This window comes from Homo sapiens, chromosome 6 (genome assembly GCF_000001405.40).
Source record: "Homo sapiens chromosome 6, GRCh38.p14 Primary Assembly".
NCBI lineage: Eukaryota > Metazoa > Chordata > Mammalia > Primates > Hominidae > Homo > Homo sapiens.
The window spans coordinates 87,054,778-87,123,325 of record NC_000006.12 but is presented as its reverse complement, the minus strand read 5'-3'; the positions used below and the strand labels follow the sequence as shown (position 1 = coordinate 87,123,325).

Genomic DNA, 68,548 nt, shown 5'->3' with positions numbered 1-68,548 from the left:
TTGAACTCCTGGACTGAAGCAATCCTTCTTCCTCAGCCTCCCAAAGTGCTGGGATTACAGGCATGAGTCACTGTGCGGAGATTCACGCTTACTTTCCATCAGAATAAAAAAAAAGACTTCATTTTTGAATGAAATATATGAGTTAATATACATCCCAATAATTAAAATCTTCCTTCCTAATTTTAAGACCAAGATAAATATTTAGGTAAGTCATGAAGCTTTGGCAGGAGTTTGTTACAGAATGAAATAACGGACTGCCACTTGTCTGAGTCTCTTTTCTTCCGAGAAGAATCTATTGTTTAGGGTAATGCATTTTGTGATTATGTGTAGAAGTTGGAAGAGATGAGGTTGTTGAGCAAAACTGCCATGATTTTTGCGGCCCCACTCAATCATACATCTATGGTTCACTATGAATAGAAACAGATTGGCTGCCCGTAGCTTCCCAGCCCGAGGCCCGGGGGGCGCGCACCTCTGTTCCGGCGCGGGGCGGGCCCTGGCGGAGGGACTGGCGGGTCCCTTCCTCCGCGCCGGCCCCAGGCCCGCCGCCGCCGCCGCCGCGCTGCGAGACCCCATTCCCGAGCTACCGCTGTTGTCGCTCACTCGGCGCCTCCCTCCCGGACGCCCTCTCCTCTGGACGATGGCGCGCGGTGGCCGCAGCCGCCGCCTGGGGCTAGTCCTCGGGCTCGTCCTGGAGATGCTGCTGGCGCTGGTGCTGGCCTGCGGGCGCTGCGGGCCAAGCCCACCGTGCGCAAGGAGCGCGTGGTGCGGCCTGACTCGGAGCTGGGCGAGCGGCTTCCAGAGGTCAACCGGAGCTTCCGGTACCGCCATGAGGCCTTCCTGGGCAAGGAGGACTCTAAGACCTTCGACCAGCTCACCCCGGACAAGAGCAAGGAGAGGCTGGGGAAGATTGTTGATCGAATCAACAATGATGGAGATGGCTTTGGCACTACTGAGGAGCTGAAAACCTGGATCAAACGGGTGCAGAAAAGATACATCTTCGATGATGTCGCCAAAGTCTGGCGGGATTACGATAGGGACAAGGATGATAAAATTTACTAGGAAGAATACAAACAAGCCACCTATGACCTAGGAAACCCCGCGGAGTTTCATGATTCTTCAGATCATTACACCTTTAAAAAGATGCTGCCGCGTGACGAGAGAAGATTCAAAGCTGCAGACCTCGATGGCGCCCTGACAGCCACTCGGGAGGAGTTCACTGCCTTTCTGCATACCGAAGAGTTTGAGCATATGAAGGAAATTGTGGTTTTGGAAACCCTGGAGGACAACGACAAGAACGGTGATGGGTTTGTGGATCAGGATGAATATATTGTGGTTATGTTTTCCCATGAGAATGGCTCTGAGCCAGACTGGGTTTTATCAGAACTGGAGCAATTTAACGAATTCCGGGATCTGAACAAGGACCGGAAGTTGGACAAAGACGAGATTCGCCACTGGATCCTCTCTCAAGATTATGATCATGCACAGGGTGAGGCCAGGCATCTAGTATATATGAGTCAGACAAAAACAAGAATCAGAGGCTAAAGAGGAAATATTGGAGAACTGGAACATGTTTGTTGGAAGCCAAACTACCAATTATGGGGAAGATCCCACAAAAAATCATGATGAGCTTTGATAGACACTCACCAGAATATGCCAGACTGTCATAGGCGTTGTTATTGTCTTGGATGGTTGCTACAATTGTCTAATTTACAGCAGTTGTGTTCCTAAAAAAGCAAGTTTATACCTCAGATTGGGGTATAAAAATTGTTTTTCACTCAGTATTTACTGGAAAATGGACATTACTATTCTTTCAGTAAGATTTCTCTCAAAACACATGAAAACCTTGGTAAATTGCAGTTCTCTCTGGGGATATATTGGTACAGCATGACTTTTTAAAAGTTTTTTTTTTCAGCTGGGCGTTCTGGCTCGAGCCTGTAATCCCAGCAATTTGGAAGGCCGAGACGGGCAGATCACGAGGTTAGGAGTTCAAGACCAGCCTGGCCAACATAGTGAAACCCCGTCTCTACTAAAAAAATACAAAAAAAAAAAAATAGCCAGGCGTGGTGGCGGGCACCTGTAGTACCAGCTACTTGGGAGGCTAAGGCAGGAGAATCACCTGAACCTGGGAGTTGGAGGTTGCAGTGATCCGAGATTGCGCCATTGCACTGCACTCCAGCCTGGGCGACACAACGAGACTCTGTCTCAAAAAACAAACAAACAAAAAACAAAAAAAACCTTTTTATTATTTTTTTTTAAATTAAAACTTAAAGGGGAACAAAACTTGAAAAAGCTCTGTTCTTCAGAAGTTGGGTGGGTTGGGGGAGGCAGTAATATGAAGTGACTACTATGTATTTTAACTACCAGATTTTATATATTTACCACTGTTAACTAGTTGGAAAGTGGAAATTCTGATCAAAAGTGGTATCATCCTAGGTAAGCTTATTTCAGAATAAGTCTAATATTTCAGATTCTTCCTTCTCGACTTTATACTCTGAGCTGTTACTGTAAGTGATGTGTATGAAACCTCCATGCATTTTCCAGGATGGACCTGCTAATATGCACAATAAATCCATGTCTTTGTTTTTCTACTAAAAAGCAATCAAGAAAGATAATGTGAAAAAGAAAGGAATTTAGAGGTAGGGAAAAAGATGAATGTCATACATTTGAAGAACTATAGGAAAATTATAAACACTAAATATACTTGAGAAAACTTTCTTGATATGCCAGTGAGGTAGGCCTGATCTTTGAAATAGTGAATAGGAATACAATGCGTTTCCTCGATGATCACTGATTAGAAGGAGGTGGTGGGATCCTTGGGAAGCCAAATGTAGTAAAGTTCTGGATCATGTCCCATCTAGTCCAGTGAATCCACGACCCTCGGGCCTCTCCCCCAAGAACAGCTTATGCTATGGAATGAGGACAAGGTGATACTCTGAGTCATGGACTGAATTGGCAGACACAACCTGTACTTATTAAAATTCCACCTTGTAAGGAGGAGGTGAATGAAATAAAGGATCCCCCTAAGGATTTAAAAAAAAAAAAAGAGAGAAATAGGTTTAAGACAGAGAAAAATGCTAAGACCTACTGTGGGTTTATGGTGTCCTCATTAAAGATGTCTTCATCCCATTATCCTCAGCAAACTAACACAGGAACAGAGAACCAAACACAGCATGTTCTCACTTACAAGAGGGAGCTGAATGATGAGAATACATGGACACATGCGGGGGAACAACGCACACTGGGGCCTGTGGGGAGGGGGTTGGTGGGGGGGAGGAAGAGCATCAGGAAGAATAGATAGTGGATGCTGGGCTTAACACCTAGGTGATGGGATGATTTGTGAAGCAAACCACCATGGCACTTGCTTACCTGTGTAACAGTAAGCACACGTACATCCTGTACACGTACCCTGGAACTTAAAAGTTGAAGAAAAAGAAAAAAAAGGATGGCTTCATCAACACAGATATTTTGAATTCTCCCTATGTTTTCACTCTAGAATTTTCATTCTCAAGGCGATTCAATACAGTCAGTTTTGGAATGCATGAAAGACATGTCTTTCTTTTGTAATTGAAAATGCAACTGTGAAAGGTGAGGGGAGATAGGAAGAAAGATAGGAAGAAAGAACAGGCATATACTAGGTCAAGTTTTCTATAACTAATGTATGCCTTCTTATTAGTGAACTTTTTGTTTGTTTGTTTGCTTGTTTTTGAGATAGTCTCACCCAGGCTGGAGTGCAGTGGTGCACCTTGGGAGGCTCGCTGCAACCTCCGCCTCCCAAGTCCAAGCGATTCTCCTGTCTCATCCTCCTGAGTAGCTGGGACTACAGGTGTGCACCACCAGCCCGGCTAATTTTTGTATTTTTAGTAGAGAGGACATTTCACCACGTTGGCCAGGCTGGTCTCGAACTCTTGGCCTCAATCAACCTGCCCGCCTCAGCCTCCCAAAGTGCTGGCATTACAGGCATAAGCCACCACATCTGGCCTTCTATTAGTAAACTTTGAAAGGTCAGTTGATACCTTGTGTGGTTCCAAAAAGGTTTTAACAGCTTAAAAAGCTACAAATAATAAAGCAAAATAAAATGAGGGAACCAGAGTAAATGGAACATCAGGGTTTAGGAACGCTTTTACACTGTTGGTGGGAATGTAAATTAGTTCAACAATTGTGGAAGACAGTGTGATGATCCCTCAAGGATCTAGAGCCGGAAATACCATTTGACCCAGCAATCCCGTTACTGGGTATATACCCAAAGGATTATAAATCATTCTACTATAAAGACACATGCACATGTATGTTTATTGCAGCACTGTTCACAATAACAAAGACTTGGAACCAACCCAAATGCCATCAGTGATAGACTGGATAAAGAAAATATGGCATATATACACCATGGACTATTATGCAGCCATAAAAAAGAATGAGTTCATGTCCTTTGCAGGGACATGGGTGAAGCTAGAAGCCATCATTTTCAGCAAACTAACACAGGAACAGAAAACCAAACACCACATGTTCTCACTCATAAGTGGGAGTTGAACAATGAGAACACATGGACACAGGGAGGGGAACATCATACACCAGAGCCTGTTAGGGGGTTGGGGGAAAGGGCGGGGAGAGCGTTAGGAGAAATACCTAATGCATGCAGGGCTTAAAACCTAGATGAAGGGTTGATAGGTGTAGCAAACCACCATGGCACATGTATACTTATGTAACAAACCTGCACATTCTGCACATGTATCCCAGAACTTAAAGTAAAAAAAGAAAAAAGAAAAAAAAAAAGAAAGTAACATAAAGCTAAGAGCAAGTTTGGAGCACAGAACATAGTGAGAGGCCCTTCATTCTCTTGTTAAGTTCAGGCCATAACTGTGAGTACAGTAGTCCCTTCTTACCCACGATTTCATTTTCCATGATTTAATACTAAAGTAAATCATGATTTGAAAATATCCAATGGAAAATTTCAGAAATAATTCATGCATTTTAAATTGTAGGCTGTTCTGAGCAGTGTGGTGAAATCTCCTGCCATCGCACTCTGTCCTGCCCGGGATGTGAATCATCCCTTTGTCCAACATAAACACGCTGTATATGCTACCTAGTCATTAGTCATTTAGTAGGCCACTCAGGTATTAGTTAGGAATGACTGGGAGCACAGTTCAGAATCCTAACAAGGCAGCCACCTCACCTCTGCACAGAGATGCCTGTGGCAACACCTTTGCAGAGGGCAAGATTCTTCTCCAAAAGTAATATGTGATGAGCTCTAAAACACAGATAAATGAGATCTCAGAAGGTCAAATTCCATCACTCTAATCATGTCCACAATTATTTTACCTTGGAAAAACTTTGGGCAACTATAATTGAACATTGGCCTTAGCCATAAAACTATTTCAGAAAAGGAACCACAGAGTGTATAACTTTAAGAAATATAATTTCCTGGTGAACATATTAAGTTAAAGTGTAAAATATTGATAATGGACTTATGGAGTTGTAAATTATGAACCAGTTTACTGTTGGGTAATAGTGAACAAAAATAATGGTTTAATTCTAGAGTACTTGGTCTCTAGCTCCTTTTTGGGAAGTAATGGGATAGGAAGGTTGATTCTCTCTTAAAGCCAATCTTGGAGTACTTGAAATAGAGGCATGTCATCTACATATAAAAGAATATCTTCCTTATTTTCAGAGTAGGGTCATATATCTAAATCATAGTGTCAAATAATAAAGGTAATGTAAAAGAGTGAATATTACAGATTCCTATTTTGCCTCAATGGAAATTGTTAGCTGATACATGAAGAAACCACTTCCCCACCTCCAGAATAATGCTTAAGCAAATGCAAATATATACAGATTCTAAATGGGCATCAAAAGCAAAACAAAACAAAATTTTAAAGTGAGTTTATTCACTGTGACCAATAATTCATTTTGTCCTCTAAGTCAAAGGAGTAGAAGATAAATGAAAGCCTAGAAAATTATTATATGATTTGTAACAGAGCCAGTAACACTTATCAATTGTTTCATTTGATCCTCTTGCATTTTCCAGCCCCCTTGTAGTTAGTGAGCTCATGTGACTAGCTTTGGTCAATAAAATGAAAGCCAAATTGATCTTCAGGCAGAGGTAGTAAAAAGTCTATGTATAATTTTCTAGTCTCTTTTTTCTCCTGATTGAGGAAGTTGTGTATTCCCTATGGGGCATCTACAAGTTGGTGGGCATTGGCCAACTTAGGTCTCTGAGTGACTACGTGGAGCAGGGACTTTTGCTGACCTGTAATAGACATGTATAATGAGCAAGAAATAAATTTTCACTATTGGCCAGGTGTGGTGGCTCATGCCTGCAATCTCAGCACTTTGGGAAGCTGAGGTAGAAGGACTGCTTGAGTCTGGGAGTTCGAGACCAGCCTGGCCAACATAGTGAGATTCTGCCTCTACAAAAAATAAAAAAGTTAGCTGGGCATAGTGGAAAATGCTGTAGTCCTAGCTACTCAGGAGGCTGAGGTGAGAGGATTGCTTGAGCCTGGGAGTTTGAGGCTACAGTGAACTGTGATCTTGCCACCATATTCCAGCCTGGGCTACAGAGCAAGACCTAGTCTCAAACAAAGCAAAACAAAACAAACAAACAAACAAAAACTTTAACTATGTTAAGACACTGAGAATTCAGGATTAATTTGTTACTACCATATAACCCAGTCTATTCCAACTAATACAGTTTTTGTAATAGATTTCTCCACAAGATAATAAGAGAGGTTAATAATGTTAATAAGGAAATAGCTTTATCTAAAGAATGCCTGATCCTCATGGTGAACCTTGGTTTGAGAATCCTAGCATTAGTTTAAAAAGCATGGAGCTAGAATACACATTGGAAGAAAGATATAATAAGCTAGTGGGTTAAAAAATTCCCCTTTACAAAATGGGAATAAAGCATTTCTGGGATCTAAACTCACAGGTTTATGTGTGTAAAGTTAATAAAGGTAAACAAGGTAGCATGCATTTAAAGCAATGCTTAAGGCATACCAATTCTAGGTCAGAAAATGTTGCGCTATTCTTTAATTCATTTAGGTTGTGCTTTTAAAGTGAGTATACTACATGTGAGAACAATGCTGATATCCAGTCAGAGAGCATTCTGGGAGGGGAAAAGTCTGAGTTTGGGTTTAAACCTTTGTAAAATGACGATAACATTTTCTATCTTTCAGGGTAGTTATGAGACATAATTATATCAACATGATACATACTAACTGCTTAGTCTATCTGAAGGAAAAACAAGCTTTCTTTTTTTCTTTCTGCTATACTGTCACAGTCAACACAGAACACTTATGTGACCAGATGTGTGAGGGGTTTCCCCCGCAACATATCCAACAGACACCAGCTGGGTGTCCTATGATTCAATTCAATTCTGACACTATCTATCTGGAGATCTCACAGGCTAAGAGCTCAGCCCACACTTCAGATGCCAATTACAAGCAATAGGTTATCATGTACACTCCTAACCAACTTTGTATAACCTGAGGTTCCCATGCTTCTCCTCCTTGGGTTTAACAAATTTGCTTGGATGTGTCAACCTAAATAACACACAAAAAGAGGCTCTCTAAGAGAAAAAGATATTTATGTGGGGATAGAGCATTGTAATGGGAATATGCATGCCATAGTAAATTATGTGCATATTCAAGGATGTAAAGGAAGACAAAGGTTTTTAAAGTAAAAAAATGAGGGGGATTACATCATTGTTTTGAAATAATTATACTTAGCTAGAAGGATCAAAGACAAGGGTGACACCGGTCTGAGGTTGAGCAAGCAGTTGCTGGGCAGATGTCCTTGCAGAAGCCTTTTTTTGTGTATGGTTGTGATGGTCTTATGCAAAGAGGTAGTTTTTGCAGAGTCTTTTGTGATAGCTTTTGTTATTATCAGATATAAAAGCATGAAAACCTCTCTTCATGGCTCTATTTGTCAGGCTTTTTGTTTGTTTAAACGTTAGTGACTTCATTTTGATTCTGATAACTTTCACATTTCCTCCTTTCGGTCAAGATCTTTGTCCAAAAGCATCACTCACTGATCAATCATCCTGTAGGTAGGTCTTAATGTCCCTTGGTGCTGGGATAAACCTGTCCTGGTTGTGGGGAGTGATTGGTGACTAGGAGTCAGTGTCAAAACCCTTTTAGCCATGTTTTAGCAATAAAGAAGGTTTGAAGGGAGTGGCTCTCAGGTTAAGTCTACCAGGAATCCATTATTAAGTTTAATTTTGTTTTTTCTGTAGCATTTTGTTATCATCTCAAAGTGCTGGGCCTTCTCTTTTTGTTAGGAGTTGTACTTCTGCAAAAATTTAACAAGTAACGGACACAAAGTTTAAAAAGGGAACATACAAAGTAAAATTAATAGTAATATGACAGTTGTAGTTTGCATAATGATTTTGAGCCATGAACCTAGGCTTAAAGATAACAAATTGAATACATCAAATTACCATAGAGAATTAAGTGAGACCTGTTGTAACCATGTGGCCTGTTTTCTTATTTTGTGTACATGGGTCTCAACTTTTCCGCAGAAATTTTTCCAGGTACAGCCTGTAGTATTGGCAATAGCACAGACATTTTCTTATTTAACCAATGAATTGGTTAAAATTCTTAGAATAGTTTCTGTTAAGTTACTAGCAGAAGGTATTGATTGTAAAATTTCAATTACGCTGTTATACTGCCAAGTAAAAAGGTAGGCATTAAGTGGGATAAGACTCTCATTGTGTTATAAAGTTTTATTCCAACATCTTGGGGGAAATCTGTCTATAGTATGAAAATGTCAGCTTCTCTGGCTTTGCAGTTTGAATGTGTCTGATCATAACTTTGGGTGATTTGTTGAACTTTGGTGTGGCCCATCGATCAGACATGAGGCTTGTTTTCTGAAATTCATCTAGTTTCAGCTTATAGGGATTTAGGAAAAGAAAAGTTTTCTGTGTTTGTTTTTAGTTGGAAAGTTGTAGCCTAATATTGAAGGAAATGAGGAGAATTCAGGATCTACTCAAGTCTACAGGTAGACAAAAAGAACCTGAAAACAATGCACAGAGCTACAATCTAATAACAGGTTTATTATAGTTTTTCTTTAGAAACATACCTTTTTCTCTCTACATTGATCATATAGGGGTTTTAGACTTAAAAACTTCTTGATGCTAGGAAGCCAAACCAAAGCAGACTTTAGATTTTACTTACAGTCTTAAGATTATTTGGACTTCCATGAAGTGATAATCTTAACTACAGTAAAATTGTGAACTCTGGAAGCCAGATGTTTTATGCACCTTCTTAAATATGACATTTTAGCCAAAGCCTTGGTAGTAAAACCAATGTTTCCAATTGTATCCTGCTTATAAGGAGAGGACAGTTCTTTTTTTTAATTGAACTTATGGAAACAATCATATGATAAAAAATAAGAATACTTATGAATAGTTTCTGAATTTTGGAGTAATTAGATGGGAGAGAAAGCAAGTGCTTACATCTTTGTTCACAAAATAATTTTGTGAACAAAATTATTGTTCACAATAATTACCAAATTATTGTAAACTATAGATAGCTAGCTTATGAAAAAAAGCTTCCTTAAATTTGAAAACAAAATATTTAAGTGAAGAACCAAAAGTGTTTTAAATAAATCATAAAAACATTATTTTGATCAGTTAATTAATTAATTTTACATAATTAATTTTTTGTTTCGCTTGATCTTGATTAGCAGTTTTATGAACCCATCAATCTCTTTATTAGAGTTCTGGAAATATGTTTTCAGTCCAATGATTTTAAAGTTATCAGAAATCTGTGCTCAAGAGTACTTGCTAGAGTCTTTTCCATAAAAAGCAAGTTTGGTCTGTCATTGGTTGCAAATGCTTTTAGAGAATAATTCAAAACAATAACCATGGATGACAAATATTTAGAATATCCACGGTTAAAATTTCATAAAAGTTCCATATAATGAGGAAATTTAGATATTCCAATTACATGCAGCATTTTAAGATGATAACCAGTATCATGACTGACAGTCACATCAGGAACATCAGACTTTTATAAATTTCATATAATCTTTAGAATACTCAAATTAATAACATATTCATACAAATAAAACTTTTAAAAAGATTTAACATAACCAAATTATTACTGATAACATATTAGATTCTTATGAATTTGCATAATTTTTTTTTTTGAGACAGAGTCTCACTCTGTCACCCAGGCTGGAGTACAATGGCGGGATCTCGGCTCACTGTAACCTCTGCCTCCCGGGTTCAAGTGATTCTCCTGCCTCAGCCTCCCGAGTAGCTGGGATTACAGGCACGACACCACGCCTGGCTAACTTTTGTATTTTTTACTAGAGATGGGGCTTCACCACGTTGGCCAGGCTGGTCTCAAACTCCTCACCCAGGTGATCTGCCCGCCTTGGCCTCCCAAAGTGCTGGGATTACAGGCGTGAGCCACTGTGCCCAGCCTGAATTTACATCATTTTTGAAACATAACCATAAATATAAACGAAAGAAGATCTAGTATCACTTATCATTTGACGATGCCTCCCATTCAATTTACCAAATAAGCCTAATCATTTACTATCTCTGGAAATGAGAGATACATTCTTTGATGCTTTCCAGGGACCCAACTGGAAAATTCCAAAGTTAATTACAGGCCAAAACCACTTAATTTAGGATTTTGATCCTGGGGAACCCTGCCAGAGATGTCAAAATGTTCACAACACTTGATCAAAACAGTCACAGGTCACTGTAAAATAATACTTATTCATTTAACTGGAGTAATAACCAAAAGAATTCAAAAGTAATACAGAAAATTGCATGGCTATGAAAACCTTACCCTTTTAAAGTTCAGTTTTCCTAAGAAATCACAAACCTTAGCTGGGCATGGTGGCTTATACCTATAATCTGGAAGGCCAAAGCAGGAGGATTGCTTGAGCTCTGGAGTTAGAGACCAGCCTGGTCAACATAGTGAGACCTCATCTCTGAAAACAAAACAAAGCAAAAACAAAAACAAACAAACAAAAGAAAACAGCCTGGTGTGGTGGTGTGTGCCTGTAGTCCCAGTTATTTAGGAGGCTGAGGTGGGAGGATCACTTGAGCCCAGGAGATCAAGGCTGCAGTGAGCCATAGTCATGCCACTGCACTGCAGCCTGGGTGAAAGAATGAGACTCTGTCTCAAAAGCATAAAAAACAAAAAAACCGAATAAAGACAAAGACAATACAGGAAAATATCTTCATAAAACTTAAAATATTTGTGTTTTTTTTTTTTTTAGGCCACTTACCAAAAAGGTAAAGAAAAACCTCTCGTGGTGTGATTGCTTCTACATATGGGAAGCCCACTTAGATGACCTGGAAATCAAACCTGATGAAAAGTGTACTTGACTTTAATCAGACACAGGAAGAATGTGTCTAGAATTATGTGTGTACCCTACATTATAGAGTAATGTAAACAAAAAACTAATACCTTAAGGAGGCAAATAGAGTAACAACATAGGAAGTTTCCTAGTTATATGGAACAATTCGAACACATCAAGAAAAGCCAAGAGTGCAGAATCAAGTTATACTGGAGGAAAATATTGCTTTTCCAGGACTTCAGGGTAAGCATTTTAGTGTCAGGCTATAACAGCAGAATAAGAACCAGAGGAAAAAAAAAAGAAGATAATGAGAGTTAACAAAAAAGTTGAAGGAGATAGTTATCACCTCAGCCAAGCAAAACAAGATACCTATTGAAGGGGAAAAAAACTAAAGGTATGATGTATGACCTGCAAATCACATGCAGCAAGGTACAGGAAAAGTTGAACTTCTGAGATATAAATCTGAGATGCTTCCAAATTTTTTTTACCTTAGTAAATAAAATAAGCATTCCAAATAACAAAGACAGTATTTTCAACTGAAACTAGAGAAATTAAAACATCTCAGAAAGAAATCTGGCAGAAATAGAAACTGTCTATAGTTTAGAAGATGCCTGTTAAAGAAACAGATTTCAGAATTAATCAAAACCTCTTTTAATTTTACTAAGAGCAAATCAATACTTTGAGGAAACCTTGTTGTTCTAACATAGGGCGACTAAATTTTTTGTTTTCTATTAGTGTATGGTTACCATCAAAGCTCAATCTACAGAAAGACTTCTAAATAATTCCTTTCTAATTAATTATAGCCAACTAGATTACACACAAATTTAAAAAATAGGGCTCAGTGGCTCACGCCTGTAATCCCAGCACTTTGGGAGGCTGAGGTGGGTGGATCACCAGGTCAGGAGATTGAAACCATCCTGTCCAACATGGGGAAATCCTGTCTCTACTAAAGTACAAAAAATTAGCCGGGCATGGTGGTGCATGCCTGTTGTCCCAGCTACTTGGGAGGCTGAGGCATGGGAATCTCTTGAACCTGGGAGGCGGAGATTAGTGAGCCAAGATCACACCACTGCACTCCAGCCTGGTGACAGAGCAAGACTCTGGCTCAAAAATAAATAAATAAATAAATAAATAAATAAATAAATAAATTCCCCCTGCATTAACCTTATTATGACTTACTCAGATGACTGATGACATGCTTGGATTTTCTGCTTTGTTCTACACTTCCTCTTTCTTAGATGACCAGTCATTTTATTTTAGGACAAACATTTACTACACAAAAATCTTCCTTGTACAAAATGATTCTCTCTTCTTTTTAACTTTTATTACCAAAAATACATCTTCATATCCACAACTTTGTTCACATCTCTCTCCTACTTATTGACTTCTTTCTATCTTGTTTCTATTTATTTCCTATATCCAGAGTTTGGATGTAGGAGACTATTTAAATAGCCTGTGAATTAGACAAAATTATTCTTTTTTCCCTCAATAAAGAACATATTATATGCCTTTCTTATAATTTTTCTTATTAAAATGCATTTTACTTTTTGGGTACACTTTATATACAGAACTCTATACATTAAATAGAATTTTAACTTAGTAACTTTAATTGTTAGCAACCGATTTTGAACTGTCACATCAGTATTTTTGAGATAAGAATTATCTTATAATTTTTAGAAATATCTCTCTCCCCATAACATAATTTTTTAGGTATAATACACCCAAATATATTTAATCTTTCAATAAAATTGAAGAAGCTAAGAATAAACTTATTCATGTTCAGCAATTTGTTTCATTTTTTAAAAATCTTATTTGGAAATGACCCAGACATTTAGTGACTATCTATTTCTTAATTTAACATAACTTTAAGATTTCAAATTACATAAAAGTTCTCCTGAGTAGCTGAGACTACAGGCATACACCATCATGCCTATTTTTGATGCTTATTCCAGTTACATTTACCTAACTTATTTATTTTTTAACAGTTTTCCTAGATTACTTATGAAAACTGAGATATTAGACAAAGCTAGTCATCATTTCAAGCTTTTTCCCTGTTAAACATTTTTTTTTTTTTGACACAGTGTCTCACTCTGTTGCCCAGGCTGGAGTGCAGTGGTACGATCAAGGCTCACTGCAACCCCCGCCTTCTGGGCTCAAGTGATCCTCCCACCTCAGCCTCCTGGGTAGCTGGGACTACAGGCATGCATGCATCACCATGTCCAGCTGATTTTTGTAGTTTTTGTAGAGACAAGGTTTCACCATGTTACCCAGGCTGGTCTCAAACTCCTGGGCTCAAGCAACCCACCTGCCTTGGCCTCTCAGTGCTGAGATTACAGGTGTGCACCACCATGCCTGGTCCATTAACCATTTTTATAGTCTTGAATATTAAGTGTTCATCTAAGTAAGAAACTTAAAATAAAATATATGGATACTTTGCTGATAACTCAGAAGATACAGCTTTTTTCATTAAACCAACTGTATTAGTCCATTTTCACACTGCTGATAGACATACCTGAGACTGGGCAATTTACAAAAGAAAGAGGTTTACTGGACTCACAGTTCCACGTGGTGGAGGAGGCCTCACAATCATAACAGAAGGTGAAAGGCACGTCTCCCATGGCAGCAGACCAGAGAAGAGAGCTTGTGCAGGGAAACTCCCATTTTTAAAACCATCGGATCTCATGAGACTTATTCATCATCATGAGAACAGCATGGGAAAGACTCGCCCTCATGATTCAATTATCTCCTGCCAGGTCCCTCCCACAACACCTGGGAATTATGGGAGCTACAAGATGAGATTTGGGTGGGGACACAGAGCCAAACTACATGACCAACAAAATCAAAGTGGTCTTACTCATCAAAAAATCTCATAAACAGAGATCATTCTGTTTTCAGCTGGGTTTATAGTTTCACAATTTTTGTGTCAAGCCCTAACACCTTAAAACGTCTATTGGTGACAAATGTAAAACAATGTGACCTGTAAATCCACCAAAAATGTATGCTGACAATTTTGAAGACATTTCTATTTTTATTTTACTAATAATTTTAAAACCAGCTTATTTATTGAAGATTTACTTAAGTCACATGAACTAAAAAGCATTAGGGTTAATTATTACTTATATGAGTGCTTACCTATCTAAGCCAATCTGAATAGAATTCCTTAAGGGATTTCTGGTTGACTATGCCAGATTTTTACCATGTAGATACAACATATAACATAACGTATGGACATATGTGTAAACACACCTAAACACATATACGCACATAAGAATCTGATAACTTTCATTGTAGAATTCTAGTCATGAGGTAGCAGTACAGACTCACTGGTTTATAAAAGGCTGTTGGATCTCAATTATATTTCTGACAAAATTGGGACCTATTCACATGACTAAACTTTATTTGCCTCAATAGATAATCTAATAAAGACTGTGGACCAAAATTTTGGGTAAAGCAGTTTCCATGGCAGTTTGATTTTTAAGAAACCTATTTCACCCATTTTTTTTTTCAGTTTCACCTGAACTTAGGGTTAAATTTTCAATTTCTACAATTTAGGCTGGACTGGCTGAATTGCATAAGAATAACAAAATCTCCAGGTAGCTTTGAACTATGAAGGAAGATCCCCTTTCTCACTTCTCTCTAGCAAACTCCAACTCATTTCTCAAGGTCCAACTCAGAAGTTCCCTCTCCCGTGAAGTCTTCTCTGAGTGTCTCCTTTACCCCCTTTCTTCTCTATCACCTTCCACTTTTTCAGAGCTTAATTGCTCTATCCTGTGTGTTCCCATAATCCTTTAAGCATTCTTCCCTTGGTGCCATGATATGATATGAAACCATGATATGTTGTATTTGGTTGTTTTTCTTCATGTATGCTTAACTACCTGCCTTGAAGATGAATTCCTTAAGAACATGACATGCTTCAATCTGTGTTATGTACTACGCTAGATAAAGAATATGCAATGAGGCTGGGTGCGGTGGCTCACCCCTGTAATTCCAGCATTTTGGAAGGCCGAGGCGGGTGGATCATTTGAGGTCAGGAGTTTGAGACCAGCCTGGCCAACATGGCGAAACCCCATCTCTACTGAAAACACAAAGATTAGTTGGGCATGGTAGCCTGCACCTGTAATCTCAGCTATTCAGGAGGCCAAAGGCAGGAGAATCGCTTGAACCAGGGAGGCGAGGTTGCAGTGAGCCAAGTTCGTGCCGTTGCACTACAGCATGGGCGACAGAGCGAGACTCCATCTCAAAAAACAAAACAAAACAAAACAAAACACGAGAACAAAAACAAGAAACAAAAAAAATTCTTTACTCCAAAGGAGCTAACAGTCCAATGAGAGGCAGAGCAGTAAATTCCAGCAGTGTGTGATGAGGACTATGGCAAGGGCGTGGAAAATACAGCAGGAGCATTTATGGAGTCACTTCACTTAGAAGGAGTGAGCAGGCCAGGTATGCATCAGAAAGTTGATGCTTAAGCTGAATCTTAGAGGTTAATAAGAGTTCTTGGACAGACAAGAGAAAGAATATTCCAGGCAAGGTCACAGAGTCATGAGAGAATATGGTAGCTTCAGTGCACTATGAACAGTGTGATATCATTGGAACAAAAAGTTTATGTTGGGGCCAGATGAGAGATGAGGTTAGAGAGAATTTTAAGGGCAAAATTGAAAAAATCTTAAGGGTTATGCTAGAAAATGAAGATTCCATTTCCAAAAGTAATTGCGAAGTGCCTGGCATAGAATATTGACCATTGCATCGCTGATCATTTTGAGGCAGAGACTGCTCACAGTTGATACAGAAATCAAAAGGCATGGTCACGGAATTGATGGTTGGCATTGAGACTGTTACACTGACATCTTTGCTTTGGGAGAGAAAAATCAATATTGAAGCCCTAAATTTTCTGTGTTTTTAAAATTCAAAGATCAAAGACATAAATATGACTGGGAAGCTGTACATAAAAGAAAAGATGAGTAAAATTGGAAAGCTTGGAAGTAATATACACTTATTACTTACTTAGGGTTCTTCTGCATTCATAGTAAACTAATTGCTAGTAGCAGGGTTCTTAGCCTGGGTTATATTGATCTTTTTGAGGTTCTGAAAACATCTTGAAATTCTAGGCTAAGTTTTGAGCACATGTATGTTTGCTTATTTTCCTGGGGAGAGGGGTTTGGGATTTTTCCTAGGTTTAATAGAGCTCTTGGCCCCAAAAAGATCAAAATCCACTAGGCTGTAGCATATACAACTAGAAGAAAAGGACAAAGAGGCAATATTGTTTAGACATTGCATGGTAGATAGTCATGTAGGAATTTCTTTTTGGGGAATGTAGAGTTAGCAGGTAAAACAACATTCAATGCTATAGTAAACAATCCTCCAAATGAAGCGGCTTATGATAATAGCACCTGATTTCTTACTCAATTTGAAGATCAATGCAGTGAGTGGTGGAGGGCAGGTGGGGAGGTGTGGGGCTGTGTATCATAGTGTGTAGGAGGTTCTCATATGCATAGTCCTTTAAAGATAGGCCTCCTTCCATCCTGTGGCTATGCCATCTTCAACATGGCACCTCAAAGTCATGCTGGCATCCAGGGGAAAAGGGAGAGCAGGTGGGGAAGGCACATTCCTTTAAAATGCCTTGATGGGGCAATGGCACTTCCCTTCTCACATTCCATTCACAAGAACTGATCATATGGTCCCACTTCCAGGTGTAAGGGAGATGTAAAATGTAGTTTATCTAGGTGCACAAGAAGAGGAACTAGTGTATTTTGCTAGTGTATTTAGCAAATACACTTCGTATTTGGTAAATATCTGGCTAGCTTCTGTCATGGGGAATTTGAAAAACTGCTTGAATTCTTATCTGCTGGTTATGGTTTTGGTCTAGCTCTAAATGGAAAAGAGAGATTGAACTAGATATCCTCTACTAAAGATCTTCCTAAGGTTGTGTGTAAGGGGTTTTGAAAAATGTGTCCTTTGCTTAAAAAATGTATAGGTCAAGAGCACAACTTCAGGAATTCTCTGATTCATCAACAGCCTCAAAAATAGTCATCCAACCAATAACTCAGATAGAATGTAAGATAGGGCTGTAAGACTTTAACATGAAGAAAAAGATTTCTCCCTTATATTCCTTTATACACTGAAGATATCCAGCAGTCTTTTGAGGCCTAGCACATTTTATTGTCAAATAAGATTCACTTTCTGCTTTTATTCTGATTAGCTTCCTTCTAAAGTACTAATCCAGGAACTCGTTAACTCAAACTGCAGAACTAGTCTATTCCAGAGGGGAACACAAAGATCAACTTATGTAGATCATCTAAGAACTGGAGCTTATTAAAATGCTTTACTTTTGAAAGACATTTTCAAGTGACTACTTTAATCATATAGAATTTTGCTAATTAAACAGCCAATTTAAATGCCAACTCTACTAACTGGATTTTGAGTTACAGTTAATTTTAATTATTTCTGTTCTATAAAAATATACATAAGAGCTTTTTAATTTTAATTCCACTTTTTATGCAGCAGTTAACTCACCCACACAGTCAGCTCCAATAGTTGCGAAAACAGAAATAAGTGGTAGCTGAAGGTATAGTTTCCTAATTTTAAGCTTATAAAAAAATGTATTTTTTGAATTGTATAGAATAAATTCTTCCCTTTCATATCTCCTACCAGTATCACAAAGGCAAAGCAGACAGTGTGGTCTGTATGAATGTAATCCTGGTCAAATTCTGACTTTAAGCAGTCTTTTTCTGACTTTAGTTTTATTTCCTCATTAAAAAGAGTCCTTCCTTTTCCTCTTGATTGCTAAATCAGTTTTCTGGCTCTGTCTTCATGCCCTTATTTTAAAAATGTATTGAAAACTTACTACTTATCTGTGTGATCTTAAGCAAATCCCCATCCACTGTAGAGCCTTATCTGCAATATAGGAGTAGTCTCATAGGTTTGTTGAGAAGGCCTCAAACCAGATGATGAATAGTAGAGTGCTTTCAAATCTTTCAAGGGCTCTAGAAATGCAAGCTACCATTATCAATGTAACCATCAATAACCCAAATAGGTAGAATAGATACTATAAAGTTTGGGGAAGGAGGAGAGTATGACTCAAATAATCTTACTGGGGTGAGAAATCAGAGTGCGGGGGCAGAACTTTCCTGGGTCATGGTGTAAGAGGGGGATTTAAATACGTGGAGAGGAAAAGAAAGGGCATCTCAGACAGGGCTATATGACGTGTCCTGAAGGAAATGCACACGGGGGATGAATAAATCAAGCTGGTTGTCTCTGAAGCAGTTTGTTAACCTGAGTATATTGAGGAATAAACTTAGAAAGTAGATTAGGATCAGCAGAGGAAGTCTTTTTATTGATAAGGACCTCAAGTTGATTTTTGATTAGAACACAATGGGATGAGGTTGATATTTTCAGAAGACTCATCTGGCAAGAAAGGAGAGTGACCAGAGGCACTAAGACCAGTGAGAGGGGTGTCATGCCAATCCTGATAAGAAAAAAATACAAGTTTAAACCATATGAGAACAATGAAGTAAGAAGGAATGATATAAAAGAGAAGTAGAAAACCACTATTATCATCATCATCTACTGCTGCTACCATCAAAACCACAAAAACCATGGCATTACAAGAGTGCATCATGGATTTGGTGGACAGATAAGGGGAGCAGTCAAGAAGGTCTTCAAGCTTTAGAGTTTTGGTGACTAGGAAAATGACATCAACAACCATGATGGTACTGTTGCGGGAGACAGGGATGCAGGCTTTAGTTTTGGACGTGATGAGTTTAAGGTGGAGGCTATAGATGCAAGTGAAAAGTTCAGGACTCCACGGCTTGCCACTTCTCGCTTTGAATGTTATACCCTTCTAATATTGAACTGCTTGCAGTCTCTTGTGAAAACCACACTCTCATACTTGCATGCCTTTTTATCTTGCTGTTACCACTAATTAGAATACCCTCTCATCTTCATTTTTATTTTTTTAAAGTCAGGCCTACTGATACATAATCTACATACAGTAAAATCTATCATTTCTAGACACAGACATAGGTTTTGAGTATCAACAAAAATATACAAGCATGTAACTGCCACTTACTCAAGGTATAGAAAACTTCCTTTGTGCACCTTTGTAGTTAATCTTCTCACCCTATTCCCAAACCACTAATTGATCTCTTTCTATAGTTTTGCCTCTTCCAGAATGCCATATAAATGGAATCATACTGTTAGCTTTTTGTGTTTAGCTTCGTTCACAGTGTAATTATTTTGAGATTCATCCATGGTGATGAACATATCAGTAGTCTGTTTCTTTTTATTGCTGAATAGCATTCCTTTGTACCAATGTGCTATGCTTTATATCCACTTTCACTAGTTGAAGAACAATTGAATTACAGTTGGCCCTTGAAAAACACAGATTTGAACTACATGAGTCCACTTAAACATGAGTTTTATTCCACCCCTGTCACCCTGAGATAGCAAGACCAACCCTTCCTCTTTCCCCTCTTTCCCAACCTACTCAATACGAAGATAATAAAGATGAAGACCTTTAACGATGATGCACTGCCATTTAATGAATAGTAAATGTATTTTCTCTACCTTATTATTTTCTTAATAACATCTTCTTCTCTCTAGCTTGCTTTATTGTAAGAATAAAGTATGTAATGCATGTAACATACAAAATATCTGTTCATCAACTGTTTATGTTATAGGTAAGGCTTTAAGTCAAGTGTAAGCTATTAGTAGTTAAGTGTTTGGGGAGTTAAAAATATTTTTTTCACATTAAAAATATTTTCGACTGTGCAGGGGTCAGCACCCCTAACCCTTATGTTATCCAAGGGTCAAATGTATTTTCAGTTTTTGGTTATTATGCATAGAATTACTATAAACGTTCATGTGCAAGTCTTTGTGTGAACATATATTTTAATTTCTCTTGGATAATTACCTAGGAGGGAGATTGCCAGATCATAACATAAATTTATGTTTATGTACATGTATATTTAACTTTATAAGAAACCGTCAGGCCAGGTTCAGTGGCCCATGCCTGTAATCCCAGCACTTTGGGAGGCCGAGGCAGGCGGATTGCCTGAGCTCAGGAGTTCCAGACCAGCCTGGGCAACATGGCGAAATCCCGTCTCTACAAAAAATACAAAAAAAAAAAAAAAATCTAGCCAGGCATGGTGGCACATGCCTGTAGTCCCTGCAGCTTGGGAGGCAGAGGTGGGAGGATTACTTGAGCCTGGGAGGCAGAGGTTGCAGTGAGCAGAGATTGTGCCGCTGCACTCCAGCTCTGGGCAACAGAGTGAGATCCTGTCTCCAAAAAAAAAAAAAGGACCTGCCAAACTGTTTTCCGAAGCAATTGTACAATTTGCATTCCCACCAATAATGTATGAGAGTTCCAGTTACGCTGTATCCTTGCCAGTAGTGACTGTTTTGGGCATCTACTCTCTCCCTCTCGTTTATTGCTCTAGAGGAAGTCAGATAATGTGTTGTTAGCAGCCCTATGGAGAGGCCCATGTGATGAGGAACTGAAGTCTGTGGCCAATAACCAGTGAGGAACTGCAGCTTGTCAGCAACCATGTGAATGAGTTTAGAAGTGCATTCTCCAGCCCCAGTTGAGCTTTTAGATAACTGTAGCCTCATATGACAGCTTGGCATGTCAGCCCCATATGACACCTTTTGAGTGACCTTGATTCAGAACCACCCAGATAAGGGGCTCCCAGATTTCTGACCCTCAGAATCTATGTGAGACAATAAAAGCTTGTTGATTTAAGCTGCTACATTTGGAGTAATTGGTTGCATAGCAACTGATAGTTAATACACTGAATGAAGACACTGGCATGAAGCTCAAGGGAGATGTCAGGTCTGGAATAGAGATTTCATGTGAAGCCATGAGAGAGGATAAGTTTTGTATGTTTTGTGCTTTAGGCCAGAGCTTTCTACCCAATTTCTGCATCTGGAATGTCTCTAATTATCTCAAAGAATATAAACAATTCTCAAAACAAAATTCATAATAGAAATACAATATTTTTGGGTTAGGGAGAGGGGGTCATATAGTTAAATAATGATAATGTTGTCTCAATTCTCTAAAATCTAGGAATCAGTCTCCATATGGTTTCTCTCCATCTCTTTATTGGCAACTCTCATTCTATGTTTTATGGTATTCTATTCCTTTGGCAATTTTCAGGTATATACAAATTATTTAACGCCCACTCTTTCTCCTCTTTCTTCTTTTTTTTCTTCTGGAATCCAGCCTTAGCATTTCAAAGAATGACCCAAGTTAAAACCACTCCCAGGGAGAATGGATTTAAATGCCTGATATGGCATGGTGGCCTTTGAAACTGATCAGGCATAAAGAAAGACAAAGTGGGAAACCTTTATTCCCTACTCCCATTTGGCCCCCAACTCTCAGAAAGTACATTTATCCTGGAGATGTGAGTGCGGGGAATGTACGGGTATGGAGAAAGTGTCTTAGCCCATTTGTCTCTTTGTGTTGTTATAAAGGAATACCAGAGGCTGGATAATTTATAAAGAAAAGAAGTTTATTTGGTTCACAGTTCTGCAGACTGTACAAGAAGCATGGTGGCTGCATCTGCTTTTGGTGAAAGCTTCAGGTTGTTTCCATTCATGTCAGAAGAGAGGGGAGACATTGTGCAGAAGTCACCCGGAAAAAAAGGAGGCAGAGAAAGGGGAGGGAGGTACCAGGTTCTTTTTAACAACCAGCTCTGGGAAGAACTCTCATGGGAACTTGCATAATAGAGCAAGAACTCATTCATTACCATGAGGATGGCACCAAGCTAGTCATGAGGGATCCACCCGCATGATCCAAACACCTCCCATTAGGCCCCACCTCCAGCATTGGGGATTGAATTTCAACATAAGATTTGGTAGGGCCAAACAAACCATATCCAAACCATAGTAGAAGGACTGCTGGCTAATGGCTCATTCATAATGCATCTAAAAATGCTGGAGAAATAGGGAGTTAACTTGGTGACAGAGAGCTTCCCAGTGTCTGAACAATGACTGGGACTTGCTGCAGTCCCACTGAGGCCTGGGCTGTATTTAGAGGCTGAGGATGGACAAAATTCCCCCACACTCCATTTCAGCCAGAGCCCAGGGATAGAGGTGGTATGAGTGGAGAAGGGGTGTTGAGATAATGTTTGTGATTAGGTTTCACTCTCCCCTTAAATGTATTTTCCATCGAATAGCAGCCAAGATTTTAGACGAGGGCAAGTGGCACTACTGCCCACTCCTAGAAGGAACCATGGGACTCCTGTTATCCACACTGTTAAAGTGAACTAAATAGAGCCTGAGAAGGACTGCATACTTCTATGTTTGAATCTTTGTGGACTAACTGTAACTTAGCTTAATAGACAAAATAGAAAACCTAACTTGGGAGTATGCACCTGTAACAAAAAGTGAGTCTTGGCCATTCCCAGCGGCCATACTTCAACCAATCATAGACTGTTGAGTGTTCAAACTGTGTTCAAATAAGGCAAACGCCAGCCTGCAAGCAATCCAGCTATTTCTGTACCTCACTTCTGATTCCTAGATGTCACTTTACTTTTTTTGTCTATAAATTTGTTCTGACCATGAGGCACCCCTGGAGTCTTTCTGAATCTGCTGTGATTCTGGAGGCTGACCAATTCATGAATCATTGCTTCTTTTTGCTCAATTAAACTCCACTAAATTTGATTTGTCTGAAGTTTTCTTTTAACAACATCGAAAGCATCATCCAAAGGAAATCTTCCCTTAATAAAAGTGGCTTTGACTCTCTCCCACCAAGTTCTTCCACTATCTGTAAAGCTCCACATGGCCATTTATACAGATACTCAGAGAGAATACCCAGAGGTTCTGAATGTAGTACCCTTACCTCTCATGGCAAAATAGGCCAGCTTTTTAAGGATGAAGATCTTTAGGCAAACCCATGCAAAATATAGTATCTCATAAGACTTCCCCTGCAAAATTAGGGTAGGAAGTTACTTCATCATTTACTCTTTCACCTCCCCATCCTGCAATATGCATAAAACTGAACAATTCTATCAATACAATTGCTTCTCTTTCCTTCTTGTACAAAACCTGTTTCTCTCATGAATCCTTTCATAGTTGATTACTGAAAGCTTTCTGAAATGGAAGTGGGAGGAGATATGTGCAAAGCAAAAAGAAATGGAAAAATGTTAAAAAAATTAGTTTTCACCTGTGAGATTTTTCTCCCTTTCTTGGCAGCATTATTTGCCTAGTCTATTGACATTTCAGACTAGAGAAAGATTAGCTATAATTGTACCAGCAGTTTCTTTATCTCTCTGAGGGTTCCAGTGACAGAGGTTGTTAGCTTGAGAAACAGGATGTTTGCATTATTGATTAGGCCACACTGTTTTGACTGAAATAGTAGAGAATATTCTTGGCTGCTTTACATGTGTCAAGTCAGTTTGCTTCTTGTCCATCAGTTGCAGGGGGATTTTGTTGCTGCCACTGTGTTAGATATCACATCTCAGGTGATTCTTTCTGACTGTCAGTCACCTTATCTGTTGTTGTTGATTAAAAACCTCATCTCAATCAAGAAATTTTCTGCTGCCTGTTTTGGTGTTTGTGACCAGGAGATAGTTGTTTTGGGTCTTTGAGCTGTTTCTCATAGATTCTTAATAGCAGGATGTTTCAGCTGTTTGTACAGAGGGGAGGCTCACAGAACTGAACAAATAACTTTACCATTTTTGATTTAGTTGTGCTACAGGGACAGTTGAAGATGAAAACAAACCATATTGCTCCTTACTTACATTCCTGTATTGCTTAATAAAACAATGCTATGCAGTCACGGTTCTCAAGCTTTGACTGATGAAATGCAAATTTCTGGGCTCAACTGAGAGAGATTTTGGTCCAGCAGGACCAGGATAGGATGGGACCCACGAACCTGTATTTTTAATCCACACCCTAGTAGTTCTGATTTTAGACAAAACATGAGATATACTTCAAGAAACACAGCCACACAGCATTAAGGAGTCAAGTGAAGATTAGAAAATTAGGGTGTTAGGAGCCTCATGACAAGTCAAAGAGAATGGTGAGGGAAAATCCCAATGCTTCTAATTTATAGTAAACAGACTGTTAGCAAGTTAGTGATATGATTTATGTCTAATTTCTCTTTGATAATGCACTTTCGTTGATACACTTGGTAAAGAGACACTCGATAATTATATCTAATAATAATCTAAACAAATTTAAAATATTTAATTATCATTGATTGAATATTTTTATTAATATAGGTCACAACAGTAGAGAACCCAAAAATGGACCTCAAAATATTTAGGAAGTAAGTAGAATTTCAAATTAGTGGAGAAAGAAATGTTGATTATTTCATACATGTTATTACAACACCTGGCTTGTCATTTAGGTTTAAAAAGAAGATAGATTTCTACTTCATTTCCAAAATAAATTACAGATGAATTAAAGGGCTAAACCTAAAATAAATAACACTGTATACAGTTGAGAATAAAATATGGGCACTTCTTTTTAGAATCTTGGCATTACATAAACTCTGCAAGTCTAAAAGTAAAAGATACATAAATTTGACCTCATAAAAACAACTGTAAAACTACCATAAAAGAGTCAAAAGTCAAACTTAAAATTAAAGACAGAATTAAGAACTTGAGAAAGATTTTTGAACAGGCAGTTCACAGAAAAAAAATTCTAAATGACCACAACTTATGAAATTATGTTCAGTCCTGCTCAAAATTATTTACATGCAAATAAAAATAAAATATTGTTTTTCATCTGTTAGTTCAACAAAAATTAACATATTTCATAGCATTAACTTTGAGGAGGGGTGGAGAAGAGTGAGTACCTGAGCAACTTCTACTCAAGTTTAAAATACTCATATTCTTTGATCCAACAATTCCACTTCTAAAAACTTATTCTAGAACTATAATTATATATGTAACCAGAGCAAGATGATAATTATAATATTGTTTATAACATTTAAAAACTGGAAATGATGCAAATGGTCATTAATAGAATGCTGGTTGAATAATTCATGGTCCTTTATATCTTGCAATATTCAAAAGTATGGGTTAGATCCACACATTTGGATATGAAAGAAACCACCAAGATACATTGTTATGTTTTTAAAAACAGAAAGAAGGCAAGGCACTAAACAATGTGTATCTTGTGTTTCTATTTGTATACAGCAAAACCCCCGAAAATGTATGTATATACATAGTAAATTTCTGGAAACATTAAGAAATTTTAAAAAATAAATACCTTTGGGAATGGAATTAAGGATTTTGGAGTAAGAGGAAGACTTATTTTTCATTGTATATACTTTTCTACTACTTGAAAATTTAAAATTGTGTAATGTATCGTTAAAATTACCAAAGAAAAAGCCACTTGGAAATGCAAGGATTTTACATACCTGAGCTGTTCTGATTACAGCATAATGTTTGTGATAATCATGTTTTGCTATTAGAAAGTTCAAATTATGTTGAATAAAACAATCAAGTAAGCATATGAAACATTTACAAAGATGGTTATTTAAAAAAATTCAGCGTGTAAATGCAAAACTTCATTAGGAAAAAAACTCATGCATTTAACATAGTGTGTACATACTTAACTGTGTCATACTGCTTTGCAAAGAAGTTCCTGACCTGTATACTCTATAGGGCTCTCAGGACCTTGCCTAGTAAAGGTGGCGAGTTGCCCTGTGTCATCCCAGTTCTTCAGCCAGCCTATCTTTTTGGTGACAGATGCTTCAAACTTTAGCAGCTGGGAGGTAACTGTCAATGACTGAGGAGTGGTATTTTTATCCTTCACCCACCAAACCTGCTCTTACCCAGAGTAAAGAAAATAGAAAATAGAACTATCAGATATGGGATAAAACTGTCAATAATAAATGGAAGCAGCCACATGAAATAGTGAAACTTAGAAACATGTTTTTGTTAACAGTACTTTCCCCAATTATAAAAGTAATATATGTTTGTTGTAGAAAGTACAGAGAAGTATAATTTATACCATACCAACAGAGATTCTCTAAGCACAAAGGCAGGGGTTCCTCTAATTTTTGTATTCTGTTTGTTATTTTAAGGAGAATTTCAACAGGGATGGAGACTTAAATATAATTTGTTTGTATATACATAGAGTATCTGCAGAAACACAAGTAAGAAACTGGAAACATTGCTTCTGAGTAGAATAATTGAGGAAATGGGGAAGATAAGTCAGGTGTTAAAGGCACTGACTTTTGTATTATTTATGTAGCCACATCACTAAAAAAATTAAAAAACAGTATGTAAACTTTAAAAACACAATAAACATTTTCATAAGAATTCCCTAATATTCATAATTCTTATATAGAAATGTGAAATAAAAATAAAATCCACTATGAAATCATAAGCCAAACAAAAATAATTTAATAAGAGCATCCTAGAAACATTGTTTCTATGTAATCATTCAGATAAAAAAGAAATAAAAGGATGTAAAGAAGGCACAAATAAAAGAGAAAGAATAGAACAAAGAAGAGTGAAATGCCTAGATGGAAAGATTTTCAAAATAAGTCTGCTACATTGAAAATATACTGCCAGTTGGTTGATATTTAAATGTAGAAATTCTTGAATAATGGTGGCATCAATCATCACTAGGAAGGCCCGGCACGGTGGCTCATGCCTGTGATCCCAGCACTTTTGGAAGCCGAGGTGGGTGGATCACTTGAGGTCAGGGGTTAAACCAGCCTGGCCAACATGGTGAAACTCCTGTCTCTACCAAAAATACAAAAATTAGCCAGGCATTATGGCGCACACCTGTAGTCCCAGCTACTCGGAGGCTGAGGCAGGAGAAGTGCTTGAACCCGGGAGGTGTAGACTGCAGTGAGATTGTGCCACTGCACTCCAGCTTGGGAGACAGAGCGAGATTCCGTCTCCCCCACTCGTCCCCCAAAAAGGAGCATCACTAAGAAAAGGTGAATGGTTGGGATGCATACTGGAAGGAAACAACGGAAATCTGAAAAGGTGTAAGAACCTAAACAAATTTGTTTATCACAGAAAATAAATCACAAAACAACTTTGCGTTCTTTGGCAAGTTTCTTTATGTTAAACAAGAATTGCTTTTTGCATCACATAGATCTTCTAAACTCTTTGTTGAAGAGGTCCTTGGTAGTCTGTATCTAAGCCAGTTCCTTACGGAAGTGGCACTGAGCGGAGTAGATAAAGATAGGAACTTTTGAAGGGTCATAATCTCTGTGTGCAAAAAAGAAGCCACAGTAGTCTGAAGAGCTGTGCAGGTTTTAGGGTGACACTGGGTTGGGAACCTTGGAGCTAAGTGTCCCACACCTGGCAAGCCATGACATACATATTTTCTGTTCAGGCAGAAACTGAGCTTTACAAAAGTGAAATGAGAAAAAAAAAAAAACCAAAAACCAGGCACGTATATTGAGAACCATTCAGTCCTTCTTAGAATTGCCTCATACCTTTCTCATGCATCTTTATTAAATTCAGATGCAAATTAATTTTAGAAAAGTCTAAATAGGTGTGTGTTTTATTTTTCTGTTTCCTAATTAAATAGTGGTATAAGCCTGGAAATGCTCTATATCTATTTTCGGAAATCTATAGCTCTTGTTTAGGTAAATATCAGGTACTTAGCTAATTAAATGTCTCTTGTTTATAGGAAAGTGTCAGCTTTCAGGATGTTATGTGTATGGCTCAATAAAATTACGTACAAAGTGACAGCGTACTCTCTTTTCATGGGCTGACCTTGTCGTCACCATCACCTGAAAATGGCTCCAAACAAAAATGACCTAAGGGTTGAAACAAGATAAGATCAAATTGACGTCATGGTAAAAATTGACGTCATGGTAATTACACCAAGTACCCTTCAATCATTGGATGGAATTTCCTGTTGATCCCAGGGCTTAGATGCAGGTGGAAACACTCTGCTGGTATAAAAGCAGGTGAGGACTTCATTAACTGCAGTTACTGAGAACTCATAAGACGAAGCTAAAATCCCTCTTCGGATCCACAGTCAACCGCCCTGAACACATCCTGCAAAAAGCCCAGAGAAAGGTAATATGAATGAAATAATTTTGGGGGACTTTAATTGAGGAGTAAAATATTTGAGAATATGAGGAAGATTCCAAAGTCTCTGCATATACCTTAATAAGAACTGAGACAGGCTTTTACTCATTCTCTTTTCAGCACTTATGATTGAATTAGAAGGAAGTCTGTAAAATTTGGCTGTGATCATAGGGTAAGATGTTATCTAACAGAAGCCAGAAACCCAATGTCTCCTGCTGAGATGCTTGAGTGCCTGTCAGGATCTAAAAATTTTCCTCAAGAATTACTGTATGTCATTGGAAAGACGTTCTTTTGAGTGGCTTCCAGGAGCCAGACAGAGGGCAAGTAGACATTATGATATTGTTTTATTATCCATTTTTAAGTGATGTATAGCTATATCTTCAAGCTGGCCCATGATAAAGTGGTTCACTTGTTCAGCTGAATGACTATAGCTTCTGATTATCTTTTGAATAGATGTTCTCATGCAGACTTGAATAGTAGCATGGAATTTCTTGAATGTCGTTGTTTTCATTTTTCTTCTTTAATAAAATGCTACAAAAATCAAAGTTGGTAGTATTTCTCTAGCTATTATTCATGAATTTGCAATGATAAGTCACTTGCCCAAGTCTAATTGATTAGTTCCAATGAGTTTCTGGAAACTTTTTTGCAGCTAACCTTGGTTATCTTAGCATTAGCATTAATTGGTGGCTGATTGGGAAATAGACACTAGAAAATAAAAGACCTTTTTTGTCCCTCCTTATTAGCGTTGAAGAATAGGCTATGGGCACGTGTGAAGAACTATGGGCTGACACTATATGGGTCCCTTAGGAATGCAGAAGCTCCCTTTCATCTCTGTAGATATTTTGTTTCTTAAGCTCTTCAATCTTTTTCCCAGTCAAAAGTCAGATATTTTGCTTTAGAAAAGGAATCTTTTAAAGTTTCTGAAAATATCTTTTAAATAATTACTTGACTTAATACCAATTCAATTATTCATAATATTGGTCAACCAAATTGCATGTAATACATTGCTATATTCTTGAATTATTTAAAAAAGACAAGAGTGGTCATCATTTATAAAAGGTTCGTGGTTTTTCATGTTAATTTCAACTTTGGTTTTCTTAAGTTTATTATTTTTTTTGCAGTAAGAGTCATTGAAATTTTAAGTGAGTCATATTCCTTACCATTTCCTGCTGAAAAGGGTAGTGTGTGAGAAAAATGTTAGAAAAGCAATTAATTATGTTCCAGAGCAGATTTTCAGTTGCAGTGTACATTTCTTTTTAATGTGAGACCCAAATTTACATGAAAACTCAAAGTAAGAGCTGGGTAACAGAAATGGCTAACTTAGAAGGTAATGTACGTCTTGCTTAAAAGCACATCAAAGTAATCTACTTTCTCAAAGAGAAAATTTACAGGAGTGAACTTACATTTCTTTTGAGAACAGCATGGTTCATAGCACCAAACTTCATTTTTACAGGTTGTGAATCCTAGAGTAGTTTGCTATCAACTTCTGATCTTTGCACATTCTGGATTTGGCATATAATGTTACAGCAGTGCCATTGTAATGTTGCACAAAGTAGTCTAGCAATTTCTTGGTTCACCAGGCTTAGAGATAACATTGTAGAAATGATCCAGCATCTTTAACACTCTGTGGTTTAAGGTGGGGCACTTAGGGGTAGAATCAATAACAATGTTAGAAATCAAATTAGACAAGATAACTGAAACAGCATGATCCATGTGTGACTCCAAGTTATAAAGGAGGACATGGATTAATGGTATACTTCTAGGCTATAGGGGTAGTACAAGTGGAAGGACACCATCTTAGCATCAGATCACTTTCTGAGCAACTTTGGCAAATCTTTTAAATTCTCTAATGTGTAGTTTTTTAATATATGACACAGGTGTAAAGAAAATAAAGCAAGTGAATGTATGTGAAAGCCAATGCTGACTGGGCACGGGGGCTCACGCCTGAAATTCTAGCACTTTGGGAGGCAGAGCCGGGGATATCACTTGAGCCCAGGAGTTGAAGATCAGCCTGGGCAACATAGAGAAACCCTGTCTCTACAAACAAAACAAAACAAAAAAACAAACACAAAAAACCACTCCCAAATTAGCCGGGCTTGCTGGCACACTCCTGTTGTCCCAGTTACCCGGGAGGCTAAGATGGGAGGATCACCTGAGCTTGGGAAGTTGAGACTGTAATGAGCCGTGATAGTGGCACTACACTCCAGCCTGATCCACAGAGTGAGACCATGTCTCAAAAAAAAAAAAAAAAAAAAAAAGAAAGCTAATGCTTTTTCCCCTTTCCCTGTTCCCCTGTTGTTCCCCACTGCAGACAGTCCTTATAGCTTGATCAGTTTAAAATACCTGAACTTGCTCTCTTTTCTTTTCTTTTTTCTTTTCTCTCTCTCTTTCTTTCTTTTCCTCTCCTTTCCCCTCTTCCCCTCTCCTCTCCTCTCCTCTTCTTTTCTTTTTCTTTCTTTCTCTCTCTCTCTCTCTCTTTTTTGTTTTCAAGACGGGGTTTCTCACTGTCTCCCAGGCTGGAGTACAGTGGCTCGATCCCAGTTCACTGCAGCCTCATTCACTCAGGCTCCAGTGATCCTCCCACCTCGGCTTCTAAGAGATGGGAAGCAGGAACTGCCAGGTCAGTTAAGGGATATACCTACTACTTGCCCAGTGTCACTACTGCTATATTCCTGATCTAAGCAGTCAAGGGCCTATGTAGATGAAATGGGGTACAAAGATAAAAATACAAAGACAGACATACCACTGTTTGACGTGGGAGTGACAAGGTCACACTGCAAATAAATGTAGGCTGAGGGGTATTTTTGTGGCCATTTTTGGAAAGTACAATCTGCCATAGCAGTAAACACAGGGGCAATGAACAAGGGGCTTCACTTTGCAGCTCCTCTGCTCTGTTTTTATTACCAAAAAAAAAAATCCTTTTAAAGTAAGATGCCTAGACAACATAGTGAGATGCCCACTTCTTTTCTTTTCTTTCTTTCTTTCTTTTTGAGACGGAGTCTCTCTGTTGCCCAGGGTAGAGTGCAGTGGCGCAATCTCGGCTCACTGCCGCTTCCACCTCTCGAGATCCCATTTCTAATTTAAATAAAAAGAAAGAAAGTTTCTTTGTGGATGAAGAGATAGACGTGTACATAACTGGTTAGACTGTGGGGCATCATCTAAGAATTATAAGCCAAGTGATAAGTGAGTGCAGTGGAGAAAGATATTTATTTTGTCTTTGGGGTTGGGTGAAAACTTCACAGTGAATCTGGCTGTTGAACAGCTCCTTAAAAGACTCTGAAGTAGATGAACTGAAAAGGGAGAGAAAGAAGGCCAAGTTGAGAAAACTCATGTTTTCTTGGACACATATTATCTTGATGTGGTGGGTGATGGGATATAAGGGTATGTTGGTGTGTATTGCAGGTTAGTCTGAGGTTGTGTGTACAGGGCCTTTGAAGTTCGGAAAATACTCATGTGAAATACCAAAAGAAGCTGAGATTAGTAAATCTGACTTTAGATTGAGCATATTTTTGCAAAATAGCATAAATCCTAGCAGAATTTAATTTCTCCCCCTGATTCTTAATATTTTCTTTTGAATTTTAAAACAGAAAAACCTGAGGGTGATTAGGATGATAAAAATATTTATTAAAATGCTTTCAAAATCACCTAGAATTTGAAGGCTATTCTGTTTTTACTTGGTTAATGTCATCTCTTTTCAAAATACAGGCAAAGAAAGGTAATAGTTTCTGCTACAGCAATAGTGATTTTTGTTTCACTTTTTCAATCTTCTTTTCACTTTATTATAAAGGCAATTCTAAAATGCGCATTGACTTCATGCTTTCACATTCTCAAATCTTATTATAAATGTTTCTCTCTGAATTAATTCTGATATAGTTGTTCACTGCATAATGGCTGAATTTTCATAATATATGAGCTGCAATATTAAGGCACAAACATGATACTAGTTTAAAAAGGAAACTAGTTTTAATTCTGAACATTTCCTTATGGCTTTGTGTATTCTCAAACTTACTGATCTCAGAACCTGTTTACACTCTTAAAAATTATTGAAGAGCCCAGGCTGGTCATGGTGGCTCACGCCTGTAATCCCAGCACTTTGGGAGGCCGAGGCAGGTGGATCACGAGGTCAGGAGTTTGAGACCAGCCTGGCCAATATGCTGAAACCCCGTCTCTACTAAAAATACAAAAAAAAAAAAAAATTAGCCAAGCGTGGTGGCATGTGCCTGTAGTCCCAGCTATTCGGGAGGCTGAGGCAGGAGAATTGCTTGAACCCAGGAGGTGGAGGTTGCAGTGAGCCAAGACTGCATGACTGCATTCCATCCTGGACAATAGAGGGAGACTCAATCTCAAAAAAACAAAAAAAAAATTATTGAAGAGCCCAAAGAGCTTCTATTCATGAGTTTATATCCATTAATATTTAATGGCTTAGTGATTATGCTAAAGTTTAAAAATATTTATTCATTTAGAAAAATCCATCATATGTTAACACATATAACATATATTTATTTTTTAAAAATGACAATTTTCAAAAAAAAATTAGTGATGAGTGGCATTGTTTTACCCTTTTGCAAAACTCTTCATCGTCTGGCCTAACAGAACATAGCTAAATTCTCATGTGCTTTTTCATTCAATCTGTTGTAAAATTACATGTCATGTAGCCTCTAGAAAATTTCTCTGAACACCCAAGAGGATGAAGAGGAAAAAAAGACAAACAACATTTTAGTATTATTATGAAAATCATTTTAACCCCACAGATCCACTGAAAATCTTTGGGGTTCCCAGATCACACTTTGAGAACCACTGACTTAGAACAATATTTATTCAGTGTTAATTATGAGTGAAGATAAATAGAACTCAAAATTACTTACATATAAATATATATATTAGGTAGAAATAATGACATAGGTTTGTTTTAGCCTTCATACTTACACAATCTGAATTTCTATACAGGTTGAGTATCCTTTATCTGAAATGCTGAGGATGAAAGGTGTTTTAGATTTTAATTTTTTTTGGATATTGGAATATTTGCATACACATAGTGAGATATCTTGGGGATGAGACCCATGTCTAAACATAAAATTCATTTGTTTCATATACACATAGCCTGAAGGTAATTTTATATACTATTTTAAATATTTTGTGCATAAACAAAGTTTCTGTTAAGTACTTATATGTGGAAATTTCCACTTGTGTAATCATGTTGGTGCGCAAAATGTTTCAGATTGTGGGCCATTTCAGATTTCAGATGTTCAGAATAGATATACTCAACATGTGTTATAAACTTAGTTCTGCTGTCTGATAAATTATTCCTAAGAAGTATTATGGGTTAATATAAACATCTAGCAGAAACTCAGCCCTATTATGTCAGTCTACATGAAAAATAACCATAAGTTTTGACTCATATGTACCTTTAAACCTCATTCTGAATTTTTTTAAAAAAACTTTTATTTTGAATAATTGCAGATTTAGAGGAAGTTGCAAAAAATGTACAGAGAAGTCCTGTATATCCTTCAGCTTGTTCCCTCATTGAAAATTATCTTGTATAACTATAGTACAAGGTGAATACTAGAGAACTGACATTGCTGCCGCCTATACAGCTTATTCAGATTTAAGACACACACACACACACATAATACTAGTGCTCTGTTATGCAGTTTTATCCCATGTGTAGATTAGTGTGACTAACATCCCTATCAACATGCGGCTGTCCCATCACCACAGCTCCCTTGTGCTATCCCTTTAGAGCCATACTCACCCTCATACACTTCTTTCCCAGTGCTAACTCTTTGAAACCATTAATCTATTCTCTATCTCTATAATTTTGTTATTTCCACAGTGTTATATAAATGGAATCATATAGTATTCAGCCTGCATTCAGCACAATTCTCTTGAGATCCATTCAAGCTGCTGTGTGTATCAATAGTGTGTTCATTTTTTTGTTGCTGGACAGTATTCCATGGTATGGCTATACCATCATTTGTATGACCATTCACCTTCTGATGGACATTTGAAATGTTTCCAATTTTTGGCTACTCTAAACAAAGTTTCTATGAATATTTATATATAAGTTTTGTGTGAACATAGTCTTCATTTCTCTGAGATAAATGCCCAAAAGTGCAACTGTTGGGGCATATGGTAAGTACATGTTTAGTTTTATCAGAAACTGCCAAAGTATTTCCCAGAGTGGCTGTACCATTTTGTATTCCCACTAGACCAGCAATGCCTGAGTTATCTGGATTCTCTGCATCCATGCCAGTATTTGGTGTTATTTTTTATTTTAGCCATTCTGATAGATATGTAATATGTCATTGTAGTTTTAATTTGCATTTCCTTAATGGCTGATAATGTTGAATACTTTGTGTTTATCCTCCATCAAATGATTGTATATTTTATATCTCATATATAAGTTTATATATATTTTCTTAGGTATTATCTAGTTTAAGTTCCATGTTTTACAAATAAGGACATTGAGGCTTCTTAACAGGATGACAGATAATTTAAAATTTAAATTTTAAAGAATTTAAAAAGAGAATTTTTTGTAATTATTATTAAACCAATTTCTACAGTTAATGTGAGAAATGGGAAGATTCAGTTATCTATCTCTTTCCTAAGGAGAACTTTTTTTAAAAAAAATTACATGGTTTTAGTATATGTTGGGAGCTAAAAGCAGGGAGGTCAAGACACTGATGACTATTATTAATAGTAATGTTGAAACTACTGGTTGTTGTTATGACTGGTAAGCCAATTTTAGATTAACTGTTTTTTGTTTTTTTTTTTTTGCCATGTCTGTCTGCAGGAGCGCCATGGATTACTACAGAAAATATGCAGCTATCTTTCTGGTCACATTGTCGGTGTTTCTGCATGTTCTCCATTCCGCTCCTGATGTGCAGGGTGCGTGACCAAATTTGTGGTTCAAGTAATAAGGACAACACACATTTCTAGATGTACATCAATAACTCCATTAATTACATTTCTACCACCTTTTCAAAAGTAATAAGTCTTTGCTGCTGGATTCATATCTAGGCACTTGTAGATTGTGAACATAAAATTAAATTAGGTTCAGAAAATGTGCAGTGAAAATGATATCTTACACAACCATTTATGCAGCAGCCTATACATTTTCATCGGAAATAGATTCCTTTTTATTCTTGAGTCTTACAAGAAGAAAATGCTCCTTATTCAGTTAGCTCAGTTATTTTTTACATTTCTCCCGGCAGATTTGAGATTTTAACATTGCCTTTGTAGATGAATTTTCACATCAGTTAACAAGTGAGAAAAACAAAACCATTTTATACAGTAAATTTGTTTTGCTGTATTGTCTGAAAAATCTCATATAGTAGCTGGTATAATTCCTTCTGCTTTGAAATTGTGAGCTACTATTGGTTATGGTTTTTCTCTATATAAGTGGTAATATTTTAATCCAGGTCCCAAGTGCAGGCGCGTGATCTAATATCAGGCTCTCTACACTCACCAAGCTTTCTTAATTCTGACATATTTCTCTCTGTCAATATTTGGAGTTACTGTGGGAAAAACAATAGCAGATTCTAAAGGGAAAAATATTTTTCCTCTGTGCAAAATTCTCTTTTCAGATGAACATGATGTTTTCATCTGTCAAGTTTTGTGTTTCCTCTAGGCATACTGTTAGCATTGGGATAGAGAATCCATGCTTGAAGAGAGACTACAACTGAGATTTTCTATGCATATCTGTAAAAAATGTTTGTTTTTAAGTTTTATTTCCCATGAACATTAATCAGTATAAATATTAAATAGATATTATAGATGAAGATTAACATATAACCAAAAAGCACTTACTTAGTTTCCTTTCATTTTTGATGAAAAAATAATATTCACTATCCCATAATAAGGAAGCATTCACAGTTTCTTTTCTTTGTTGCCTTGCCTTGTCTTGCCTTGCCTTTTCTTTTGAGACAGAGTCTCGTTCTATCACCCAGGCTGGAGTGCAATCGTGTGATCTCAGCTTACTGCAACCTCCGCCTTCCGGGTTCTAGTGATTCTTCTGCCTCAGCCTTCTGAGTAGCTGGTATTACAGGCACCTGCCACCATGCCCAGCGAAATTTTTGTATTTTTAGTAGAGATGGGGTTTCACCATGTTGGCCAGGCTGGTCTCGAATTCCTAACCTCTGGTGATCCACCTGCCTCAGCCTCCCAAAGTGCTCGGATTACAGGCGTGAGCCACCACATTTTTTCTTATTTTTTTGAGTCAGGGTCTCACTTTGTCACCCAGGCTGGAGTGCAGTGGCATGATCTCGGCTCACTGTAGCCTCGACCTCCCAGCTTCAAGCGATTCTTCTGCCCCAGACCCTCAAGCAGCTGGGACTACAGGTGTGCACCATCACGTCTGGCTAATTTTTGTTGTTGTTGTATTTTTTGTAGAGACAGGGTTTCACCATGTTGCCCAGGCTGCTCTCAAACTCCTGAGCTCAAGCAATCCACCCACTAAGGCCTCCCAAAGTGCTAGGATTACAGGCGTGAGCTACTGTGCTGGCCTCATAGATTCTTTTTGAGTCTTTTTTGGATATTTTACTCTGCCTTTTTTTTTCCCTGATAGATTGCCCAGAATGCACGCTACAGGAAAACCCATTCTTCTCCCAGCCGGGTGCCCCAATACTTCAGTGCATGGGCTGCTGCTTCTCTAGAGCATATCCCACTCCACTAAGGTCCAAGAAGACGATGTTGGTCCAAAAGAACGTCACCTCAGAGTCCACTTGCTGTGTAGCTAAATCATATAACAGGGTAAGAACCTCAAGATCCCCAGAAGCTTTCTAACAGCCCAATCAGAGAAATGTTCATAGAGCCCACCCATGGAATTTAATGCCAAAGGTGTCTAATGACCCAGCCTCTGTCGAGCATTTGTACAGGTGGGGAATACATTTCTACCCATTAATTAAAAGAGTCAATTGTCTTGTGGGTATAGACTGGATTTATTCAGAATGAGGAGAATAGGGGTAGAGGTGACAAGGGGCAGGTTGGGAGAAAGTACAGCTTACTTGTGCTAAAAATATTTCCTAAAAAGGAGACTGTGCAAATGTAGTATGCATCTACTTATTTCAGCAGAATGCAAACAATTTTATGTAATATTCTTCAATTTTGTCTCTATCTATCTATCTATCATCTAATCTATAATATGTTTTTTTTTCCTTCCCCTTTAGGTCACAGTAATGGGGGGTTTCAAAGTGGAGAACCACACGGCGTGCCACTGCAGTACTTGTTATTATCACAAATCTTAAATGTTTTACCAAGTGCTGTCTTGATGACTGCTGATTTTCTGGAATGGAAAATTAAGTTGTTTAGTGTTTATGGCTTTGTGAGATAAAACTCTCCTTTTCCTTACCATACCACTTTGACACGCTTCAAGGATATACTGCAGCTTTACTGCCTTCCTCCTTATCCTACAGTACAATCAGCAGTCTAGTTCTTTTCATTTGGAATGAATACAGCATTTAGCTTGTTCCACTGCAAATAAAGCCTTTTAAATCATCATTCAATCACTGAATTATCATTTTTCTTCAAAGTAAAGCCAGTTGCTTTGGACAGCATTAATGGAAGAGAGTGGGCCATTGGGTGAGTTGGGGCCAAATGTGTTTGGTGACCTGACATTGGAGAGCCTTGCTGTTACCACACCTAGCAGCGTGTGAGTCCTTTCAGCCAGTGGGCTACTTATAAGACATTTATTAGGGCAAGAGAAGAAAATATAAGAACTTCTATTTATATTAATTTTTATATAACTTTTTAAGTTTCCATTTTGATGGATTTTATAAAAGCACAGATACATTAGTATGGTAATACATGTATACAATTTATAAATCAATAATTATCCATATATTGGGAACATTTGATCAGAAACTTTTTACTGTTAGAAGGGGACAATAAAAAACAAACAAACAAAAGAAAAAGAAAAGGGAGAACACTTCTCTAGGATTTGGGAAAGACAAAATTATTCCCAGACTGAAGTTTCTATTTACTTGCTTTATGCCTGGCTGAAAAACGCTCATCTTATTAGTCCCTGGCAGCCAGGCTATAATTGAATAGAGGCCAAGGAAAGGGCATCATTGCACCAATTGAAACTGGGCATTACTCTGAAATACCAGAGGCATCAGATTTTGTTCTTCACATTCAGATCTGGCTCAGAACTATGGTCTAGGTCAGATGCCTGGCATATTCACTTTGTTTTTTAAAATGTTTAAGATGGCCGGGCATGGTGGCTCACACCTGTAATCCCAGCACTTTGGGAGGCCAAGGCGGGCAGATCACTTGAGGTCAAGAGTTCGAGACCAGCCTGGCCAACATGGTGAAACCCCATCTCTACTAAAAATACAAAAATTGCCAGGCATGGTGGTGGGCGCCTGTAATCCCAAGCTACTCAGGAGGCTGAGGCAGGAGAATCACTTGAACCTGGGAGGTGGAGGTTGCAGTGAGCTGAGATCGTGCTACTGCACTCCAGCCTGGGCGATAGAGAGCGAGACTCAGTCTCAAAAAAACAAACAAATGAAAAATGCCTAAGAGTAGTGCCATGCTTCAACACCACATCTGTTGAGCATTTATACTGAGAGGTGGTCCTTACCTTGAGGACAATGGTATTATAAATATTAAATTATATTAGCCATGGTGGAGATCATAGCTACTCAAAAAAGTTCTACTCCTAATGGAGCCTGTAATTTAAAAAAGATAATCACACTGGTAACCGGTAAGGTTTTCAGAAAGAAATTTTGATCATCACCCATTTGTCGAAATTTTATTTCTGAGTGGCAACCCAGTTCTTTGTTCCTTAGCAGGCTGGTAAACATATCAGGTGTTAGGGTAGTAAGTTAAAATAGGAAGTGCATGTACTTTTTTTTTTTTTTTTTTTTGAGACAGAGTCTTGCTCTGTTGCACAGGCTGGAGTGCAGTGGTGAGATCTTGGCTCACTGCAACCTCTGCCTCCCAGGTTCAAGTGATTCTCCTGTCTCAGCCTCTCAAATACCTGGGATTACAGGCACATGCCACTGTGCCCGGCTAATTTTTGTATTTTCAGTAGAGACGGGGTTTCACCATGTTGGCCAGGCTGGTATCGAACTCCTGACCTCAAATGATCCGCCCGCCTCAGCCTCCCAAAGTGCTGGGATTACAGTTGTGAGCCACGGAGGCTGGCTTTTTTTTTTTTTTTTTTTTTAGTAGAGATGGGAGTTTTGCCCTGTTGGCCAGGCTGGTCTCAAACTCCTGGCCTCAAGTGATCCCCCATCTCAGCCTCCCAAAGTGCTGGGATTATAGGCTTGAGCCACCATGCCCTGTTTGTGCATATACATTTTAAGAAACATGAAAGGACACATGAAGATATTAGTGCATTTCTTTATTTACTTATTATACTTTTATTGAATGTATAGTAAATGTTGATATTTTGTTAGATCGCTGGGATTTAGACATCAGGAATCTCTGAAAGATAAGACTAAGAAAATATAATACTGCTTAATCAGAGAAACAATTGTGGTGATCATTGGTTCATTAAAATATTTAGCAGATATTGACTGAGAACCTACTAAGTGTTGGGTCTGGAGAGCTTGTTTGGAGGGCTCATCAGTGATGGAAAGTTTCTGAAACTCCTTGGCTAGAATGTCTTTGTTCATCTGGGACCATCCTATTTGACAGAAAGAATGGAAGGGACACTCGAGGAGTAAAGAGAGAGGACAGGGACATCCCCGTGTCCATTCAGCTCAACCAGGTCAACCCTGGTGAGCACTAGGGTGAAATGTCATAGCCATACTTACCTCCTGTCTTACCATTTGCCAGGCATGGTGCTGGTCCAGCGACGGCCAAGAGGAATAAGACACAGACCCTGCCCTGAAGCAATTTACAGTCTAGTGCAGAAGGGCAGCGTAAGCAACAAATTACAATCAAGAGACATGTACACTATGGGAGAAGAGCGAACTTTGGTGGCATAAAGGGAGGGATAGCTTATTCAGCCTGTTGGGGCTTGTCATAGAGAGCTTCACAGGGCAATATGATCCTTCAGATGGGTCTAGAAGATAGGCAGAGAGATGGGGGACAGTACATTCTAGTTTGAGGAAACAGCATAAGCAATTTTTCTGAAATAAGAAACACTAAGATGGTCACAGAATTTCAAGGAGTTCAGTGTGCTTGGACTGCAGGAAGCTGGTTGGAGGACTGGAACTGTAGAGATAAATATGCACCTGTCAAGAAGGTCCTTGTATAACATGCAAAGAAATATGGATTTTAACTAGGCTTCTAGTTTCTCAAGCTGGAGGGCCTGAGGGTTCCAGAAGCTGCAGAATAAACAAGCACCTTTCTGCAGGATCAATTTTGCTTGAAGACTTGGGGAAATGTAATTTTTACTTCAAAACAAAAATGGATGTATTATAGAATAGAATGCAAAATTGACAAAAATAGGAAGAAAAACAGTGACTTAAAAAGAAACTTCATGCTGAGGGTGGGGCCTTTCGGATCCTGCTCTTCTGAGCCCTCCCAAACCTCCAGTTTCACTCTTGCATTAGGAGTACTTAAATAGAGGAGTTTGAGGAGTTCTGCTAACATTAAAGGAAGGGTAGTTGCTGGACTTCCAAGCTTCTGGATGAGTCTGGCTGAGAAAATAGTTGTCATGACTTTCGGGACAGTCAATTTGAAAGCTCTGATATGAGCTCTCTAGAGAAGAGATTATAAGCTCAGCTATATAAGCAGCAAGGAGGAAGAGATGCAGGTGTGGAGGCTGGCAATTTTGTCTCAAGATCATCTGTGAAAATACCTGAAAGAAATCCTAAGGCAGAGTAAGCACAGGTTTGAGGGGGTGCTTCTATCAAAAAAATTGTCCATCATTCACCTCAGCTAGAAAGCTGCTCTGAATTCTCCCCTGTGAGATTCCTTCCTTATGGCTAAAACATGGTATCCCAAGCACCTGCTTTTTAAATGACAACACTCCCAGGAGATGCAATGTGGTTGGCCATAAACAGTTTAATGAACTATTACACAAGTTTAACAGACTATCAGTTCTGTCCACACTGGGAGTTCTGGACCCTTGTTGGCTGGGAAAGGGGGGTGTCTGGCAGAGTATTGAAAAGGATAAAGCAAAGATGCAAGACTTCTACTACTTTGTAATTGTGTCAAGATTTGATGATGAGAAGAAACTCCAAAGTGATTATAGTGATATTATTGGTGACTAGGACTCAAGAAGGAGGTCAATATAACAGTGATGGCACTTGGCCATCGGCCCATCTCCTGGGAGTGAGAGGAAAGGGCAGGAAATGATGAGAGGGAAAGAAAGATACTAGGAAGGGAGGAGAAAGAAGAATGAAGCTGCATAAAAAGTGTGGAGAGGAAAAATGTGTGATGGGAAGAGAGAGAAGCCGGAAAGGCTGCTGGAGAGTCAGTAGCCTCAGAGGTGGCAGAGCTGGAGTCAAGCAGAAAGAATAGACCATTACTCTACTCATGTCCACCCACTCATGCCCACCCCTCTTCCCCTCTGTCAAAATCTAAATAATCAAGATCTCTAGGCTGTATGCAACTATTGTACAAATTGGAAAAGGATGCTTTCTCTGGGCAGGCACAGCACCTTGAGTAAATGGCTTCACAATCATAAGGTGCAGAAAAACATCTTTTCCCTCAGGCAGAGGTGGAGTGGGGTCTGGATAGTTGTTAGCCCTCACTTCCTGGATGGGCACCTTTGTGCAGTACACAAACTGTGCAATCTTACATGGCAGCTCTATCTATAATCTCATCATAGTAATATGACCATTGTTGCATTTTGAAAAATAATGGCCTAAATTGGTGAGAATCTTGACATCTAAGATTCCAAATGTTGATGTATTTTTACCCTAATACTGCTTGGGGTGGGGGATCCTGGATAAAATATTGGTCCAAATACAGTTTTGTTTGGTTTTATTATGCATGGAAAAAGTAGAAGGGACATCCAGAATCTGGCAAAGGACAGGAAGGTAAAACCAAAAAATACACATGCAAATGACCATGAAGCTGACATGAGGAAATTGGCTAGGACCACAAACGTCAATAAGACCAGAGAGGTTGACTTACTTGACAAAAAGTTAAACAACATCAAACTGCCTGACATTAATACAGCTCTTCTACTTTCTTAGAACTTCCCATGTCTAATGCATCCATGTTTTTCACTTAGCCCCTTCCAGACTGAGAGTTGGAACATGTGGCACCATCTTCATTTGACAATTGGATAAACAGAAGTACAAAGCTTTGGTTGTATAGGAACAAAGAATGTGTATAGGAAAAGTGAGCATCTCCATTTCTGAGCTGCTTCTTTCTAATTCCAACTTCCTTCCAAATCTATGACGTTTTCACTTTATCTACAAAGAACTATTTCCCCATGGACACTAACAGAAAACTCTCCTTGAGATTTGCCCAGGTTGAAAACCCATTCTATTAAAAGATCTGATATTTGGTCTGTGAATTGTCTACTAATGCTTTGTCTGGAAGCTTGGGCTTCAGCTTCACCCTTATAGCTCTTCTTCCTTTACTCAACGACTTCTTCAGTTATTTTCTTTCGAAACTTAATTCATATCTCAAAGCTATCCTATCCCTCAGGAGGAGAAACATGAAGAGATTTCTGTGTTGTGGAAGACGACTAGGATATCCATATTCTTCTATTCAAAACTGGGTAGCATGAGGAATTGCAAATTTTAAACGCTGTTTTCACAAGGAACTGAAGCTGGATCTGAGTTCCCTCAGAACAAAGACAGAAGTTAATTATTGCATCAAACTTCAAAATGAGAGACAGAAAAAGAAAATAACTATTGGATTTTAAAAATGAATTTCCCTTCCGAACTCCAGAAAAGCATATGCTCTGAAAAGTATATACTTTTCTATTGAATGTGACTCCCAGGGCTCACTCATCTCTAGGACTTGAAAGCTGAGGCTTTGGGAAAAAGGAGGGAAGGAGGGTCAGGAGAGGAGTCTCTGAAGAAGCAGCCAGAAGCTGGGCACATTATCGAAAATTTGTAAGAGAGTGTTCAACAAAGACATTCTATTGTTTAAAAACCATTTCCGTTAATGGGATGTTAGCAGAAAGTAGAATAGTAAAGTAAAAGCACTAAAACTGTATCAGTTTTCTCCAAATGCTATTGATCAGAAAGTGTGTTTGAATTATAGTCACTTATTTTGCTGTAAATTGTCTGTGAACAGTAATTGATTCTTAGTTAAGTTGACAGCAAGTAGAATTTCAGTACGTGCAAATTTACTTCTGTATACCTTTTTCCCAGTTGCAACTCATGTTGAGGATAACTGGACAAGGCCAGCATTAGGACTAGGCCTAGGAAATGGAGATGAACTCCGGGGCAGAAGTAATGGTTTGCCCAAGATGGCTTCAGAGGGATAAAGGAAGAGGAAGAAAGAAAACCCGGGCGTAACCTAGAAATGTACCACATCTTTGTGAAGATGGAGAAGTGGGACAGGCTGTGTGTATAAAGGGTTGCTGGCAGGCGCTTGGGTTGAAATTATGGTTGGAGGAACTAAAGTCTTAACCTTGGGTTTTAGGGAGATAATTTACCATCTAAATTAAATTATGGTTACCACCACAGTTATTCTAGTGACTATGTTTCTGTGCGACACACTCTGATATGGAAGACAGTGATAACATCAGAGATGCATTCGCTGTTTACATGGGCAGGGTGGGCTCTGAGAGCTCTGGGGTAGGCTCTGTTATTCCTGAAGCTGAAGACACAAGTGCTGGCCACAGCGTGTGAAACTGAGCGTGGCCAAAGAGAAGCCCTCCCTCACTGCCAGCTATGGATTTCTTCAGTCCGCTGCAGAACTCACTGCTGCCCCTTGTGGACAAGTGGTCCATGGAGCTTCTGGAAGAGTCAGTGGGTGAGGCTGGGAGCGATGCTAGGCCGAATGGGTCCAGCTGACTGGGCACATTTGTCTTCATGCTTATGGGATCTTTCTGTTCATTTGCTCCTGATGTGCCCTTTTAGTGACATCCAACTACCTGTGGGGTGGCAGCTGTAATACTTGTGCACTTGGCAAGAAATATTTGATAAGCTAAACCTAAATTCCAAAATTCCTTCAGATTATTATAAGAATTTCAATAATACATTTGTCAATGCAAGGAAAGGAAAAACATTTAGGTTAAATATGTAAGCTCAAATTTCAAATTGAAATATCTGAAAATATTGTATCTGGGTTTCATTCAAATTTGATACCCTGTATTTTTCTCACAACTGTATTTTTTTTAACCAAGCCCCATATGGACATCCACAAACACCTTCTAGTTCATCCTACTTTTTTCTCTGTGCTAGGACATAAAAGGTTTAAAAACAGTTGGCTAGGGGACTAGATATAGATATACAAAAAAACTCCAGCAAAACAAAAATAAAAAAACTCAGAAAACTTCTTTGTGTTTGGTTGCCATCTGCAATAAAGCAAGGCACACAGTAAAGCATCTAATGAATATTCAGGAAAGGGAGATCCTGAAAAACGTTTAGCAAGCAAAGGATGGAAATGGAATTAATTATATAGTAACCTGTTATTACTAATTTAAGATGTGTGAAATGCCATTAACATTATCTTCATTTGGCTTGCTGTCTTTATTGTTTCACATTAGTGAACATAAAAATATTTATATGCGCTTACATAGTAACCATTTTACTATCTATATGTATCCCATAACATTATGTTGTATGCCTTAAGTATATATAATCACATTTATTTTTAAGGCTGGGTGCACTGGCTCACGCCTGTAATCATAGCACTTTGAAAGGCTGAGGTGGGCAGATCACTTGAGCTCAGGAGTTTGAGATCAGCCTGGGCAACACGGCAAAACCCTGTCTCTTTAAAAAGTACAAAAACATTAGCTGGGCGTGGTGGCAGGCCCCTGTAGTCCAGCTACTTGTGGGGACTAAGGCAGGAGGATTGCTTGACCCCCCAGAGGTTGAGGCTGCAGTGAGCTGAGATTGTGCCACTGCACTCCAGCCTGGGTGACAAAGTGAGACCCTGTCTCAAAAAACAAAAGCATCTACTCTAAGATAAATATTCATTACAAAGAGAAAAATTACAACGTTACAGTGGAGAAAGCTGGCTAACACAGCGACTAAGGTTAACTTCACCAGCAATAATGTTGGATACCAACATCATAAGACCCCCCCCCGGAATCATGCTCTGAGAAGGGCTGAAAATGCATGCACTCAATCTAATTATGGAAAAGCATCAGACAAACGATTTGAGGAAAAATCTACAAAATAACTGGCCGGTACTCTTAAAAAATGTCAAGTTTCATTAAAGACAGGGTAAGATCAGTTGCTATCACAGATGAGAGGGGACTAAGGAGACATGACAAGTAATGCAAAGTGAAATTCTTGGATTGGATCCCAGGACAGAAAAAGAATGTTAGTGGCAAACTGACGAAATTTCCATAAAATCTGTATTATTTATTTATTTTTGTTTACTTATTTTTCAAGACAGGGTCTCATTCTGTCACCCAGGCTACAGTGCGGTGACCTGATCTCGGCTCACTGCAACCTCCACCTCCCGGGTTCAAGCGGTGCTCCCACCTCAGCCTCCCAAGCAGGTGGAATTACAGGTGCATGCCACCAAGCCCAGCTAATTTTTTGTATTTTTAGTACAGACCATATTTCACCATGTGGGCCAGGCTCGTCTCAAACTCCTGACCTCAAGTGATCTGCTCGCCTTGGCCTCCCAAAGTGCTGGGATTATAGGCGTGAGCCACTGTGCCCGGCCTAAAATCTATATTTTAGTTAATAGTATTGTACCAGTATATCTCTTGGTTTTGATAATTGTACTTTGGTTATGCAAGATATTATCATTAGGGAAAATGAGTGAAGCGTATATTTGATCTCTCTATTTTTGCTACTTTTCTGCAAGCCTAAAATTACTTCAAAATAAAAATGTAATAAAAATCCTTTTAATCTGATTTCTGAATTCCTTACTCTGCTGTATTGAGTCCTTTTATGAACATTACTGAACCATTTGTTTGCCAAATCACAAGGCTCTACGCAATTGGCTCCAACCTATCTCTGCAGCCTCATGTACACATATCACTCTGTCTACCTTCTGGCCACACCCAACTTTTGTCTCATAAACACGTGTATGCCTTCATATCTCCTGCACCTCTGGACTGGATGTTCTCATTGCCTACAAAGCTCTCCCTCTTCACTGCATGGGGAAATCTATTAACTGTTCAAGACTCAGTTCATGTGTCTCCTTCTTTGTGATGCCTTCTTGGATTTCTTCTAACAGAATTATTCACTCTCTCCTTTTTTCCCCAATGTTTGTTGAACTTCCTTCTATTATAACACATATTAATTTGTCCACCTATTCATTAAGCAACAAATATTTTGGAGTATCTGCTCTGTGCCAGGCACTGTGGTAGGTATTGGATATACGTTGGTGAATAAAATAATATAGTCCTCCCCTTCATGAGTTTATATAGTCAAGAGGCAAAGACAGAAAATAAACAAGCAAACAAATGAATAGATAAATATATAACTAAAAATTGTGGCAAGGGCTATATAAAAAACCCAATAGCACATAAAAATAGAGAGTAATGGGGTAGGATGGGTAGACATTTTTGGATAAGACAGAGAAGGCTTCTTTTAAAATGACCATTCATTTCATTAAAACATTCTCATTAAAAAATTCTGGTAATACAGAAAAGTACAAAATTCAGTATAAAAAATTACCCATAATGCCATCACTCAGAAACAATAATCATAATCAGGCTTCTTCTTTTTTTTTTTTTTGACAACAGAGTGCTCTGTTGCCCAGGCTGGAGTGCAGTGGTACGATCTCAGCTCATTGCAACCTCAGCCCTCTGGGTTCAAGCATTTCTCCTGCCTCAGCCTCCCAAGTAGTGGGACAATAGGCACATGCCACCACGCCCTGATAATTTTTTGTACTTTTAGTAGAGACAGGGTTTTGCCACCTTGGCTAGGCTGGACTGGAACTCCTGGCCTCATGTGATCCGCCTGCCTCGGCCTCCCAAAGTACTGGGATTGCAGGCGTGAGCCACTGCGCCTGGCCCATAATCAGACATTTTAATGCTTATATACATACAGAAGGATAAATGTACAGATCAAAGTGATCATATTGTTCATGTTGTTTCAAATAAGTATTTGATAGATACTAGGTTTTTAAATTTTTTTTTTTTTTTAATAGGGTCTCACTCTGTCACCCAGGCTAGAGTGTAGTAGTACAATCTCAGCTCACTGCAACCTCAACCTCCCAGGCTCAAGCCGTCCTCCTACTTCAGCCTCCTGAATAGCTGAGACCTACCATGCTTGGCTAATTGCATTTTTTGTAGAGAGGTGTTTTGCCATGTTGTCCAAGCTGATCTTGAGCCCCTGAATTTGAGGCGATCCACCCACCTTGGACTCCTAAAGTGCTGGGATTATAGGTGTGAGCCACCATCCCCGGCTTGATAGATGCTAGTTCTAAGACAATGATTCTCAATCTTGGCTGCCCATGAGAAAGCCCTGAGGTGTACAGGTATAAAGTGCAGAGATGGGGGAATCAGCTCTCCCTGCAGTAGGAGGTTGGGACAGGGACCACTTTATGGAAGTGGAAATGTCTACGCTGGGCTTTGACCGTTCACATGATTTCACAAGGTTGAAAAGGAGAACCAAGGACATTCCAGTGAGATGGAACAGCTCAGAGGCATGGAGTGAGGGAGGAAGTAGTCTAGGACTCTGCACAGGGGTTCAGTGCTGTGGGCTGGGAACTGTGGGAGTCATGGCTAAATCAAGATGTGAGACCCAGGTGACAAAGGGGCTGGTGTGCCACTCTAAGGAAAGTTTTGCTGTCAATCTATGTAAGGAGGTTAGTAAAATAATTATCTCTGTTACTACTATTTTTTTTGAAATGGAGTCTCGCTCTGTTGCCAGGCTGGAGTGCAGTGGCGTGATCTTGGCTCACTGCAACCTCTGCCTCCTGGGTTCAAGTGATTCTCCTGGCTCAGCCTCCCGAGTAGCTGGGACTGCAGGCCCGTGCCACCACGCCCAGCTAATTTTTGTATTTTTAGTGAAGACGGGGTTTCACCATTTTGGCCAGGATGGTCTCGATTTCTTGACCCCCCTGCCTTCGACTCCCAAAGTGCTGGGATTACAGGCGTGAGTCACCGCACCCGGCCCTTTTTTTATTTTTTAAAAATCAGTAAAGAAAGTCAATTAAGCTACTTATATGTTCCTTAATCAGAGTCCCCTGTGACATATTCTTCCTTGACTTTCAGTCTCATTAAACATTTATCTAACATAATTTTCTATGCTTATTAGAGCAGAAAATGAATCTTGTGCAAATCAGCTTTTTGCCCTTTTACTTAGTTTCAAGAAGACTCAGAAGCAGGCATAGGGCCTAATTCAATGCCTTTCCAGATGAAGAAAGTCTAGCTCTTGGTGGATTTCCAGATTTCAACCGCCTCTGAATTCTTGGTGACCATGTGACTCCATTCATTGTTACTCCATGGTGGACTTCCCTAATGCTGACCAGCCTCCCCTGAGTAGAGGACATGTTCTTCCAGCCAGATTGGACTGCTCCCAGGCCCCAGCTGGGTCCCCACCCCAGTGCCTGCTCCATGCCAGGGGCCATGTTCCTGTCTGTTTAGGCCCAACCCATCTAGAGGCCACTTGACATGCTGAGTGAGAAAAAGCCAGCTGGTGTGGCTTGAATGTGTGAGGGCAGGCAGAGGTACATTACATAGGATTTTCACATAGCTTTTATCCCATCTACAAAGAGAAAGGAAATGCCACTGTTCTACTGCCTCACACTTGTGGCAGGCCAGGCCTCACTAACAGCTGTTTCAGCACTGACTGAGTGGTTAAGTTAAATATTAAAAGCCAGCGCCCTTATACAAAGGCTGGGATGTAACAAACGCCCATGAAGAGTTTTGCGTAGGCCTTTCCTGGGCCTTAAAGCATGACCAAATAATGAAGGAATTCTTACTAGGACCCATTTAGGGTTAAACAAGTTTTATTGTGGGTCTGAAGAAACTCCCCAGGCCTCCACAAACAAGTTTATTGGGGATCTGAAGGAACTCCTCAAACCTCTGTGATTTAGCAGGAGGCAAGATAAGGGTAATCACCCCAGCACCTGGACCCATTTAGATTAAGTAAATTTACTGAGGCTCCAGAGAAAGGTCTTCAGGACTCAGACCTTAGTTATAGATTACAATAAGTTAATCACGTATGTCTTTAGATGAATGCATACTTACATGTAGACATATAGCTTAGAAGGTATATCAGCTCTGGGAAACTTTGTAATTTTGAGTTGGTCTGATGATAATTTCCAGGCCTTCTCCCTGTAATCGGTCACAGAAATAAAAACTCTCTTCCTCCCCAGTTCATCTGCATCTTGTTATTGGGCTGCGAAAAATAGCAGCCCGACCCTCAGTTTGGTCCAGGAACACACTGACAGTCTGTTCATAGCCAGATAATGACCATAAATAGTTCTAAAAGTAACTTTGATAAGCAGGATTTAATGATTATAATTATACTTGGCTGCAAATAATGGGGACCAATTACTGGTTAAGAAAATCCCACTTTGGGAGGCCAAGGCAGCTGGATCACTTGAGCCCAGGAGTTCGAGACCAGTCTGGGCAACATGATGAAACCCCATCTCTACAAAAAAAGGTACAAAAGTTATCCAGGAATGGTGGCATGTGCCTGTAGTCCCAGCTACTCAGGAGGCTGAGGAGGGAGGCGGAGGTTGGAGTGAACTGTGATTACACTACTGTGATTACACTCCAGCATGGGCTACAGAGTGAGTGAGACTCTGTCTCAAAAAAAAAAAAAAAAAAAAAGGAAAAGAAAGAAAAAGAAAATCCTTGATGCCATTTCAGCTCTGATAGTGACTCTTTCTGTGGTGGTGGGAACTTGGTGGCCTGATTCATTTTTCCCATATGGATAAATGGAGGCTACATTAGTGATTCCAAATTCAATCGGAGAATAGAAGGCAGGATTTCTTGTTCCTTTAGGGAACAGAGAGGTCTTACCTTTAGATATGTGCTTCCTAATTAAAAAAAAATCATATACTTATCCAAGACTTTAAACATGACAGATGTTGTGCTGAACCTTAGACCCAGTGAATTAGAATCCCAGTGCTTGAGCCCAAGTTTATGTATACTTTAAAACTCCACAGTTGTTTCTAATGTGCATCACTGATTGAGAACTGCTGTGCCAGATGATTATCAAAGCCCTATTTAATTTGGCATAAGATCTCAAATAAGAATGGGGACTGGTGGCATCTATTTTTGCTTTTGAAACTGCTTTCCCTAAGGTCTTAATTTTGAAGCACTGCCTGAAAATCCTGTATTTTGCATTTCTTTTCCCTTTAACTCTCTTGAATAAACATCTTGAACTAAGCATCAGCAAAAAGAAGCAACGATGATTATTGTCTTTAGTCCCTGGAGTTTTGCCTTTACTTAAATTAGAGGAATTTCCTGATAGATTTATTTGTTATGTCACTTCACATTTTTATGTGAGGGAAGCTGGTTATGGGGTTCTTATCAGTGTACAATCTTTTCTATAGGACAAAGGCAATAAAAATCATCACCAGCACAAAAAACAACTCCATGAAGCTACAGCACAATGAAAATGTTGTCTTTAATCTTTCTCTTTGCCAAACAAATTCAAGTGTTTATTGTCTGTGTATTCTTTACTCAAAATAAAGAGAAGGTGTTCTACTTAGTCTTATGCCATAATCATTCCATTAATCAGAAGTATCAAAGAAAGCCTAGATGACAGTTTTAAATCAGAGTGATAGATGTTAATGTGGCTCTGAAAGAATTTAATTTCCTGATCCAGGAATTAAACATACTGAAGTCATTTGCTTGGACTATCTATTCTCTCCATGTGTTGACTTAAATGTAAGTACATTATTGAGTTTCCTACACCTTTTATAGAAGCAATAGATGCCAGTATCCATTAGAGGAGAAACGCAGGGCAGTGTGTCTAAGACGTTTTGGATAAATTCAGGAATGCTCTCACCAAGAGGTTCATGTACATTTCCCTTCTTACAGATAGGTAGAACTGTGTGACCACTTTTGGCCAATGAGCTGTGAGTGAAAGTGACTTGTCACTTCTGGGCTGGTATGAGTTCTCTTTGCCTCCCATAGGCACTGAGGATGTTCAGCTAATAGCGCCTCCATGAACCTGGGTCCCCAAGGGACTACATGCAGCAGGGCTCCCCACCTGCAATGGACACGTAGTGTGAGTGAAAAATTAACCTCTGTTCTATTGAGCCACTGAGATTGCAGTATAGCCTGCCCAGACTTGACCAGGGCAGGCATTAAGAAGTATCAAAAAACATCCCAAGACAGGGGCTCCCTTGCTATGTTTTCTTCAAAATGATCTGTGTTTGGAAGATCAAAGTCAAACTTGTGGGGAGAGGCATGGATGGGAGCAAGTATACAATTTATTTCACAGACTTTTTGGCCAGAGTTCTTTGATGCTTAATTAGAGAATAGCTATTTATTCAGAAATGTTAAAACTATTTTACAAATGTGCTGTATGTCCTTTCTTGATCATTGTTAATATTTCTTGGTAATAGCAGTCTCCGTTATATCCTTAGAAGTGGCTGGAGTGAGGAGGGCATGGTGGCTCGCACCTGTAATCCCAGCACTTTGGGAGGTTGAGGTACCTGGATTGCTTGAGCCTAGGAGTTCGAGACCAGCCTGGGCAACAGGGAGAAACCCTATTTCTACAAAAAATACAAAAATTAGCTGGGCTGGTGGTGTACACCTATAGTTCCAGCTACTGTCAGGGCTGAGGTGGGAGGATTGCTTGAGCCCAGGAGGTTGAGGCTGCAATGACCCATGTTCACACCACTGCACTCAAGCCTGGGTGACAAAGTGAGACCCTGTCTTGAAAAACAAAAATAAACAAAAAAAGAGGTTGTTGGGATGTTTTGTTGACCAGAGCCTGAAGGAAAAATTGACCTGGTGGTGCTTGGTGCCAGTCTGGCTTCTACTTTCACCTTTTGGCAACTCCAACGATACTTTACGACCTCAGGAAGTCCAGAAGGACTGAGTATCTCACACTTATCTTCTTAGAAACTGCTTAAGCTTCCACACCCTCAGGACTACAGTTACAAAGATCTGCTAGGCTGGGGGAGGAGTTCTCTCCAGCTTTGCTCTGGTGAATAATCCTTTCAGAGCCTTTATGCCAGTCCAGGACCTTTAGCAACAGAAATTAATATACACCTTTCAACAATCCCTGCCTTCAATCTGCTTATGATCTACCTGAGGAAAAGGACATAAAAACAAGGGTAGAATAACAAAATGAGTGAATATGTACAGATAAATAAATGAGTGGTCAAAAAAGAAAGCTGTGGAGATTCCTACTCAAAATAGTGACTTCAGGCTGAGGGAAAGGAGAATTTGACCTAGGTGTGAAGTGATAAGTCAACTTTTGACAGATGGAGGTGAGCATACAGACAAGTGGAATGGTATGTACAAGGGCATGGAATGGATATGCAGGAAGATTGGAATAAAGCAAGACCTGGGAGAAGTCAGTGAAAAGCCTGGAAAGATAGGTTGGGAGAAATGCCCCACAAGTGTTCCCAAAGCTGGAAGAGTCTACAGTGTTCCCCAGCATGCTGTTAGCATTGCTGTAAACACACAAGTTAAGGGCAAGATTCTTGCCAAGAGAATTAATGTGCATATTGAGCACATTAAGCACTCTAAGAACTGAAATAGCTTCCTGAAACGCGTGGAGGAAAATGATCAGAAAAAGAAGGAAGCCAAAGAGAAAGGCACCTGGGTTCAACTGAAGTGCCAGCTTGCTCCACCCAGAGAAGCACACTTTGTGAGAACCAATGGGAAGGAGCCTGAGCTGCTGGAAGCTGTCCCCTTTGGATTCATGGCATAATAGGGGTTAAGAAAAATAAAAGACCTCTGGACTGTAAAAATGTTTCTCTTCATTGAGTAGAAGTGTGATGTCTCCTTTCCCAAAGAAATATTTAAAGCAAATTTTCATTCTGTCCTTATTCATTGTGTAATGTCTTTACTATTCAAATTGAATATATTTCTTGCTAAAAGATGTGAGGTGGCAACAAATTACTCAATTGGTTAGAAATTGGCTAGGTATTATTTATGAAATATTTGTACTGGTTTGAAGATAGTCCCTCTAAATCATCATGGAAGAAATAAAATAATTTACACACACAAAAAAAAGATAGGTTGGGAGCAGACTGTGGAAAGCACTGGATATTGGACTAATGATCTAGAACTTTCAGCTTTTAGATATTTTCAGCATCTAGCCACGATTTATTTATTTATTTGTTTATTTATTTATTTATTTATTTAAGACAGAGTCTCGCTCTGTCGCCCAGGCTGGAGTACAGTGGTGTGATCCCCACTCATTGCAACCTCTGCCTCCCTGGTTCAAGCGGTTTTCCTTGCCTCAGCCTCCCGAGTAGCTGGGATTACAGGAGCCCGCCACCATGCCCGGCTAATTTTTTTTTGTGTTTTTAGTAGAGACAGGGTTTTGCCATTTTGGCTGTGCTGGTCTCGACCTCCTGACCTCTGGTGATCCACCCACCTCGGCCTCCCAAAGTGCTGGTATTACAGGCATGAGGCACCACTCCAGCCTCATTATTTTTTTTAAGCATGGAGAGTATCATAATCCTAGTGGCGCTTAAGTAGCAGTAGTCTGTTGCCAGGAGCAAGGTTCGTTGGACGGAAAGGACATGGAGGTGAGGATACTTTCATGGCAGACAGTGGTCATGTGTGGAGAAGGGGGGAGATAAGAAGGTTGTGATTACAAAAGGGGGTGCAAAGTGGGTTTCTGTAATGGCTGCCTCCTGGAAGGCAGTGTCACATGGAACCTCTTAGTCTCAGCACCTGGAGCTCCAGGAAGGAAAAATTTCAAGTCAGATAGAATTCTATATATACCATTTCTTTGGAACCTTCAGCCCTCAAGATTCCAACATCATGATCTGAATTTCAGCACAGTTGCCTTAGTCCTCATGTCACTATTTTGGTGCTGCCTGGGTGAAGCAGTAGAAGCCGGTGATGCAATCACTCTCTTGTTAGGTGTGGTTCTCAGCGTTACAGACATTCTTGCTTGCTTGGGGGTATATGCACGAAAGAGAAATGGACAGATGTGACTTTGAAGGGCCTACTGAATCAAGCCTCACCCTGAAAGGCTTTGTGCTATTGAGGCTAAACCTGAGCTTTGGTGAAAGTTTCCAGGAATCAGTAAATAGGGGAGTTTTACATTTTTCATTGTTTCCATGAAATGGGAACAAAAAAAAAAGAGTTTTCTTTACAACAAATAATGCACAGAAAAATGCAGCCTATAATTTGTATTTGCTGGTTAGAAAGAAGGTCAAGGAAGTAAGATGGCTGAAATTTACATAAGTAATATTTCATAGTTTTAGAATTCTCAAAGCACGTGAAATAGGAAGAAGGAAGTTCTTGCCCAGAATCCTAGAAAATCACCAGTATTCAGTTATAATCACTACTTCTTGAATCATTGAGGAGTCTTTTCTCCATATTTTGATTTGATTTTTGTTTTGTTATCTTCCAAGTTAATATTGTATTTAGATATCAAATAGCCAAAAAGGGAAACTTTTATCTCTGGGGAAAAAACATTTAGAAAAATGTATTCAGTGTATCTAATACTGAAATGCAGGAAAGATTTAATGTAAAAAAACACTATAGACATTGACATGGAAAAGATTTAACGTTAAAAAAGCACTTTATATCAACTGAGTAACATCCTCCTGATGAGAAATACTATATTAAATATAAACCCATTATGTTGTAAAAGAAAAAAAGGGTGGGGTGCAAAGCCGACGATATTGCATCAGTGATAATGGGAATGGTCAACGTGTTAGCTTGTAGAGAGTGCCAGGCACTATCAAAAGCATTCTATACTTTAACTTATTTAATTCCCATAGAAACCTGTGAGGAAGGTATTCTTATTTGTATTTCACAGGTTTAAAAACACAAGGGAGTTTAAGTCACCTGCCCAAGCTCTCACAGGTGGTAAGATTTGGGGTGCTCTTAAGTGACTGCCAGAGGTGCTCTTCAGTGACTGCCAAGGGATGGAACTGGAGAGCGATAGTAGAATCCAGACTTTTTGCTGAGCTTCTCTGCTGGGAGGAGAGGGGATGCTAAGCCTATTTTGGGTGAAACCTCCCCTTGGGAAGCTAGAGCATTGCCTTCCTTTTTCCTCAGATCACAATGCTGCTGGGTGGGACCTAGGGGGTAATGGGTCGGGAGTAAGGTAGGTCATAACCGGCATATCTTCTCTCTGACTGAGTTTGTTTTTAACTAGGACATCCTGAGACTTCAGTGAAATATGCTGATGGGAAAGGAAGAGAATGAGTTTCGGTGCAGAAAGGCAGCTGAGGTAGGTATTGCCATTTCCTAGCTGAGTATCATTGCACAAGTTACTTAACTTTGCTGAGGCTTTTTTTCCATGCCTGCAAAATGGAGATGATAATAATTCCTCCCTCTCCCTCAAAGGGCTGTTGTATTAAAAGGGGTGAAGATGTGAAATACTCAGCATTCACATATAATAAGTACTGCTTTAGTGTTAGCTATTTCGTTATAACTCAATTAAATTTTGTTAAACATGTACTATTAGCCCAAGAAAAGAAAACTGGAAATTGGAAAAATGCTAGTGTAGCTACAAAAGAAAAATGCTAATATAACTGGAGCCAGTTGAGACACATCCGATTTCCCTCCTCTCTTTGTCAAAGAAACTTTCAGCTCATGCTCTGGAGGTAATGAAAAGCTCATTATTATTTTCTCTTCTGGTTTGCAACTCTTCCTTTCAGGGGTTTGACAAAGGGGGAAAGCACAAGTTGCCTAATCTAAAACAGCATAATAATCGGTTGTCTTAGTGGCATTTCACGTTTTATTTTCCCAAGGGGATGGTTGCTGGAGCAGATGGACTGTCTGGGCCCCACAGGCAGCCTCTGGGCCTTCTTACAGGAATGCATTTAACCTATACTCATAATATACACACATTCACACAGTGTACCTATGCAAAATAAAGCTGCCAAGCTGCAAGTGCCTCTGTGCAATTAAAAAAAGGTGATAAAAAAATACAGCAAAACAAATTCTCTATGCAAGAACTTCAATTCGTTATGATTGTAAGCCTCCAATCTCACTCTCAGCTTAAGTCAATAATTGCATATTATTGATCTCTGAAAACCACTTCCGCAATCTCTTTCCGAGCTGGCTGTTTTTTTTTTTTTTCAGTTGCAGAGATGCTTTCTTTCTTTCTAAAAGATGGCCACTTCCTTTCATTCAGTGTTTGTGCTTCTTCACGTATCAATACAAGAGAAAAAAAATATTGTAAATGTTATGTGTCTGAAAATGAGTCCGTGGCTGGCTGCTTTTTATTTACTTGCTGGTTCCAAGGTGCTTTTGTGGACTTTGAGCTCCACCCAGTGGCAATGTGTAGCCAAAAACCTTAAAAAAAAAAAAAAAAAGAGACATGATTTGGAGATGAAAGAAAATATCAGAAGCAATTAATTAGTTTCCTTTTAAATGACCTAGAGAACCTGGTGTTTCAAAAGCAAGAATATGAACAGGTCATTGCAATCCAATCAACATCACTGTAATGCTGACCTTTTCTTCCTTCTTGCTTTTTCTTGCTTTGGTTCTTTTGTGCAGTTTTATTATTATGGTTGCTGCCATGTGTTTTTTTAAAAAAATGAGTTTTTGTGATGGTTTGTAATGCCTATTCCCTGAGGCTGTTAGAAACAGACATGTTAGTAGTTTAAAAGTGGATTGATAGCAATCTAATTCAAGTCCGCATGTTCCCACCACCACTCCATAGGGGTCTCTGAGATGTGTGATGCTGCTCTACTGAGGAGAGAGAGCTGCCTTGTCTGCTTATTGTAACTGGGGCTGGCCACATAATTCTTCTCTGTTTTTAAATTCAGGGTACTGCTAACCTTGTCAGGCAAACTAAATTCGCATGTGTTATAGACGCTCACACACTGTTAGCTCACACCAAACTCACAAACAAGAGGGTCCTTTAGATGCTATCATTGCTTGTCCTGTGCCAAGTGCAATGTCAGGGAAATCCAACACAGGTCCTTCCTTTTACTCACATCAAATTTCATCCTGTTGGTTTTGGTCCTAGTGTTGTTGGGGACCACAGTGTTTTAGTCATTTGGTCTATCGTTATATCATCTAGAAATTTAATAATCATTTAGGCTATGTTTCAAGCGATTGATAAACATTTGAATAAGACAGGGCTAATAAGTGCCATGGCAGCACACCAGCGTTCTCTGTCAACTGTTAATCAACATTTTGGGGGTTGGTTTCAGGAGTTTAGCTGGCTACTGTGAAGTTAATAAAATAATCACAACTATGACCATTTTTTTTTTTTTGAGATGGAGTCAGGCTGGAGTACAGTGGTGTGATCTTGGTTCACTGCAACCTCTGCCTCCCAGGTTCAAGCAATTCTCCCTGCCTCAGCCTCCCGAGTAGCTGGGATTACAGGCGCCTGCCACCACGCCCGGCTAATTTTTGTATTTTTTAGTTTCGCCATGTTGGCCAGACTGGTCTTAAACTCCTGACCTCAGGTGATCTGCCCACCTTGGCCTCCCAAAGTCGTGGGATAACAGGCGTGAGCCACCACGCCTGGACAACTATGACCATTTTTGATCATCTTTTATACCCAGGCTTTGAGCTAGGTCCTTGACATGTAGTATTTCAAGGACTCACATTTCTGCAGAGTATGCATTATTATCCTCATTTTGTAAGATGTCAAATAGAAGACTGGAGAGATTAATTGATACAATCAAGGTCACACCCAGCTTGGAAGTGATGGAGCTAAATTTGAACATACACCTGATTGACTTCAAGGTCTACAGACTTTTCATTAGACCAGATTGCCTCATTGTTCCATCTTCTGGAGGCGTGACTCTCTGAAAGATGACCCATGATCAAAAGAATGAGAGAAATAGAATTACAATTCCACACAAGTTTAGCTGGAAACAATTAGTATTGTTGGAATAATTAATTAATTCATTATTATTGTTATTTTTGAGATGGAGTCTTGCTCTGTTGCCAAGGCTGGAGTGCAGTGGTGTGATCTCGGCTCACTGCAACCTTGGTCTCCCGGATTAAAGTGATTCTCCTGCCTCAGCCTCCCAAGTAGTTGAAATTACAGGTGCTTGCCACCCTGCCCGGCTAATTTTTGTATTTTTGGTAGAGATGAGGTTTCACCATGTTGGCCTGCCTTGGCCTTCCAAAGTGCTGGGATTAATTAATTCATTATTAACGCAAGTCAGGACTGCATATGTATAATTGTTTCCGGGACTATGACAAAGTTACATTGTGATGAGACTGTCAGTCTTCCTTATGTCAGTATGATAAATGGAGTAAGTACCAACTACTCATTAGTGAGTTAAATGTATTCAAATCCATTAGAAATATATGACTACCATTTAGGATGAAGACTAGTAACAACAGTGCATCCTTTCTCTTCTCCTGACCCTAGTAGGGATGCTTTTCATGTTCTGCTCTTAGGTGTGATGCTTGCTGTAGGTTTCTATTTAGTAGCCATCATTTGAATGAAGATTTCTTCTATATCTAGCTTGCTAAAGGTATTTTAAAAAAATCAAATGCTTTTTATGTGTCTAATTAAACAGTCATATTAAACATTTTATTGTAAAAGACATCATATACAGAAAAGGTCTATAAGACACTATGTATGGTCCAAAGAACAATATTAAATGAACACCTTGTATGAAACCACTTGTTAAAGATATTTCTGCTGAATGTTATCAGTTTCTTAGAAGCCTTCTGTGATTCCCTTTTCTTCTTCCCAGAAGTAACGATTATTCTTATATTTGTGTTAATGGTTTGCTTTTCTTTATGGTTTCACCACCTGTGTACATATCATTAAGGATGTATAATTTAATTTTGCCTATATTTGAACTTAATCAATGGGACTATACAGTATTCTCCTGTACTTACTTTTTCTGGCCCCAACATTGTTTGTTTTAGATTCATCCACATGTATGCACCATACTATAGTTCATTCATTGCCCGATAGCACTCCATTGTATGCTGATGCCACTATGCATTTATTTACCATCCTGTTGATGGACATCTGAGTTTGTTTCCAGTTTGGGGTTATTACAAACATTGCACTATAAATATTCCTGTACATACCTCTCAGAACACACATGCCCTTTCTTCTCTGTGGTGGCCATGGAGGTGCTGCACTCAGATGTTCTTCAGGGGAATTAGCTTTGAGAAGCACGGCTGATTGACAGCCTCCCACTGCCACACCTTTGGATCTAAGGTGGGTCTAAAACTGCTTCCCTGTCCCATCCCAACCAGTGGCCAAGATAGTAAGACAAAAACCTTATCAAGCTCCAGGAATTGGTGCCACTGTTAAATAAATAATGCAGGGATGGTGGTCTCTATCTTTTCTCCATTTAATTTGTTGGTGGGCTTTTAAGTGGGTGCAAGCTGAAAATAGCAGCTGCATTGGGGATGGCCTTGAAAAATCTCGGTGGGCTGAAGGCTTATTTATTTTGCATCTTAGGTCTTCCATCTGAGGTAGGTTTCCTTCAGAATACAGTATACTCTTTTGAATTTTTAAAAATAAGGATCTGTCAGTAGTTGTTTCTCTGTTTTTGTTTGTCTAAAATGTCTTATTTTGCTCTTATTTCTGAAAGTCTTTTCCTCCTTCTGCCCTCCATCTCCCTTTTCACTCTATGATATGGTTTGGCTGTGTTCCCACCCAAAGTCTCATCTTGAATTGTAATCCTCATAATCCCCACATGCCAAGGGAGAGATCAGGTCGAGGTAATTGAATCATGGGACAGTTTCCCCCGTGCTGTTATCATGATAGTAAGTGAGTCATGAGATCTGATGGTTTTATAAGTGTTTGGTTGTTCTTCTCGCGTTCATTCTCCTTCCTGCCACCTTGTGAAGATGATGCCTTGCTTCCCCTTTGCCTTCCATCATGCTTGTAAGTTTCCTGAGGCCTCCCCAGCCATGCGAAACTGTGAGTCAATTAAACCTCTTTCCTTTATAAATTACCCAGTCTCAGGCAGTTCTTTACAGTAGTACGAAAACGGACTAATATACTCCCCTCCATCCCTCCCTCCCTCCCTCCCTTCCTTCCTTCCTTCTTTCCTTCTGTCCTTCCTTTCAATGGGATATAGAATTAGAGGTCAGTAGTCATTTCCCTCCACACATTTAAAGATATCATTTCACTGGGTTTTGTCTTCCATTGTTGCAAAGTTGAGGTCAGCTTTCCATCTTGCTGCTTTCCTTAGGCTGCTTTTAAGCTTTGTAGTTTCAGTATGGTATGTCTGGTGTAGGGTTTTTTTTTTTTAAATTCTTGGGATTTGTTGGTTTCTTAAGTCTAAAGGTTGTTGCATTCCATCAGTTCTGAAAATTTCTCACGTCAGGTGTAGTGGCTCATACCTGTAATCCTACCACTTTGAGAGGCCGAGATGGGAGGATCACTTGAATCCAGGACTTTGAGACCAGCCTGGGTAACATAGTGAGATCCTGTCTCTATAAAAAATTTAAAAAAATTAGCCAGTATGGTGATGCATGCCTATAGTTCTGCTATGCAGGAAAGCTGCAGTGGGAGGATGGCTTGAGCCTGGGAGGTTGAGGCTGCAGTGAGCCAGGATTGCACCACTGCACTCCAGCCTGGGCAACAGAGCAAGACCCTGTCTCAAAAAAAAAAAAAAAAAAAAAAAGCCTGCAGAAAACCCAAAATAAACTTCTCAGTCATTAGCTCTTAAAATATTTTTCTCCACTGTGTGTTTCCTCTTGAAAACATGGAGGAATAAATCAGCATAAATAACAAAAGTGTTCAGATTTGAGAGAATTAACTATCTAAGAAATATTTATTTTGATGGAAATATGTATAAATTATAAAATATATCTTCCTTTTTTTTTTGAGACAGTCTTACTCTGTTGCCCCAGGCTGGAGTGCAGTGGCACAATCAATGGCTCACTGCAACCTTGAACTCCTCAGCTCAAGTGATCCTCTTGCCTCAGTCCCAGCTACCCACTAACCTTTTTGAGAAATGAGGTTGAATCATGTTGCCCAGGCTGATCTCAAACTCCTGGGCTCAAGTGATCCGCCGACCTTAGCCTCCCAAAGTGCTGGGATTACAGGTGTGAGCCACCGTGCTGGGCCTCCCTATTTTTCATACAAGGATATGATCAACTATGTAATCATTTATTGCAGTGGGAAGCAGGAGCTGGCTCCTACAGATTGAGGAGAGCCGTTGTTAAATACTCAGGAATTTTGCCAGCTGGTCATTACTATTAGTAGCTTGAAATTGGCCATTGGCGTTGGTATTCACACCTGAAATCAGCAAATGCTACAAATTAGAAGTTTTGCTTTGTTTTGGGGTTTACTGGAAAGCCTGTTTACCAGGATCCCAATAGTTCTCATGCTTTAATCTGTTCTCCACATGAAGTAATCTTTCTATAATGCAAATCGGTTGGGTTGTTTTTCTTCCACAACCCCCTTTATCCTTGGGTGTGGTCTAATGTTCTAGCATGAAGCTGTAGCATCAGGAGTGGCTTTTGGCAGGAATTTAACTCTTCTAGAATCTCATTAGTTTTTCTCCATAATTTGATCCTGAAAATTGATATTTTCTCAATGATATACAAAGCCCCTCTTCTCCCCATGCAACCACATTGCCAGATGGTCTTTCCTGCCTCCAGTCTCTCCCTCCTCCTTCTCACCTTCCACAGATACAATACATAGCAGCTTCCTCTAATTCTGAACTTCCATGTCACACTAGCTAACTTATGCCATCACAAGGCCAGCTACATAATCTGCAGGACTCAGTACAAAATAAAAATGCAGGGCCCCCTTTCCAAACAGCAGGGAAAAAATATAAAGCCTTTTCCTTTCTTAAGTAGTCTCTCTCTCCAGTGGTTTTTATTTGCTACTTAATGTTATTCTAAGTACAGAAAAATTAAAAATTTAATTCTTTTCATGAATTTTACCATTCATCTTCATATTGTTTTTAAATATAAGAACACTTATCTCCTATTTTGAATCACTGAAATTACCCAATTTGTATTTTGTAGCTCGTACATGTATGTATATGTCTTTGGTTCTCTTCAACGGAGTGGAGACGCTTCATGCAACTACCTCAACTGCCTCAACTGGTTTTTTTCTCCAGATATTTATTTTTTTTTCGAGACAGAGTCTCGCTCTGACACCCAGGCTGGAGTGCACAGGTCAGATCTCGGCTCACTGCATTCTCTGCCTCCTGGGTTCAAGCAATTCTCCTGCCTCAGCCTCCCAAGTAGCTGGGACTACAAGTGCGTGCCACCATGCCTGGCTAATTTTTATAGTTTTAGTAGAGACGGGGTTTCGTCATGTTGGCCAGGCTGGTCCTGAACTCCTGACCTCAGGTGATCTGCCCACCTCGGCCTCCCAAAGTGCTGGGATTACAGATGTGAGCCACTGCGCCCGGCCTTTTTCCAGTTTTTAACACATGCATGTTCTACCAACACTCCTACCTTTTATTTAGTGATGAGTTAAGGAAGAATTGAAATAAGAAAGAATTATGAGTTACTCCTCCTCTGCCCTGCTTTTTCTCTAAGTCATTGTTTTCAGAAAGGATATCATAGATATTCTTGATCAGTGATGTTTCTTAGAACACCATTGCCTTCTTTCTTCACTGAAAGCAACTTTTGGTTGGAATGGAAAACGTAGCCTCTTGCGCTATTGAGAGGTGACAGCCTGCTGGCAGCCCTCGCAGCCCTCGCTGGCTCTCGGTGCCTCCTTGGCCTCAGCGCCCACTCTGGCTGTGCTTGAGCAGCCCTCCAGCCTGCCGCTGCACTGTGGGAGCCCCTCTTGGGGCTGGCCGAGGCCGGAGCCGGCTCCCTCTGCTTGCAGGGAGGTGTGGAGGGAGAGGCAAGGGCAGCAACCGGGGCTGTGCACAGTGCTCGTGGTCCAGCGCCAGTTCTGGGTGGGCATGGGATTGGTGCGCCCTGCACTCCGAGCGGCTGGCCACTGTGGCCAGCCCTGGGCAGTGAGGGGCTTAGCACCCAGACCAGCAGCTGTGGAGGGTGTGCCCGAATTCTCACGGGGCCTCAGCTGCCTCCTCATGGGGCAGGGCTCGGGACCTGCAGCTCCCCCATGCTCGAGCCTCCCCCGCCTCCCCTCCCCCCACCTACCCTCCTCCCCTCCTCCCCGCCTCCCCTCCTCCCCGCCTCCCCCGCCTCCCCCCAGCCTGCCTCCTCCCTGCCTCCCCCACCTCCCCCGCCTCCCCTCCCCCTCCCCCCGCCTCCCCCTCCCCCACCTCCCCCACCTCCCTCTCACCCTGCCTCCCCCTCCCCCTGACTGCCCCTCCCCCTGCCTCCCCACCTCCCCCCTGCCTCCTCCAGCCTCCCCCCTCCCCCCACCTCCCTGGCCTCCCCCGCCTCCTCCCTCCCCACCTGCTAATTCCTAATTATCCCTCAGGCTCTGGTGTGGATCCTAGTTTCTCTAAAAGCCTCTCCTGAGCTTCCTCTAGTGGGTTTTATTCCCTTTCTCTGTGGCACTATAGCATTCTCTGTCTTACTCTATCATTCTATAGTAACCAAGTGTATTGTATTAAAATAATCTGTAACCTCATTTAGATTAAGCCTTTCTTATGAACAGGAACTTTGTCTTATCCACAGTTGTATCTCAACAACCAGCCTATTTCCTTACACATCCTAGATATTGAATAATTATTCATAAATATATAAATGAGTGAATAAATAGAGAAATTCTTTTATAATAATTTATTCAGATTTAATGATGTCACAGAAGCTATTGAGTGTGTACTAGGCTTTCAATTTTTGATGGTCTGTTTCATCCCATGATATCAAACTGCTGTCTGCTATTCCTTGTGAAGTTTTGTGTTGGCCTTTCTCCTGCTTCTAACCTGTTGAGGTCTTGGAATGTAGGTTTTACACTAGGTAGAGTTTCGCATAAAAAAGCTAAGTGGACACAGCAAAGAACCTGAGTTTCTTCTCCGAGCAAGTACATAAACTGTAGTAGACTGTGACAGATGATCTATATTGGCTTTTCAGTCAGTTTTGTTTATTTCCTCATTCTTAGCTATGTTTGGAGTATGTGATGTATTATTCTGTTCTGAATTGCCATTTTCAGTTCTAGTATCCATTCTTAGTCCCTTCTGGAAACTTGTAATTATGGCCTGAACCCATCAGCCCCTCTGCTGTGTGATAGGAAGGAGGATGCTGGCATGCCTGGAAACATTCTTGTCGGGACCCTTTTGGGACCAATCCCATGGAAAACATAGCCTCCTTACCTCCTGGTAAGAGACGCAGGAACTCCTCCTGTTCCTGTGTCTTTTCCTTCCCTTCTCTTTTAAGCAGCAGGGGTTCTTGTGAGTTTTGAATCTAATTTAAGACAATACAAGCCTCATGTAGGACTACAGGCCCTGTGCCCCATGTCAGCCATTCCTTTCTGTTTTCCACTTTCCCTGCTTTCCCTTACCAATTAGCAGCCATGATTCCTGTCCAGTAGCTCAGTCCCTAAACCAGGCTTCCTGTGCTGTACTCAGGCATGATTAGCTACCTGAACAACCATCCTTGTTAGTGAAGATTAACCAAGTCTTGACCTTCTGGGTCAAAAAATACATCCTGGGTCTGTGTTAAAAAATGCATATTCCCATTGGCTTTTGGAGACATGGTTCTAGTATTTTCCAAATCCTACCTCTTTGTTAGAGAAGTTTAGGGTGTTATTTCTGAACACTTAACTTGGAACCTGATTCTCCAGCCCTCCTATGATACTTTGAACTACCCCCGATCCTTTTATATAAAAATTCCTGGCTGGGGCCAGGCGTGCTGGCTCACGCCTATAATCCCAGCATTTTGGGAGGCCGAGGCAGGTGGATCATGAGGTCAGGAGATCGAGACCATCTTGGCTAACATGGTGAAACCCCGTCTCTACTAAAAATACAAAAAATTAGCCGGGCGCAGTGGCGGGTGCCTGTAGTCCCAGCTACTCAGGAGGCTGAGGCAGGAGAATGGCATGAACCCGGGATGCAGAGCTTGCAGTGAGCTGAGATAGCGCCACTGCAGTCCTGCCTGGGCGAAAGAGCAAGACTCCGTCTCTTAAAAAAAAAAAAATTCCTGGCTGGGCATGGTGGCTCATGCCTGTAATCCCAGCACTTTGGGAGGTCAAGGCAGGTGGATCACCTGAGGTCAGGAGTTTGAGACCAGACTGGCCAACATGGTGAAACCCTGTCTCTACTAAAAATACAAAAATTAGCTGGGTGTACTCGCTGGTGCCTGTAATCCCAGCTCCTGGGGAGGATGAGGCAGGAGAATCGCTTGAACCCGGAAAGTGGAGGTTGCAGTGAGCCGCTGCACTCCAGCCTGTTCAACAAGAGCAAGAATCTATCTAAAAAAAAAAAAAAAAGAAAAAAACAATTCCTTTCATTTCTTAATCAGTCAGCAATAGAAGTTTGTAAGTGATAACCTAGACTACAGAGAAAGATCTTTGGCTTCCTGTTTTTTTCTCTATTTCTCTTTGCTTTTTAAGGGCTTTACCTCAATTCTTCCTTCTCCTTGCACACAGAGCATCATAAGAAACTACATCCATTGAGAGAACTTCTCAATGGGACCTGTTGCCTCTGCTGACTTCATTTCCTGTTTCTGAGCATGCTCATTCCTTCCCTGTATCAGCACTTGTCTCAGACCAAATTTCTCAACATGAATTCACCTTTAGATTCCCAGTGCATATCCAGGGTGCCACTCATCTTTCCTTCTTGCTCCACATGCAAGATTCATTCTCATCTTCTGAATTTTTGTGTCTGAATTCTAGAGTTGTCATAAACAAAGCTAGTTTCTCTACTGGTGTTTTCTTGTTCAATAGAGAATATTTAACATATATTTACTGATACATACTGTGTACCAGACACTTTTCTAGGGACTGGGATTTCAGCAATGAACAAAGCATACAAATTTCCTGCCCTATTATACCTTATATTTTAGTTAGCATGTATGTTAGTTATATATTTAGTATATATATAATACATACTAATTATATTATATATTTATTATATGTAATTTATTGCATATATATGATATATAATTTATTTATATAATTTGTATATGCATTTTGTGAAAAACAAGTAAATATATACTGTGGCAGATGGAGATGAGGGCTATGGAGAAAAACAAGCAGGAGAGAGGGTCACGGGAGGGTATAGGAATAGATTTGTGTTTTACACAGGGACTGGCAATATGATGTTTGAGAAAAGACATGAAGAAAATGAACACCTGTATGGAGAAAAATATTCCATGTAGAGAGAACAGTAAAAACAAAAACTCTGAGACAGGAATGTGTGCTTGATGAGATGACAACTTTGCCCCATAAATCATTTAGAATGTTTCTCATTCTGCAAATGTTTCTAAAACATTATGTGGCAGAATTTCTAACCAAAAAGTATAATCATCCGTTCCTATGGTTTGAATGTGTCTCCCCAAAAGCAAGTATTGGAAACTTAATTTCCTATGCAGCAGTGTTGGGAGGTGAAGCCTAATGGGAGGTGATTAGGCCATGAGGGCTCTGGAGGGGATAATGCCATTTTTGTGGAAGTGGGTTTATTATTATAGGAGTGGGATCCTTATAAAAAGATGAGTTTGGCCCCGTTTTCTCTTTCTCAGTCTTGTCCTTTTTTGCCCTTCTGCAATGGGTGACACAGCAAGAACACCCTTGCCAGATGCAGCTCCTTGACCTTGGACTTCCCAGACTCCAGAACCATAAGCCAATACATTTCTGTTTATTATAAATTACCCAGTCTGTGGTATTATGTTGCAGCGGCACAAAACAGACTAAGACATTTCTCTTTTACATTCAGTCTAACTAGAGGCAGAACTAATTGTTTTGCCTGGGTTTTAGAAGCTGTTGTGCTTGGGCTTAGGGAGTTTAAATGCCTCTTTGTTTTCTATGTCACCCTGTCATCATGATACTTGAAGATACATTTCTGGGATTCCAAATTTAGGTAGTCTTAATTTCTTCCCCTAGTGGAGTAGGGTTTGGGCAATTATATATTTAATGAGCCAGGTTTGGAAACCCCTGGGATATTGGGAGGAGGACAGGGTTAGGATTTGAGTATTGATTCTCTTCTAGATGGCCATGATGACTGAGGAAGACAGTATGGTACTCTGCCAAAAGTAAAGGTGCCAAACATGGACTGCTGGGTTCTGCCATTTATAGCCACCTAGTATGTTCCTGATGCAATCCCAAGGAGGTTGGGCAAATACAAACACACTGCATGTAAACCACATATAAGTTAAATTTTGCTGAGATAAACCCAAAAGACACATTTTAAGTAAAGGACACTAGTGAACATCAGTCTGGGGCCTATTCAGTGAGTCTTTTTAGTCAGAGTTAGTAGAAAACATATTGAACATGGCAAGGGCACAGACACCAGCCCGTCAGGGGTGTCTCCCAGAGGTCTCTTACTGTGCCAGATGTTAATTCTTCAGTTATTGAATTTTGAGGAGATGAGACAGGGACCAGGGGAAGGGGCTAGGGCAGTGTTCATTCATGAAACAAGGTTATTCTCTCTTTTTAAAATTACTTCAATAAGAAAATCATCGTATTCATCATACCAAGGATTTCACAGGCTGTCTCTGTGAGAGGGCAGGATGCAACATCTTGAGAACCACACTACTAGACTTGTTTTGAGGATTAAATGTGTAATAATGTATGTAAAGTACTTAGAACAGTCCCTGGAGCAAAGTGAGTATAAAATAAATGTTACCTACTATTGTTATTATTGTTATTAAGTCATTAATTTCTTTGAGCCTTAGTTTTCTCATCCATGAACTGGAGATAAAAATAGTGAAGATATTATAAGAATTAAATGCAATGATGTAGGTGAATACACTTTTATAGTTGTAAAAGGTAATGCAAATGTTAATTGTATTAATCATTATGCAGGGAGGAGAATGGGCAGAGGGGAAGAGACAAAGTCTTCAAGGACTTTAAGGGGAACCACTGTTTCTGGACAGTATGAGTCTAACTTGCACCGAGTGGGCCAGGGGCAGCAGTAGGGGGTTCAGGGAGGGTTGGAAATGCCCTACCTCGCTTTTGAATCTACTGAGTGCCATGTGCTAAAATTCAAAAGGATGATTCCTATACCCTGAGTACAAGGGTATGGGAATTAAATTTTATTTGAAAACTACTCAGAGCCAGGTACTGGGTTAATAATAAGTGTAATAATTATTATGGTAACAACAGTATTGAAAAATAGGCTGGGTGCAG

The 68,548-nt window shown here is 39.6% G+C and overlaps 2 protein-coding genes and 2 pseudogenes across 3 annotated transcripts; 3 read left to right on the top strand and 1 right to left on the bottom strand.

The window, feature by feature from the left end:
- Positions 513-1,910, top strand: RCN1P1 (reticulocalbin 1 pseudogene 1; annotated as a pseudogene).
- CGA (glycoprotein hormones, alpha polypeptide) lies at positions 28,220-37,828 on the top strand. Of its 2 annotated transcripts, NM_001252383.2 has the most exons (5): positions 28,220-28,313; positions 35,119-35,213; positions 36,717-36,809; positions 36,892-37,076; positions 37,493-37,828. In NM_001252383.2, the coding sequence occupies exons 2-5, from the start codon at positions 35,126-35,128 to the stop codon at positions 37,568-37,570; spliced, it is 444 nt and encodes a 147-aa protein (NP_001239312.1). In that variant the 5' UTR covers positions 28,220-28,313; positions 35,119-35,125; the 3' UTR covers positions 37,571-37,828. The 2 variants fall into 2 exon arrangements, with proteins under 2 accessions (NP_001239312.1, NP_000726.1); NM_000735.4 differs by lacking the exon at positions 36,717-36,809.
- On the bottom strand, positions 39,790-40,093 carry RN7SKP209 (RN7SK pseudogene 209; annotated as a pseudogene).
- On the top strand, positions 49,737-54,410 carry LOC124901354 (small integral membrane protein 30-like). Its single transcript, XM_047419629.1, has 2 exons — positions 49,737-49,758; positions 54,256-54,410. The coding sequence occupies exons 1-2, from the start codon at positions 49,737-49,739 to the stop codon at positions 54,408-54,410; spliced, it is 177 nt and encodes a 58-aa protein (XP_047275585.1).
- The last annotated feature ends 14,138 nt before the right edge of the window (positions 54,411-68,548 follow it).

Excerpts from the sequence above, each read along its gene's own strand:
- LOC124901354 (XM_047419629.1), top strand. The coding sequence starts at position 49,737 with ATGACCATAAATAGTTCTAAAA. Across the intron at positions 49,759-54,255 it reads GACCATAAATAGTTCTAAAA|TTGCCTTAGTCCTCATGTCA; the intron begins GTAACTTTGATA and ends ATTTCAGCACAG.
- CGA (NM_001252383.2), top strand. The coding sequence starts at position 35,126 with ATGGATTACTACAGAAAATATGCAGCTATCTTTCTGGTCACATTGTCG. Across the intron at positions 35,214-36,716 it reads TTCCGCTCCTGATGTGCAGG|AGACAGGGTTTCACCATGTT; the intron begins GTGCGTGACCAA and ends TATTTTTTGTAG. Across the intron at positions 36,810-36,891 it reads CCAAAGTGCTAGGATTACAG|ATTGCCCAGAATGCACGCTA; the intron begins GCGTGAGCTACT and ends TTTCCCTGATAG.